Source organism: Lygodium microphyllum, chromosome 20 (genome assembly GCF_053477565.2).
Source record: "Lygodium microphyllum isolate KBCC chromosome 20, Lygodium_microphyllum_v1.1.10, whole genome shotgun sequence".
In the NCBI taxonomy this organism is placed as follows: Eukaryota; Viridiplantae; Streptophyta; class Polypodiopsida; order Schizaeales; family Lygodiaceae; genus Lygodium; species Lygodium microphyllum.
The window spans coordinates 28,733,140-28,805,228 of NC_141154.1; the positions used below are offsets into that span (position 1 = coordinate 28,733,140).

General features: G+C 40.4%; 3 protein-coding genes, 1 non-coding gene and 1 pseudogene across 4 annotated transcripts; 3 read left to right on the top strand and 2 right to left on the bottom strand.

The window, feature by feature from the left end:
- Positions 1-8,334: 8,334 nt before the first annotated feature.
- LOC148018783 (uncharacterized) lies at positions 8,335-8,905 on the bottom strand (annotated as a pseudogene).
- A 6,605-nt stretch (positions 8,906-15,510) lies between these two features.
- Positions 15,511-15,583, bottom strand: TRNAA-AGC (transfer RNA alanine (anticodon AGC)). Its single transcript has one exon. It is a non-coding gene; the product is annotated as a tRNA-Ala (tRNA).
- Positions 15,584-29,959: 14,376 nt separating this feature from the next.
- On the top strand, positions 29,960-30,478 carry LOC148018785 (pentatricopeptide repeat-containing protein At2g34400-like). The gene has a single exon (XM_087701253.1). It carries the CDS (start codon positions 29,960-29,962, stop codon positions 30,476-30,478), a length of 519 nt encoding a protein of 172 aa, XP_087557379.1.
- A 66-nt stretch (positions 30,479-30,544) lies between these two features.
- On the top strand, positions 30,545-31,270 carry LOC148018786 (pentatricopeptide repeat-containing protein At1g77170, mitochondrial-like). The gene has a single exon (XM_087701254.1). The coding sequence runs from the start codon at positions 30,545-30,547 to the stop codon at positions 31,268-31,270; it is 726 nt and encodes a 241-aa protein (XP_087557380.1).
- Positions 31,271-45,415: 14,145 nt separating this feature from the next.
- LOC148018787 (putative pentatricopeptide repeat-containing protein At3g11460, mitochondrial) lies at positions 45,416-46,447 on the top strand. The gene has a single exon (XM_087701255.1). It carries the CDS (start codon positions 45,416-45,418, stop codon positions 46,445-46,447), a length of 1,032 nt encoding a protein of 343 aa, XP_087557381.1.
- Positions 46,448-72,089: the final 25,642 nt, after the last annotated feature.

Here is a 72,089-nt window from a genome sequence, read left to right on the forward strand (position 1 = left end):
TTACAATAATACTGTTTTAAAAAAAAACAATGAAGTCTATATGCAAGGTACCTGAATAACTCAGTCACACTCGTATCGCTCCAACCGTATTTCGCTTGCACACTTAAGAGTGCAAGCAATGTCTTCAACCGAGATACTCGGCACCCATCATATAATGGTATGGATGCTTCCTCTCTAAGCGGGTCAGATGTCTCAACATCCATGGGAATCAATGCATCGATCATTGCCTCCATCTCAGGCTCCAAGATTGTAGGCAAGTCGGGAAGGTTGTCTGTCTCCTCTGGCATTGACGATATAGATGGGCCTTGCGAGTGGTCTATTGGCTCCTGCCATCCATCCATCTCACGTCCACGAACTCTTCTAATTGGCCGCAAAGGGTGCACTCCCCCTTGGGTCGAGACATCACCCCCCTGGACACAAAATTTGCCAACAAGACCCAATCTTATTGTGTATGGTTTTCAATTAGCTTGAGAGTACAATGCATGAAAAATGCTAACTTGAAAATACCGTTTGCTGAAAATCTGCAATCGCCTGATCAATAATCTCAGGTTGAAACTCGCCAAATCGTCGTACGTGTTCTATAGACAATCGGCGTTTTCGTCTAATTGCCAACTTGCATTGAGAGCAAGGACATGGGACACGCTGATTAAGATACGACTCGCGGTCTTGAACAATAGGACCTTCTTCGTTTGCCATCTTATCTACATTACAGCAAACGAGGCTTAAATGGATAGCTTTTTGGAGATGTACGTCAACTTGCAAGTTGACCATAAACCTTGCATTGTATATAGTAGTCGAGAGATTTTCCGATGTTATATCTCGGCCTTGTATCATGCTCAACGATTTGTTTGTCCCGGTAGATAATTTTTTGTTATATCTCGGCTTTGAGTATAAGTAATCCATTTTAAAATTAATGCGCGCGATCTATGAAATTTTACAACTATAGAAATAAAATTTATTTCAATCAATTCTACTCATAGTCATAAGACCTGAGAGAAATTATCCTATACTCAATTTAAGGGATCTCCACTTCTATAACAATAATTTTGGGTTAATTTTGATGAAGTACGTGGCCGTATGCAAAGCACATTGCATACCATTATCGATACGTATATTATCTTAAATTTCATTCCCTTCCCTCTCCCTCTCCCTCTCCCTCTCCCTCTCTTTCTCTCACCCTCTCCCTCACCCTCTCGTTCTCTTTCTCTCCCTCTCTCATTTCCTCCCTCCTCCTCCCTCTCCCTCTCCCTCCCTCTTTCTCCCTCTTTCTCCCTCTCCCTCTCCCTCGCTCCCTCGCTCCCTCTCCCTCCCCCTCCCTCTTTCTCTCCCTCTCTCATTTCCTTCCCCTCCCCCTCCCTCTCCCTCTCCCTCTCCCTCTCTTTTTCTCCCTCTCCCTCTCTATCTCTCTTTCTCTCTCATTTCCTAAACAAGCAAAAAATAAAGTGATTTAAACATCCTCCAAGCAAAAGGGAGAGGGAGAGATACAATGCACTCTCCCTCTCTTTCTCTTTATATCCCTCTCTCATTTCCTTCCCCTTCCTATCCCTCTCACTCTCTTTCTCTCTCATTTCCTCTCCTAAACAAGCAAAAAATAAAGTGATTCAAACATTAAACAAGCAAAAGGGAGAGGGAGGGAGAGAGAGAATGCACTCTCCCTCCTTCTCCCTCTCTTTTTCTTTCTCTCCCTCTCCTATTTCCTCCCCCTCCCTCTCCCTCTCCCTCTATTTCTCTTTCTCTTTCTTTCCCTTTCCCTCTCCCTCTCCCTCTCTTTCTCTCTTACTCTCTCGTTTCCTCTCCTAAACAAGCAAAGAAGAAAGTAATTTAAACATTAAACAAGCAAAAGGGAGAGAGAGAGAGAGAGAATGCACTCTCACTCTCTTTCTCTCCCTCTCCCTCTCTTTCTCTCCCTCTCTCTCCCTCTCCCTCTCCTTCTCTTTCTTTTCCTCTCCTAAATAAACAAAAGAGAACGATTTAAACCTTCAACAAGTAAAAGAAAGAGAGAGGGAGACTCACCAATGAGATATGGCGAGCGTGGGCGGCTTCTCTTTGCAACGAGGGCTCCTCCTCTCCTTCGCGAACAACGACGGTGGCGGTGGCGGTGGCAGCGGCGGCGGCAACAAGTCTCTTCCTCCTCTTCTTTCACAAAGCCTTGGCTCTCTCCCTCGCTCTCGCTCTCAAAAGGTGAAGAAAACAAAATGAAAACGGCGCTCTGGTTTCGGCCGCGCTTTTTTTCCCTGCGGCGTCGCTATTTGTGTCGCTATATGCGTCGCTATTTGCGTCGCAAATGCGACGCAAATAGCGATGCATATAGCGACGCAAATAGCGACGCCAATAGCGACGCCAATAGCGACGCCAATAGCGACGCCGATAAACGCCGTCGCTAATCGGCGTCGCTATTGCCCCAGTCCCTTGTAGTGATTGGACTCAAAGGATGCACAAGTGCTATCTTTGGTTGCCTTGTCAATGAAAAATGCTACTATTCCGCACATTCAATCTTGTAGGACCTCAAAGGCTACTTGGGATATACTTGAGCGCATGTTTGCAATACACAAAGAGGCCAAAATATCCTATCTCCACAAAGAGTTGGCTAATGAGAATATGGATGATGCCAGGAGGCATATTGCACGGTGGATTCCGTGAGGTTTTGCGGTGGATTTCGTAAAATTTTATTATTACCGGGGCTCATACACAAAGTGGATTCTTTGTGCGAAAAGTCGATGGGGACGCCTATCCTTTTCGGGCATTTTGTTAATTTAATGTATAAGTGGGTGATTCCATTGTGGGTGATTCCGTAAAATACATATTTAAATTAATAAAGGTTTATGAGTTTAGAGTGCGCACTCGTAATAAATTAAGGTTAAGATTGATTTCTAACCAATTTATTATTTTAGCTGAAGACTGCTAGGTATTCACTTTTATCGGTTTAATTGTATTATTTTTCTAACAATTGTGAATGCTTCAGTTGATGTGTAGAGCAAGCAGCGGTGGTATTGGGAAGCATTGGAGGATAGCGTGTATTCAAATTATCATCAATTTTTGATGGGCGTGTATATTAAGCATAGCGCCTATATTTTGTTACACTTATTTATTAAAGCACTTGATATTTATCTATTATTTTTATATGCGCATGGGCACACGATTTAAATAATTGTATTGGACATTGTATTTGGGTACCGCCTGACTTCTTGGGCGCCCAATATCTTTAATTGTTTAGTGGCGCAAAAGCAAATGCAAAAGCTAAAGTGTGCTATTTTTGTAAATTGGGCTATTATTTGAGCTTGAATATGAATAATATATAAAATACATGCTTTGTGGAGCGGTCACACAAGGCATGGGGGGAGATTGCACCCAATTGGTCTCTTGTTCATGTCATGCAAGCTTTCTTCATTGGTTTTTGTGTAAAAAGTAGAGTTCTTTTGTTCTTGGGGACCTTCTGACGCTCACTACGCGCGCATATGACATCCGATCTGTGTGCCAGTGGTATGATGCCAGGAGGTATATTCCACGGTGGATTCCGTGAGGTTTTGCAGTGGATTCCGTAAAATTTTATTATTACCAGGGCTCATACACAAAGTGGATTCTTTGTGCGAAAAGTCGATGGGGACGCCTATCCTTTTCAGGCGTTTTGTTAATTTAATGTGTAAGTGGGTGATTCCATAGCGGGTAATTTCGTAAAATACATATTTAAATTAATAAACATTTATGAGTTTAGAGTGCACACTCGTAATAAATTAAGGTTAGGATTGATTTCTAACCAATTTATTATTTTAGCTGAAGACTGCTAAGTATTCACTTTTGTCAGTTTAATTGTATTATTTTTCTAACAATTGTGAATGCTTCAGTTGATGTGTAGAGCGAGCAACGGTGGCATTGGGAAGCATTGGAAGATAGCGTGTATTCAAATTATCATCAATTTTTTATGGGCGTGTATATTAGGCATGACGCCTATATTTTATCGCGCTTATTTATTAAAGCACTTGATATTTACTTATTATTTTTGTATGCGTATGGACGCATGATTTAAATAAATGTATTGGACATTGTATTTGGGTACCGCCTGACTTCTTGGGCGCCTAATAGCTTTAATTCTTTAGTGGCACAAAAGCAAACACAAAAGCTAAAGTGTGCTATTTTGTAAATTGGGCTATTATGTGAGCTTGAAGATGAATAATATATAAAATACATGTTTTGTGGAGCGCTCACACAAGGCATGGGAGGAGATTGCACCCAATTGGTCTCTTGTTCATGTCGTGCAAGCTTTCTTCATTGGTTTTTGTGTAAAAAGTAGAGTTCTTTTGTTCTTGGGGAGCTTCTGAAGCTCACTACGCGCGCATACGGCGTCCGATCTGTGCACCAATGGATGAGGATAATAGTTTGATAAATCACCTCACATATATACAAGATTTGCATAAGCAACTACTCAATGTTGATGAGGTCATTCAGGATGCAAATTTGGTAGACATCACATTGAACTCCCTTCCAGAGTCATATCTTAGTTTCCACATCTCTTTAATGTTTTTTTTTTTGGTGTGGGGTGTGTGTGGGGGGGGGGGGGGGGGGGGGGAGGGGGCATAGTAGCCTCTTACATTTGTGGAATCGGAAAAGCCTTTTGTTGCAAGAGGAATAGACTCAAAGGAATATTGCATTGTGTTTGGGTGATGTGGCTATGTTTTCAAAGTATAAAGGCAAAGAGAAAGTCAAGCAAAATGTGAACAATGTGCTACAAGAGAAAGACAATGTGAACAATGTCAAGCAAAGAGAAAGACAACCATCAAATAAGGCTACAAGACATTAAAAAGTCCAAGGAAAATGAAAAATGTCATTATTGCAAGAAGCCCAATCATTATATTGATGAATGCAAGAAGCGATTGGCCAAAGAGAAGAAGGATGACTCCAGTTTTTACCTGTCCAAGAGACATCAACTAGCAAATCTACTAATAGTGATGCTTTGTCCAACTTTGTGGAGGACTATGCATTTCTTACATGCATTTTTTATTTTTTGATGGTTGATTTAGCATTTAATGTTGCTGAAATGTGGCACACATGGTATTTTAACAATGGGGAGTCAAAGCATATCACTTCCAAGAAGTGTATCTTTACCTGTTTGCATTCAACCCGTGCTAGGAAGCATGTTACATGTGCAAATAGCAATAGTTATGATGTATGTGACATTGGTTCTGCCACATTTACTACTATGCAAAAACTTCCAATTTCATGCTTCTGGATGTTTTGTTTGTGCCTAGCATTACAAAGAATTGTCAGAGACAAAGAGATGGATTATGCACTTAGGCTATTCTACACCCTATATAAGGGTGCCAAATAGCCTCTTGTTGGATATGTATGATTGAAACTCTCATTATGCTTTGGTAGTTTGCACTCATTTGTCCACAATGGAAAAATGCAGAGATATGGCATGCCCTTTATGGACATATGAGTTTTGATGGTTTGATGACCCTTCAGAGGTGTCACATGGTAGATGCATTGCCTCCAGTGAAGACTCTATCTCCTCATGCATGCAACGGATGTATTTTGGGCAAACTTCTACATTTTTCTTTAAAAAAGAATGGTGCAATGTATTCTGTCCAAAAAATGCAGCTTATTTGCTCCATGGTCCCACCAAGGCATGTGCACTTGGGGGATATCCTTATTTTGTCACATTTATTGATGGCTACTCTTGGTATACATGGGTGTTAGGGCCAAAAGAAAAGTCTGATGAGTTTATGCATTTCAAACATCTTGTTGCAAAGCTTGAGGTTGAAACTAGCTTGAAAGTGCAGACTCTTCGCATGAATAGAGGAGGGGAGTACATGTCTCATGTTTTTGACACATACTTGCTTGAAAATGGCATTATGCATCATGCCATTGTTAGAATGACATCTCAAAAAAATGATGTTGCTAAAATGAAAAATCAAGCACTTATACAGAAATAACTTGTTGTATGTTAAAAAGTAAGGGGTTGTCTCACAAGTTTTGGCTAGAAGGCATTTTAGTGTGTGAATCATATATTAAATCATGCACCCACTAAGGTAATAAAGATGATCACAACATTTGAATCTTGGCATGGTAAGAAACCCAAAGTTGATTACTTTTGAGTGTTTGGATGCATAGCCTATGCACATGTTCCAAAAGAGCTTCACAGAAAGCTCAATGACAAGGCTTTAAATATGCATATTTATTGGCTATAATTCAAAGAGCAAGGGCTATTGCTTATATGATCAATAGGGATTTCATATTTTCTGAAATGTTGCATTTTCACATGAAGAGTTTCAAATGCTAGCCACCCATGACATTGGTGATGTCTTTGAGGGTCTTCTGCCACTTTCTCTGAAATCCATGCCTACTGCTACAAATGGCTAGACAGACATAATACAACAAGCTATTGCTACATCACATGCATCTGAACATTAAGGTTATGGTGATGGTTTGCCTCATGCAGTGGAAGAAAGGGTTGCTGTAAATATAGCCAAAACAATTGCTAGATGGCTATTACACACTCTCCAGGAGAATAGGAGGAATGCTCCCTTACATCAACACACTAGAAGGGTTGCTAGACATGCAACATATGATGCGAGGGAGGCCCAAGAGAGTGTTGAAAGAGTACCCTAGGATGGCCAAGAGCACTAGTGAGAAGGAAGAAGGCAATAAGAGGGCAAGGGCAGGTAGGAGTAGCCAATGCAAAATGCATCAAAGATTGCATGTGTTGCCATGCAGGCCTTAGGAGGCAACAACCCCCCACTCCATTGCTTGATCTCAAGTTTAGAGTGCCAGGGAGGGGGTTTCAATGATGGATGGTGGTTTGGGGTAGGCTAGAGTAAGTTCTTAGATATTTTAGGGGGTTGGTAGCCATGGGAGCTTGCAGGAAAAGAAAGAGAAGGAGGGATAAGGCAAAAAGTAACTAAGATTTTGCCCTCTTCTAACTCTTGAGTCTCTAAACATGGCCTGGAACCCCTAAAATTTGCATGAAAAGGAGTGACAACCTATTTAGTTAGCCATTCTACCTCTAGATATGTTTGAGTCTCTAGCCACAGCTCTTGCTTGCTCCAAAAAGCTAAAACTAATTGTGTTCCTTCCTGTTGTACTTGTACATATGACCTAAGTAACTAGGGTTTGAGATTTTAAAAGGAACTAGATGGAGAAAGAGGAAATGAGAAAAGAACCAAATCTTGATACTCTGATACCACTTGTAATGAATGAAGCTAAGAGGAGAGAGGAGAATGACTTGAAGAGGGAGAAAGAGAGAAGGAAAAAGAGAAAGAAAGACTAGAAGAGGAGAGAGAAGGAGAGAAAAGAGGGGAGAAGGGAGGAGGAAGCCATGGAAGCTGAAGATGAAGGTGAAGAGTATGGTATTGATAATAACTAGTTGCCCTAAATTGGGACTCTTATACCTTATATACCCCGGTGAGTGTGATTAGGTGTCTAACCCCTAGTTCCTTTGTATCCCACTTGTTACATCAATATCCTATTGTTAGCTAGTAAGTAGCTTTGTCCTATTGGTAGCTATCATTGCATGCTCATAGCTATCTTTGTATTACACTGGTAGCTACCATTGTATTCTAGTAGCTACCAATGAAATGTTAGTGGGTGCCATTGTCATACTAAGATACCACTTTTCTATTGGTAGCTACAAGTTTCTTTCTGGTATAGCTATCAATGTCCTACTATTACCTACCATTTTTGTTCTATTATCAATGCAAGATGGTAGCTACCTCTAGTGCACTGGTAGCTCCCTTCTTCTAGTTAATGAAATTGGAGATTTCATAATAAGTAACAAACTAAATTGTGTCCTCATATTGAGAGGTACTTGAAAGCTACCAATGCAAAATTATCACCAACATGAAGTGCATTGATCAAAGCATCATGATGTCCTTCATATGCTAGATTTCTGTCTCATCATCATCATTTAAATCATTTGAAGGTTCTAGGGTAACATATTACCATGAGGAAACATGTTTTTTCTTAGAACACCTTCTCCAAAGACCTTGTATGCAAGCATTGTAGAAGCATGATAGCCGCTTACACCATACAGCCTTTCCATTTGTAAAGGAGTAGCTAGAGATACAATATAATCCATGTGCATTGGGCATAGGTTCACAATCCAAATGCATGCTTGTATCCAAATCACCTTCCTTAACCTCCCAAAACATTCAAGTAATCAATCTTTCTTTAGAAGGATATGTGGCTATAGCCCCTTTGGACACTGTTAGTCTCAAAAATTACACCACATCAATTGCACATTGCAGCTTCACAGAGTCTGGCTTTAGTTGCTCATGAGTGAGATGTCTCTTGATAATAGAACATGAACCATCATGCTCACCCTTTCCATAAATTTAACTATTAAAATGATGTGTCATTTTTATACCTATTATTTATCATATCAAACAACACATAGAAAGGCCTCTTTGCTTTGAATTGTGATGTTGCACCATTTGATCATACCCAATGTTCCTTAAAAAACATCCCCAACTCTTTCAATTATCCAAAATGGAGAATAAAATAATGTTGAACAAAAAGGGTATCATGGGTTTTATCATCATGTATAGAAATCGTAGTACTTTTGGACACTACCTGCGTTATGCACATATGTGATGTGGACAAAGATTGTGACTTGGCTAGAAAACCAATCCATGGATTGCACCTCATTTTGCTATTTGAATGTGTAGTTTTCTCTAAATTCTACTATGGACACAACCATATCGTCCAGAAACCAAGGAAAACACTCTTTAAATTGCTTTGCTTGCTATCTATAAACAAAATTATGCATTATAAACTTCCCTAAATGATCCCTAAATAGTATGAAAAGTTCTTTGCATTGCATCTCCTTTATTGATAGAACTTTTATTTTCTTCTTCTTCCAAGTGTGTATACAACCAACTTGAAAATCCTCAAATATCTTTACTATTACCATGTGTGCACTATATACTTCCTTTGTCATGCATATATGCAACTTTTGTGAAAGTCCACATAATGTGCACTCACCAATCAAACACTTCCATGCAAAAGTTGTGTAATGTTGGAGAAAGTCATTGTGTGAGAGTTACATTTCTCATCTTGACCACAAATATCACATTGACCAATTGCACTCTTTCTTGTGTATACCATAAGGAACTTGTCTTATTAGATTTACAATATCCCTCATAAATGGCATTTGCACATGTATGATGTAGTAACAACTATACCAATCTTGAAGCTTGCATACAAAGTAAGTTTTCAACTTCTTGAAGGCCCTTTACTAGATTCGCACCTCTCGATGACTTTTTTTGAAGGCAAGGTGCATTAAATGCAAATCATTAGAAAAGTTGATGAAAATTTCTAACATATTACTGGTTGAAAACAAAATACTAGCTCTCTTGAATAATAGACAAGTAGCAACCTAGAGGTATAACATTGGTATCAATTTGATAATAAAATGTTAGCTCTCTTAGGTGGCAGACTGGTAGTAGCATGGGACTTGTAGACTAGAAGTGGTAGACTAGTATCAAGCTCGTGAGTGACCAAGCGGTAGCTCCCAATTTGTCAATCAAGTAGCACATTGATAACATATTGGTAGTATACTAAGAGTAGCATACCGGTAGCATACTAAAAGTATTAGACTTATATCAAGCAAGGAAGAACTCTACCTATATTAAATACATAAATTAGTAAAGGTGTCAAAAATTTCTTAACATATCGATTTCTTAAAAAAGAATAATGCTCTCTTGAGTGTGGCAATTTAGTGGTAGTTTGGAAGTAGCAAAGTGATATCATGCTAATAATGAAATGTTAGCTCTCCTAGGTAGTAGACTAGTAGTAGAGTAGAATTGATAGACTACAAGTGGTATATTGGTATCAAGTTGAAAACCAAATGGTAGCTCCCAAACTGCCAATTCGGTAACACAATGGTAGCAAACTAGTAGCATACCAAAATGAATAGATTGGTAGTAGACTTGCCATTTCAAGAACAATTCTTTCGAGCTTTTTGGTTTCTTCATCGCCTTGAGTGTGTTGTGAAATCCACTCACAAAAACACTTTGCTTAGCACTAGAAATCCTAGGTTGGCTACATTACATTTGTAGGCCTCTCAATTCTCGATGTTCAAGAAACCTTCTAATAAGGATCTCAACCTTCTCCAACGTGCCAAGTCCCTCGATGCAACACATGAAACACTTCAGTATCTCAAAACAGATTTTGCATCATTTAGTGTCACTTACCCTAACTTGTGTAATTGTAGCATTCCTAATGTTGACCTTTGCATGATATTCATGCTTCCTCTTTGCTTCATACTCCTTGATTAGAGCTAATTTTCAGGAGTTGAATTGAGTTGAGCCACTGCATAGGCATGTAGTAATAGAATTACTCCCATTTGCTATTGAGATCTCTATCATATGGGTCTTTGGAAGGCAAAGTACAATGGTAAAACAATTTATCCCAATTCATAAATACACACCATAGGGTTCTAGATGTAATATTTTTGTATTTGAGAGAGAGAGAGAGAGAGAGAGAGAGAGAGAGAGAGAGAGAGAGAGAGAGAGAGATGAAATGATATATTAAGGTCTACAAAAGGCCAACATGGTGTATGAGACCATGAGTTACAATCATGTGTATGATGGTACAACTGTCTGGGAAAAATATGTATGTAGCACAAAGCAAAATAAGAAAGGAAACTAAGTATGGCTATGTGTAAAACATAGAGCTCTATCTAGTAACAATGAGCTCCAAATGGTACAATATCATGTGGGTATGGAGGACCTAGCTCTAGCCCGAGCAATAATCCCATGTATTCACCTATGAAGGTGTCATCAGTGTTTGTGTCGAGGCCTAGGACATCCGAATAAGCTAAGTTGAACGGCTCAATCAATGAGTGCTCCTTGTTTGTGTGGACTGTGGTGGTGAGAGAGGCTCTTGTGTGGATTGTGGATGTAACTGTATTGAAGTCTTCTAAGTCTCCTTTGCAAAGAAGTCCGTGAGCTACCTCTATGAAGGGCCTTGATGTCCTAGAGCAGTTGTACTCTTGAGGGGCATGTCACAAAGCCGTTGTATCTCAAGAAGAAAGAGGCCAAGGCATCGCTGATTGGTAAAATCCATGAATCTGGATACTGGTCCAAATCCACCTCTAAAGAGACACTGGAAACGACCATGGACCTCATAATACGCTTGGCAGGCAGATATAATCCTCGTCTGTCCCTGGCTCTAATTGGCATATCTGGCATATGTGCTTCTCTAGTGGGATGGATCTATATTTACCAGTCTCAATCTCTAGCTAATGTGAGGAGGTGCGCAACTGGCCAGTAGTACACTTGATCCCATGGGAAAGGTGGGTATCCATGTATCTCGGGCGAACAATAAATCCATCATCTGTAGTATGAAGGAAATGCTCGCGGTAGAAAGCCATCTTTGTCCCTAGCTCCTATCCTGGCATCAACCATGTCTACCTGATATCCAACTAGGTAAGATCCATCCTGATGATCTTGCGGATCTCTAACCTACTCAGATCAAGAGATGGTGCATCAAGGGAGTATTGGAAGGGGGGTAACTTGTCCATGCTAAAGCCATGCAGCTCAAACCAAGCCGACAGATGTGCATACAAACATGAAGTATCACCCTCTCTAGCAAGCTACTTGGAGGAATCAAGGGCCAACCATGCATATGTATGTCTGGGTAAGTCCCATAGGCTATGTATGTATGCAACCGATTGGGTGAGGGCCTCTACCACAATCGATGTAGCTGCTAGCTCGGCTCTGATGATCTCATGTGGCACTGAGGCCTTACATCTGATCATCTTGAATATCATGGACACTAGGGGTTTCTCCATCGACCTCCATCCATCATAAGTGCGCCCTGATATGCTACAGTGGTCAAGATTGGGCCCCCATATTTGTACTCCATAAAGTAATGTGGATGTGACAAGTGTGTCGAAGAGCCATAGCTTGGTGTGGGGTTCTTGGATTTGCACCTGTGAGGACATCCTCTCCAAACCACCTAGTGTTGTGTATCCGCGAGTCAGTCTAGTGTCAGTTGCCTCTCGCATAGAAAAGGTTTTCATAGCAATATTAAAGATAAGTGGTTGTTTCAACATTGCCTAAGTGCTTGAAAAGTGTAAATTTTCATTGACATAAAGTTGTATAAAAATCAATCAAGACTCTCCGCTAAATCAAAGGATTCAAAAATCTTAAGATCTTATGGACTAAGATGTAATTATGCCCTTCTTGGATGGATTTACATGATCCTTTGATCTTTGTTAAGCATTTTTTAGCTCCACACTCATTCATGCCTTGTTTATGTAGCTCAAAACATTATTATGTTTTCTTTTAGATGTAGTTTGATCTCTTCTTTTGAGGTTTTGGATATTTTAGGTTTTAAGAGTATGATATACTAATTCTAGCATCAAAAGACATAAGTCACTTTGATGCAAGAGGTGATTTGGTATATCTATATATTTTGTATGGGGAGAGGCTACCCACAAGAATTTGTGGATGCATGAAGGATAACAAATTCGTAGAAAAGAGAGTAAAGCTAACATCCATTAGATTGTATGTATTGTTGGTGTTAGAAAACAGAAGGGCCTCTAGTGGACAGTGGAAATAGAACCATGGCCCATAAGTGTATGAAAGAGAAAACAGAAGGGCCTCTAGTGGAGAGTGGAAATAGAACCATGGCCCATAAGTGTATGAAAGAGAGATCATGTTATTGAACAAGGGAGAGAAAGAAGGGCCATACTTTTGAAGCTTGGGCCTCTAGTGGAGAGTGGAAATAGAACCATGGCCCATAAGTGTATGAAAGAGAGATCATGTTATTGAACAAGGGAGAGGAAGAAGGGCCATACTTTTGAAGCTTGGGCTAAATCTTTAAGTCATAACATTTTTAAAATTACATCATGAATCTCTTCCAATAAATACACTCATCTTAGCTATGATAGTCATCATGCCACATATGGTAATGGAGGGCTTTATCCTCCCTTTGTTGCAAACATCCACTGATTGTGATAGTTGGCTGACCAACTCAAACAAGCTAGTTGGGCATGACATCCTTATGGTCTAGTGGCATGCACCATATTTACCCTCCACAACGTTGCTTCTATATTTTCTTGCAAATCCTCAAGCAAATAGATTGTGATGGTCATGGTAGTTGTTTCCCTTAGGATCAACCATGGTTGTTTCCTTTCTCCATTGTCTACAGTGGTCCCTTTCACTTGTATGAATATTTGAAAAAGCATCTTTGGCATTTTTCAATGCATCATAATCATTATTATGCCCATCTTTTTCATCTTGCCTTTAGTATTCGTCTTTAAGCAAGTTGACTTGCATACCTTTTCGATATCAATTTCTTTTCCTCATTTTTGCTTTTTCCCTTAAATTGAGCCCTTTTATTTTCTATAAGAGTTCCTAGTTCTATGTTAATTCCAAAAGGAAGGGCTCGCTTGAGGCTTTACTTTGAAAAGAAAGAGAACATAAGCTAAACTAAATCAACTCCTAATTCAAGAGGTCTAAATGTGGGGCACTTGACTCAAGTTAACTAGGGCCTATTTTTGGGCAAAGAGTTACAGTGTTTACTGCACCATTATATTGGTGTATCCCCTAACAAGCAATGCTAACAAATGAGGTTAACGAGCTTCCCTCTTAAGTAAACTATAGATGCTTGCATTGCTACATCTTGTCATGGTCATCCCCCCTTGCTCCTTGCTCTTTGCCTCCATGTTAAAAATTGAGACCCTTGGATTTCTTGAGTGTCAATAGGTGGGCGAATCTTTTGTTGATAAAAGAGACCAATAGTTTAGGAAAAGGGAGACAATATAGCCAAAAACCCTTATTTTTTATTGTTTTGGAGTGAATGTGTAGTGAAAATATACAAATTTTCATACATAGGGGCATTCATTGACTTTTTAAGGTAAAAAAATTAGATTTGGCACCTTGAAAAACTCCAAAAATAGCCATTGGGCTAAAATTCATCCGTAAGTTTTTACCATCTTCACCTTCCCCTCTCACATACAAGACTATTGAGACTCATGGCATCGTTTCTTCACTTCTACGCTAACATCTTTTCAATTATATTAATGGGGCTTATCACTTGAAGGAAATTTTGATACTCTAGATTTTGCCACATGTGTTAAGGGAGTGCCAAGGTTTTCAAAGTCAACCTTAAGCTAATAAGTTACACACATGAAGAAGGATGGAGCTAATGTGTTCATAAAATCCTACATTGACTACCCTTTTCAAAAAGGCTGAGGAGCTAGTAAAATGATGACTACCCATAGTGTGAGATGTGAAATGATTTGTGCCATTGGGGATGCAAAACTCAGGGGTTTGAACTCACCCATCGATAATACTCAGCCCACACTTAAACCACCTTTTTGAAACTAAGCGGCCCTAGTCACAAAGGTTGTTGATTAATGGTTAGTGCAGAGATAATCATGTCATCTTGTTGGCCCATTTGGGTTCAAAACCCATACCGCTACTAGTGCAAAAATGAAAAATTTAATGAGGGCATGGCTATCACATATGAAAAGATCGTTTTTTTATAATGTGAATTATGATTTGCTACCAAACTTTCAACATTGAACATCAAAACAAGTTTTCTTTGCTGTAGGAACAAGGGGAAGCATCAACAATAGATATGTACCAAAAGTCACCACAAATTCTCATGAAGTGAGAACTTGTGATGCATCTTTCCAAGCTATCATTTTACTGGTTCCTCTACCACCACATATATGCTTTGGGGCACCGGGGAATCGCTCATGCGCTAAGTGTTCCAATCCAAAATAATGAAAGAAAATCAATCACTAAGCAACTAAGTCTTGATATGCGAGAAGTCTAACCAAGAGAACCTTAAATTTCCCAAGCTATGGTTTTTGAATTGAAAAGGAACAAACACAACATTACGCTTGCCCAAAAGAGATTGATATGGCAATTAAGATACTTGAAAATCCATGACCTCGAAACAAGGGTGCGAGACGACCAATTGCCTCTTCCTTCTTCATTTGTGCAGCCATGGACCAATGACCTCTTCCTTCTTCATTTGTGCAACCATGGCTGCAGTAACTTTTGGTCATGCATGATATAATATTGTGCATAATGGAATGGTCGTCTGTGCGTAATAAGAATGGAATGATATGCGGTTGCGGTTGTTCCTGCATGCTGTATCAGCCATGGACTGTTTCGGAAAGAGAGAAGCGAAAGGAAGAGGGAAAATGGAAAATTAAGAGAATATGTATGGTCAGATACTAGGATGGCCCTGGAGATGCGGGGTATCGATCCCCGTACCAATTGCCTCTTCCTTCTTCATTTGTGCAGCCATGGACCAATGACCTCTTCCTTCTTCATTTGTGCAACCATGGCTGCAGTAACTTTTGGTCATGCATGATATAATATTGTGCATAATGGAATGGTCGTCTGTGCGTAATAAGAATGGAATGATATGCGGTTGCGGTTGTTCCTGCATGCTGTATCAGCCATGGACTGTTTCGGAAAGAGAGAAGCGAAAGGAAGAGGGAAAATGGAAAATTAAGAGAATATGTATGGTCAGATACTAGGATGGCCCTGGAGATGCGGGGTATCGATCCCCGTACCTCTCGCATGCTAAGCGAGCGCTCTACCATCTGAGCTACATCCCCGGACACTTTTATCATTTGAAATTTTTATAAATTATCAACCATTACTCGCTTTCTTACAAGAGGAAACATGGCTCCTCATAACTTCTTTTCTTCTATAGAGCTCAACGCTTTATTCTTCAAGATACATTAATCTCTACCATAAGAATGCAAGAGAAATTAAACACCCTCCATGATATATGAGACACCCTAAATGTCGTCCCCACGAACCCCTATGACTTGGTATGTCAACTTTCAAATGTGGAGAAACCTTTTCAAGGCCATGAATACTTTGTGTTACTTGTAAGAGTACTTTCAGACTCCCAAAATATGTATACCAATCACTTCACCCTCCACTAGGATTTTCTCAAAATACCCAAATTATCAATTAGCTTACACTCTATAAGGGTTCTTAAACCACATATTAAAAGGGTCCATGACAATTGGGCCAATTGAAAGGCCTTTTATTGATGCCTAAAAACAATTGAATTAAGTTACAAAGAGGCCAAGTCACATGACTTGCTGCATAGTTAGGTGTGAAGAGCACATGGTTTGGCATAACATCTTGGATTGCTATATTTGCAAGAAATGTGAAAAAATGGTGCAAGCATTCTTGGAACATTAATCTTTCAATGTGGCACTAGTTTTGCAATTTAAATCCATCAATAATGTCATTATTTCTTCATTTGACCAACTTCTTAGGGGTATGATCATCAATGAAACATATAGGGTATCTCAAAGGGAAGAAAATATATTGAATCTAAATTATGATATTCTCCTTTCTTTTAGACCTAGCATTTTACAAGACAGGAAAAACTAGTAGTTTATTAGGATAGAAAGAAATGCATGAGAGGATAGAGACATAATAAAGCATGATGAAAATAAATGCATTGCAAATGCTTGAATGTAACAAGTGCAAAAGGTATTACATTCTGAATACTTAAAACTTGATGCAACATTTGCTCACAACTATGTTAGAACAACTCAAGCTACTCCACAAGACATAAAAGTTTGAAGCACTTCATAATGGGCACAAAATAACCATATATATGGACTATACATTTGTGTAGAGTACATCTAATGACTAGCCTTAATATATTGTAGGGTGCTTATTTCCTTGATGTGTATGTATGGTTGACATTGTAACTTATTAGCTAGGCAATTAGCCAGACATTGATGATCATAGTACTTGCATTTGACCACATTGAAAGCTATACATTGTATATATGTGCCAATTTTGATGCAAATTAGAAATCCAATTTGCTAAATTGCAATTTCTATTCATGAAATATTGCAAATGTATACATTAGAATACCAATTATCTTAAACACAATGGATCTCTCTCTCTCTCTCTCTCTCTCTCTCTCTCTCTCTCTCTCTCTCTCTCTCTCTCTCTCTCTCTCTCTCTCTCTCTCTCTCTCTCTCTCTCTCTCAAACAATCTTAAATTAAATAGACAAATCCATCTCTTTTAGTTAAGATTTGTCAAGAGATCCCTTCATAACAAGAATCATATAGCCAATCTAGCATCTCAAATATTAAACCAAATAATCTTATAAATTATAAAATACATTAAATAAGTTAAGAAATTTAAAATGAAGAAGAGAAAACACACAATAGGGCATGATCTTCCCCATGACAAAAGCCATGTTTTACTATCCTCCATTATGAAATATTAATTTACATAGCTATTTACATCCATATCTTATGCCTACATGCAAAGAGAATATAAATACCAATCAAAACACAAAGTTTTGTATATCAAGAGGTTTCCTAGAGCTTGACAACAATAGCCACATATTTTTGCATGCCAAATCATGATGTTTTAGTATAACCATCACTTTTGGAACATGTTAAAACCCCAAAGCAACTCCAAAAAACTTTGAATTTTGACTTTGGATGAGCCAAAAATGATAAAACTAACTTTTTATCTTGTTCTCCACTTTTGGACATGATCCTATCGCTTTGATAAAAAAAGCAAAGAAAGCTTTCTAAAAATGAACTACGTAAAGAAAATAGCAAAGCATTTTATAAAGAAAGCTTATCTTAATTCAAAGTAAAAACATATAATAAATCTAATACTCTAATTTTATTTATATTAAAGAAATCAAACCAAATAAAATAATAGTACTAAGAATCAATGATGTAATTAAATTACCACTAAAAAGCTCAAAGTTATAAGTTATAAATTAATTAATTATTTTAATAATACAAAATATTATGCATATATTACAATATCACATATATATACTATGATAACATTAGTCTTGCTATAACGATTCATCTAAAGATTAATTATATTCGATAATTCTTCAACTTTGTGATATAAAAATAAATAATCAATTATAACATAATCATTGACTTTATAATATGATGATAGATATTAAACTAAAATTAAATCATATATATTATCATAACTCATTATAATTATACAATTTCTTTATTAAGGTGATCTAAATAATTGCAAATTGGCAATATGCATCAATGATACAAAAGCAAATGACTACATTTGCATTGCATTTCTTGACCTATATTAGAAAGGGGTTAGCTTGACCTGCATATGAAAAGATGACTTTATCTCCACTCATAGAAAAAATGATTACATAAGGCCGGAGGTACTTTAAAGAAAAAGAAGTCAATGGGAATATCAAACTAGCAATCTTGTAAACTTGTTAGCTTTATAAGCAAGCTCTATAATGTACATAAATGTTTATAGAATCTAAAGACTATAATTTATTTGTCTCTATAATAAATACCAGACTTGCTCTTATGCTCATCTAAGAATAATAAACTTGTCAACAAAGCTCTACTTAAGAGATCTACATATACATGCTCTACACATTGCTGAGAAGTTCCATTCGAACAATAAATTATAAATAGTCAATGGATACTCCAAGGATACCTGACTACTATAAAGAGTGATGTTAGGACTTGATTTTGGCATTGATATTGCTACTATTATCATACCTTGGTCTACTTTAGTCGTAGACCTTGAGTATACATAAAATGACTTATGTTTCATAAGATGTAATAGTTTGTAGGTTGTTATAGGTGTGGCCTGCAAATCATGACAGTATAGTTATTGCATGGAAGAAAGTATAATGAACATAGATGATTACACCCTGATTTTCTTTGCCTATTCTATGTCTTTTTTCCTATTCTTTGTAATTGTTATTGTACTCTACTTTCTCTCTACAGGGTTCCATAATGGTGTTTTTCTCTCTTTGCTATAGTTATTTATACAGTTTGTAGTATTACCTATAGCCTTTCTTATATTCTATTTTATGATTAGTGTCTGACACTTTGGTGATCTTGCCCTTGATGTCTTGTAAATATGGTCCAAATTTGATGATACAACTTTGAAATTCTTGCAATCTTGAAGTGGTGGCACACCCTATTGATTAGGGTGATGCCAGTTAGGGAACTAGTTTTACCTCCATGTGCATATGTTAGACATTTATCCTTACCCATTCAACATTATTTTGACAAGAAACACATCCAAATAGTTGACTAGATTATTAGCAAAATAGTAACAATAGAGTCACTGCAGAATAAGGGAGGAGAAGCAAGATACTATACAACCCTAGATGAGAAAGATAGGCAACTTAACATAGAGGATTACCAAGATGCATGTACCTTTAGAGGAGTACCCTTAGTGTATCATTCTCCTACAAGTTCCATTGATGAAGAGCAAGTAGTAGCTTTGCTTCAAAACCAAACCACTCATCCTTAGCGAGTGGCTAAAAGACTACAACATGTAGTGCTTGGTAGTGTAGTCATTTTTTGCATACTTACTAATATGAAGGTCTTTAACCCTAAGGTATGCCAACATCAGATTAATCTCAAAGTGGATACCAAGCCCACCTGTTGCCAAGTGGCACCTACGCAATGCACAAATCACACAAATCACGCATGTATACCTGGCACCTACGCAATGCACATACACGCAAAGGGATGAGTGCCTTAAATGGTTCTCCTTTGTGTGTACATTGGCAGGATGAGCATCTTAAATGGTTCTCCGTCAATGCAGGGCACGTTCCTAAGAATTGTCTTAGGTGGAAGGTCGATGGAGACGCCTATCCTTTCTGGGCGTCGATGCAAGTGTGAACGTGGGTGGTAACATTTTATCCACATGAGTATTAACGTCTTCGTGAACTAATTATTGTATGGAATTCCAAATTAATTGATTTATGAGGCTAGCTGCAATTATTCAGTTGGTTATTATTCTAACATGATTTTCTGAATTTTTAGTAGCTGATGTGTAGAGCAAGGAGAATTGGAAAGGCACACCATGCGCAAGCATTCTAAAGATTATTTTCTCAAGAATTTATTAGGAAATTATTGGATTATTATATTAGACGCACTGCTATTTCTTATAAAGCATGCGCATAGCCTCTATGCAAATATATATTAGCAAAATAGATTTTTAGAAGATATGTTCAAATAAAATATTAATGGTTCTAGAGAGTTGTGGGATGCACAACTGCTAGACTCCATTAATTCAAATTAATCTATCTCTTTTTCACTTTACTCAGACTCTTTATGCAAACAGTGATTGTGAAGGGCCTAAATCTTGGGCAAAGAAGATTTCATAATATTATTATAAATACGGCATGAAGGGAGCTGCCGAGTTCATGTCAGGGGGAGATTGAACCCAATCTTGAGTCGTTCATCTTACTTTACCTTTTCTTTTAGTCTATTTTCAATTTCTCATGAAATGTATGCAATTTTATGAGTAAAAGAGAGAAAGAGGGAGCTTCTTCCATTCGCTATGCACAAATCACTCATCTGATGTTCGCAACAGTGGTATCAAAGCCTAGCGTACCTCTTGGGCTTACAATCGCCTACCCTGGCGCGTGAAGGCGAGGCCTCTGCTGAAAACGGGCTCTACGGTCCATCTCATCGTGAACTGACTATAGGGCTGGATTCCCAAGCCTTCAAAACCCCAAACCCCTCTATCACAGCCAAGAAATTCTGTGATTTTTCCAGACATTGAAGAATACCCACTCCCACATCATGATGCTATATTTTGTGAAGAGTTGGAGCTTACAGGTGATGAGTAAGCTTAATTAATAGCCTAGCTAAAGCTTAAGCAAGAGCTTAAGCTCTTTTTTGATTTCATGGGGGGGGGGCATTTTTTGACACCACGGCAGTATCACGACACATTCTTGTCCAAAAACGTCAAGTTTTTTTTAATTTGATCAACTTATCAAGCAAGTTTCATTACTAACTTACTTGATCAAATTCAACCTCTCTTACTCCGAGTCATACACAGACCCTGCAAATCTTCACAAGTCACATTCGACTATCTCTCCCATAGAGGCAGTTCTCGCGCAGTACTTTCCAGCTTCATAAATTTCACAAAATTTCCATAAAAAGTTCCCTCCTTTCCTGCCTCCTTCCATCCATAATTTCTTGTCCAAAGATCGTTTAAAATTTTCGTCTTACACGCCAAAATTCTTCAACGACAAAGCAATGCGTTTTTCATTTGCAAGGCATCCTAAATCTCCGGATTTCTCCATCAAGCAATCATGGCCAATTTCAACTCTGCATCGCCGCTTCCTGAGCCAACCTTGGAGCAGTGTATGGACTGAAATTTCTACCAACGACGACAACCTAGTCTGCACCATCAAAGCTACTTTGGATGTCCACACTAGTCGAAAGGACTCCAATATAAGCAAGTGTACATTCAAATTTAATTCTTTTGATGGTCTTAAAGATGGTCGCAAAATTCTATCATAGTTAAGTCAGTTCGAAGCTTATTTTGACAATGAGAAATACTCAGAAAGTGATAAAATAAAATGTGCATCTCATTATTTTATTGAGAAATTTGCATTATGGTGGGATGTCACGCGTAAAAGCATTGATCGTCCTCTCACATGGAATGACATTCGCAAGAAGATTCTTGCAAAATTTCTCCCTGCACAATTCGAGGTCCGCATGCAACAACAATGGGATCTATTCATGCAATGGGAATGTGAGTCTATCCCTCAATACACAGAAAAATTTTGGAGCACTCTCTTACAGCTCCAAATGGTGGAGCCAGTGGGCCGAATCTACCTTCAAGAGAAAGTATATGTCCGGGTTAATTCCATCCATCCAAGCTGAAGTCAACATGTTCAAGCCCAATAACCTGGACAAAGCCATATCCCTAGCTCACGACGCTGAAAAGAAGAAGTCTAAAGACCGAAGGCAATTTCCGGTATCCAACAGTAACAACATGGGTAACAACTTTCGTTTTAATTCTTTTCGTAACTTCAATTTTCAATATGGAAAGAATCGTTTTAACTTACGGCCATGGATGCGAAATATTCTTAATAATCATAGTCAATCAGTTTCCAATTCTAAACCTCCCAATCTACCTTCAAATTTGCTTAAATCTGGTGAACCTAAAAATGTTAACCCTAGTGTCTCCAACACCATTTCCAAAAATGTAATTTGTTATAATTGTAAGCGTCCTAGTCATATTGTGAGTTGTTGTCCCATGGCAACACCCGTGATTGGAAGAAACCCATGGTGCATCTAAATTTTCTTGGAGCTGAAGAATCCAATGAAGACCTTGAAGCAATGCTTGACTTCGATGAGGCTACACTTATCAGTGAAAACTCTAACGAACCTGAAGACCTTGTTGGTAAAATTTATTTGCATGCCTTATTAAAGATGCGATGTAAAATCAATAAAAATGATATGACTGTTTTGCATGATGATGGTAGTACTCATGATTTTGTTTCAGAAAAAGTAGCTAGAAACTTACAACTTAAAACTATTCCATTTGCCTATAAAATTAAGGCTGCATTTCTAGGACAATGATATAATGGTACTAAAGAAGTTCATAATCTAGAAATTTGTATTGGATCTTATAAGGAAAATCGAATTTTTTTAGTAGCACCTTTGCAATCTGCTGATGTAATTCTAGGAATGCCATGGCGTCACCAATTCAACCCCAATATAGATTACAACACACACTCAATGCACATGGAGCACAAAGGTAAACAAATTTTACTCGAAGGGTTAACAAAAACTGAATTATTTCCAATTATTAGTCATACACAGGCGAAGCGAGCTTTGCGCAAACAATTAAAAGCTTTCTTAGTATGGATTAATGAAGTTGATGTTACAATAATTGAACTAACTCCAAAGCAACAATATTTTATTACTAAATTTTCTGATTGCTTTTCTAATGATTTACCTTTACAACTTCCTCCATCACGACCTGAAGACCACCAAATTGATTTACTTCATGGTAGTCAACCACCTTGTAAAGCTCCCTATCACCATAACCAATTAGAACAGAAAGAGGTTCAGAAGTGATGGGACCTAAAATGGGCTGGAACTGGCTATGGCACTAGCCGGACCTCATGCTCATGATACACAAACACCTTCACAACCTCACGGACCAGGAGTGTCTATCAAATGCTAAAGGACAAACTGCCCTAAAGCTTAATCTATTGCGTTTATAGTTTATAATCCAATGTTTCCCTAAAACTCCTCAGAGGGAGAACCCAAAGTACATAGGCATAACGCCTCGATCACACACATATGGAGGCACTCCACTGACTAATAGTCCTCGCCCCACTGCAGCTCTCCTACATCGCAGGGATTGGCCCTTTGATGCGCTGCTAAATATATAACACAAACGAGCACAAACTCCTCTCAAGGTACCAATATTTTACGTTCCAGGATGTACCATTCCTCACTACACTTTCCCCTTAGGACCCAATAACTAACCTACAGCTTAGGACATCCTCTCACGCTCATCGTTGGTCACAACCTAAGGAAGACAGGTGCCATGCATCCAGGAGGTTTTTCTGATACCTTTTAATTATTATGCTCAATGCAAATCGTGTATGTCTATGTGCTCAGAAAAAAGAAAGATCAGCATCATGAATGGTGCATAAAGCATTCTTTTCCATGAATTTTACTAGCGCATGTTGCGTTGAAAGGAGGCACCGAGCGATATGCTCATGCTACCATCCTCTTTATTTAAACAGTTTCCTATGTGCCAAGTGCAATGCATAAATCAAATATTTTCTTTATCTTTCAGTGTTTCAGCCCCTCTTCAACCAACTCTTAGTATTTTGCATTATTGATCGGTTAGATAGGGTTTCTACGCATTTTTCCCTCTTAAAAACCCGATAAATACGCATAAAACATAGAAACGGGGACAAACCAAGGCCAACCTCATGCTTTGCCATCGTTATACATTGTACAAACATAGATATAATTTTTCCTAATTTTCCTCAGCCCGTTTTCCATTTTTCCCTAATTTTAAACCCATTTTTTCCATTTTTGGATAATTTTTCCTATTTTTATTTAATAAATAATGACTGAAAATGAGAGTTGATTGTGGGCTGTGGCCCTTAGGTTCATTGACAGCAAAAACTCAGATTTAGTTGGTGTGACATATCATATTTCTCATTTATATAGCAAAACCCCCAATTTTACCCTTAAAACGCGTGTTTTTCATGTATTTTAACACTAATTCCGGTCATGTAGCCTTATATTTTCTGATTTTCAGGTTGCAAACAGTTGAAAATCATGGCAAACAATATTATAATGAACTTTCATCCCATATGAACAAAGTTTCATAAAGCAAATAGCATAAAAAGATCATTTTTCTTCATAAAAATAGCATTATTGCTTATTTTCAGGTCTCGGTTTCTTGATCTTGATTACGGGACTGATTCTCAGCATGCATTTAATGCTCAACATCTTCAAGAATAGCACTCTTCATGTCTTCATCCATCCGGAAGCAATCCGGTCTCATCCGGACAAGCTTTCCTCCATCATTCTTCATTGTCTTCTTCCACACAAGAACAGCCCCTTAAGGGAGAGAGAGGGATGGGAGAGAAAGACTAAAATCAGAGATCTTCATCCAGGCCATCATTGCGCGAGCGAAGGGAGGCGATAGAGTCAACATATAGAAGGGAATCAAACCCCATGATCACTTGGGGGGGTTGCTCACAGGCAGCCATCATGAGAGAGAGAAGAGAGGGCGCAATTTTCGCCAGCGTGCTGCCGCCATGTTTCTTCATCCTCTCCACGTTTTTTTCCACCTACATTTCATGTGACATTTACAATTTTGGGCTCCCAAAGGTCACTTGCCCATTTTGGCCAAATTTTGTCCACCCCTTTGCATCTTGACCGATAAGAAAAATCAAACTTACCGCATGTGTATAGATTATAGAACACTTAATAAAATAACGATTAAAAATAGGTATCCAATGCCTAGAATAGACAACCTTCTAGATAAATTACAAGGAGCAACAGTGTTTAGTAAAATTGATTTAAAATTAGGATATCACCAAGTTCATATGTCTACTCCTGACATTTTTAAGACAGCTTTTCGTACACAATTTGGGCATTATGCATTCTTGGTAATTCCCTTTGGACTTACCAACGCACTAGCTACATTTAGAAGAATGATGAATAGAATACTTTTGCATTTCTAGCATTGTATAATAGTCTTTTTCAATGACATTCTTGTTTTCAGCAAAACTGAAAAAGAACACGAAGAACATTTATCTTTAGTGTTTAGTTTATTAAAACAAAACCATCTATATGCTAACCCTGACAAAAGTTCTTTCTTTCAATCTAAAATAGAATATTTAGGTCATATCGTGTTTGCCAAAGGCATACACGTAGATCCACGTAAAATTAAAGCAATTAAGTCTTGGCCAACACCTAAAAATGTCCATGAAGTTCGTTCATTTCTAGGACTAGCTAGCTTCTATCGAAAATTTGTTAGAAATTTTTCAATACTTGCTTTACCATTAACTCTTTTGTTAAAGAAAGGTCTTATTTATCGTTGGGGTGACAGCCAACAACGATTTTTTGAAATACTTAAGCATGCACTCACACACGCACCAATTTTACAGTTACCTGATTTCAATAGACCATTCTTTCTTGTGGTTACTGATGCAAGTGGTTTTGGCATCGGTGCAATATTTATGCAAGACAATCACCCTATAGCATACTCTAGTTGTAAACTGAAACTGTTTGAAGTTAAATATAGTACATATGACAAAGAATTACTAGCCGTAGTTCATGCATTGCGCATATGGAAGCATTATTTAATGGGTTCGGAGTTTATGATTAAAACCGATCAACAGAGTATTAAACATTTATTGTCACAACCACAAATATTTGATAGACACATACAATGGGCATCATTTATTCAATCCTTTCATCCACTCATTCAATATCAACCAGGTAAGGAAAATGTAGTAGCCGATGCACTTAGCTGTAGGCCATCATTAAACAATATTTCTGTCATTTCTACTTCTTCATTAGACACAATGAAAAATACTTATCTTCAAGATCTCAATTTTCATGATGTTTGGGTAAATTTATCTAACAATCAATGGATCCCTACTAATAACTTTTCTGTTTCCGATGGTTTTCTGTTTTATGAAAAACAGTTATGTATTACTAAAACATTTTCGTCATTTCATTATGGAAGAAGTACACGAGCCTCCTTATATGGGACATTGTGGTATTATCTCCATACTTAAAAATTTACATGAAGATTTTTTCTGGCCAAATATGCAACATGATGTTTCTAATTTTGTTTCTGACTGTATTGTATGCCAACGCATTAAAAGACATCATGGTAAATCATATGGTTTGTTACTTCCATTACCTATCCCTCATTCAACTTGGGAGCAGATTTCTATGGACTTCGTTATAGGATTACCACAAACTTCTTCACAGAATGATATGATATGGACCATAGTTGATAGATTTAGTAAACAGGCTTACTTCATTGCTTGTAAAAAGGCCTTAAGTGCTACACAAGCCACTAACTTATTTCTCAAGCATATTTTTGTGCACCATGGATTGCCAAAAATTATTGTGTCTCCAACTAAGATCCTCGATTCTGTAATAATTTTTGGATTACGTTATTTACAAACTTAGGAATTAAGATTGATTTTAGTTTTGCATTTCATCCAGAGACTAACGGAGAAACAGAGGCCACAAATAGCACAATTTTGGATTTAATCCGTGCTTACACAATTTCTTCTCTTGCCACATGGGATAATCATTTGCACCTTCTACAGTTTGCTCACAATAATGCCACTCACACTGCTACACAAAAGGCACCTTTTGAAATTGTTTATGGTCACAAATTGCTAACTCCCACATTTCGTCTAACTCAGAAAATACCTTCTATTGATGATTGGATTCAAAATCATTCAAGTCTTTATGAGCAAGTTAAATAAATACTAGCAAAGTCCCAACAATCATATGTGAAACAAGCAAATAAAAAGAGGCAAGCTATGATTTTTAAGGAAGGAGATTATGTTTGGTTACGTGTTGAAAAACGTAGACTCCATAGTGTAGAAAAGAACCCAAATGTAAAATTAGCTCCTTATTTCTATGGACCTTTTAAAATTCTCCATTGTATTAATCCTAATGCTTACAAATTAGAGTTACCTCATCATTGAAAAATCCACAAAACTTTTCACATTAGTCTTTTATGTCCCTTCAAAGGTTCTCTTCATGCTCACCCTGTTTATGAATCACCACCCTTGATTGCATATGACCATGAAATCCTAATCCTTGAAACAATTCTTGATGTTGACTATATGGCCTCTAGAACTGGAAATACTTATCCTCGTTATCTTGTTAAAATCCACAATCACCTTGTTGAGGAAGCTCAATGGATGCATGCTCATGATTTGCGACCTTTTTCCAATTTATTGTCTCCACATCCAGTCAATAGCAATTGAGGACAATTGCTATCCCACCCCGAGGGTATGTTACTAGGTGGCACCTACGCAAAGGGATGAGCGCCTTAAATGGTTCTTCTTTGTGTGTACGTTGGCAGGATGAGCACCTTAAATGATTCTCCGTCAATGCAGGGCACGTTCCTAAGAATTGTCTTAGGCGGAAGGTCGATGGGGACGCCTATCCTTTCCGGCATCGATGCAAGTGTGAACGTGGGTGATACCATTTTATCCACATGAGTATTAACGCCTTCATGAACTAATTATTGTATACAATTCAAAATTAATTAATTTATGAGGCTAGCTGCAATTATTTAGTTGGTTATTATTCTATCATGATTTTCTAAATGTTTGGCACAGCTGATGTGTAGAGCAAGGAGAATTGGAAAGACACGCCATATGTAAGCATTCTAAAGAATATTTCCTCAAGAATTTATTAGGAAATTATTGGATTATTGTATTAGACGCACCGCTATTTCTCATAAAGCGTGCACATAGCCTCTATGTAAATATTTATTAGCAAAATATATTTTTAGAAGATATGTTCAAATAAAATATTAATGGTTCTAGAGAGTTGTGGAATGCACAACTGCTAGCATCCATTAATTCAGATTACTCTATCTCTTTTTTAGTTCACTCAAACTCTTTATGCAAAGAGTGATTGCAAAGGGCCTAAATCTTGGGCAAAGAAGATTTCATAATATTATTATAAATACGGCATGAAGGGAGTTGCTCACTTCATATGGGGGGGAGATTGAACCTAATCTTGAGTCATTTATCTTACCTTACCTTTTCTTTTAGTCTATTTTCAATTTCTCATAAGTCGTATGCAATTTTATGAGTAAAAGAGAGAAAGAGGGAGCTTCTTCCATTTGCTACGCGCAAACCACACATCCGTTGTTCGCAACACCATCATTCGAATGTGGTATAGAATGAACCCCAACTATGCAAAATAAGTGAAAGAGGAGATTGGTAAGCTACTTAAGGTGGGATTTATTCAACCACTAAATGAAGTTACACTATTGTCACCCATTGTTGTTGTTATAAAAAAGAATGGAAATGTACGGTGTCATGCCACTATGCAGTCATAGTGTGAAAACTCTAGAGTGCATTGTCATTCGACTTTCTTATTGATCTAGAGATCCAATGCCATATTAGTCATTAACGTCAGTGTCCGTAGTGTGGATGGTTCAAAAATACTAGATTTTTTTACAAGTTTAGCCAATTTTTAGTATTTTAGATATTATTTCTTGTAAATATCCAAAAGGAGCATTTAGCCATTTTGGGGGGATTTTATGCAAAAAGAAGGATTGGCAAAATCGTGCGATGTGCGATTCCAGTTTTCAAGCAGTGAACAACACTTCGAAGGGGGGGAAGAAGACGGAGAGATCTGGGAGAATTTTGGCCATAGGTGTCCTGGTATTTTACCCCTTTTTTTGAGCCAGCGCAGGCATCAGGTTGGCAGTCTGAGCAGCAGAGAGGAAGCCATTGTTTTATGTACATTTTTTTGTCTACAAGAGATTTGTCTTCTCAAGATGCAGAAATAAATTGTTAGGCTTCACCTCTGTGAGTATTCTTCTATATCTTCTATTTCTTCAAACCCTTACTCTTCCATCTACTCCTCTCCCTGAATCTCCCTTCACCGTACTGTCTCTTACCCCCATGGTAGACTTTCAACCCCAAATGCTTTGACAACGGGTATGTGTGTATTGCAAAAATGTGAATGCAACAACAGTCACAAATACATTCTCTCTATCTTTCACTAATTCTCAATTGGATGATTATGTGAGACATGAGATGTATAGTTTTTTGGATGGTATTTTAGGGTATAATTAGATCAAGATGCATCCTATTGGCATAAACAAGATATCATTCATTATGGAATGGGGAGCATTTGTAAGTATAGTCAAGAATGGTCCACTTGAATTTCAAGGAGTAGCTCGTAGAACATTTGATCCCTATCTTATAACCTTTATGAGAGCCTTTATAGGTGATTTATATGTGTGGGAGCATTTGGTCAACCGCCAAGACCCACGGACCGCTTATTGTTTCAAGCGTTCCAAGCCGAGCACTAATGGCTACCTCTCACATAGCCAATGCGCCATCCATATCTACGGGTGTAGTGAGCTTACCTCCATGCCGATCGAGTTACCTCCTCTCTCGTGTACTCTGATAATAGCTCCACAATCCAAGTGCAAGCTTCAAGCAAGCTCCATCCTCAAGCTCCACACTCCAAGCTCCATAGCCGTGAGCAAGATAAGAGAAGAGAAGAGAAGAAAAAGAAGAGAGGAGAAGATGGAGAGCTTCTCCTCCTTGGTCCCTCACCCTCACACACTCACTCTCTCACACTCTCACACACTCTCTCTCAAGCACAAGCTCAAGCAAGCAATAAGAAGAGGAAGGAGAAGAAGAGGAAGAGGAGAGCCACTTTTGGCCACAGACAAGAATGAGCTTCTCATTCACTTTCCAACCTTATATACAAAACCCTAAATCCCTTTTGGGCGGTGTCGTACTGCTGCGCATCCGAGGTGTGGAATCCACCAAAATGTTGTGTGTGTGACATTTGTTACTTTGTACATACTTAGTCGTTGTGTTTGCATTTTTTTCTACGTGGGCAGTATAGTGGAGAGGGGGTTGGAGCAAGAGGAACTTATCTGTAATGCTCTAGTTGGCATGTATGCCAAGTATGAAAACCTACCAGATGCTAATGCTTGCAGAAATGTCCATCTAGACATGTTTATTGAGAATACCATGATCTCTATGTACGGCAAGTGTGGAAGAATTATGGAAGCAGAAAATTTATTTCATGGGCTAGCTGAGTGCAACATCATTCTTTGGAATTCATTGCTGTCTGTTTACTTAGAGGAGGATTTGGAAGAAACCTTGTTTCAAGCTTACAAGAAAATGCACGAGGAATGTATTAGTCTAGATCATCAGACATTCTCCATTGCCCTTCAAGCTTGTGGTGCACTAGTACAGAGTGAAAGAACTTTGGCAGTTGTAAATAGCTGTCAAGCCGATATGATGCCTTTGGACATTGGTAGAGCATTACATGCTGATGCACAAAAGTGCAGTTTTCTTTCAGACATGTTTCTCTGCAATGCAATTTTGAATATGTACAGCAAGTGTGGAAGCATTGTGGAAGCGGAAGATATGTTTGACGGAATGTCTGCTCGAAACAGCATGTCCTAGAGTACAATGCTTTCAACCTATATAGAGCAAGGCCAAGGAGAAAATGCCTTATAGCTGTACAGGCAAATGAAAGTAGAAGGTGTTGCTTTAGATGAAACCACATTAGTGTGTGGCTACAGGACAACAGGGAGCATAGAGATATGTAGACAACTTTACTTCAATGTTGTTGTAACAGAGTGTGATGACCTTCCCATTTGGGGAAGAGCTGTCATTCAAGCATATGGAGGCTGTGCATGCATGGCAGATGCTCAAATAGTCTTTGATGGAATGCCTCAGTTGGATGTCGTGTCATGGACTGCATACCTTGCTGTTTATGCACAAGAATGGAATCTTCTTGCAAGCTTGAAAGTGTTCCAAGAAATGCAAGGAGCAAGAGTGACACCCAATGGAGTCACTTTTCTTTTACTTCTCTTTGCTTGTAGTCGTGCTGGCTTTGTTGACAAAGGGGTTGAGCTGTTTGAATCTATGAGCAGGCAATATGACATAATTCCAAACCTGAAGCATTATGTGGCTATGATAGACCTCCTTGCACGTGCAGGAGAGTTTGGTAGAATGAGACTTCTATTATTGCAAATGCCAGTGCAGACTAACTGGTCCATCTGGATGTGCATTTTGGGAGCATGCCATAAATACGGCAATGTGAGGGTAGCAAATTGGGCTTTTGATAATGCAGTGGCACTAAGGCCTATTGAGGCGGGTAAATATGTTTTGATGTCCAACATCTATATGGATGCTGGACTGCAGCACTGTGTTGATGAGATTGAACACATACGACTGGTTAGGACAAGCTAAGCAAGAGCTGTGGATCAGCATCCTAATGTTGGCTCATACCATTTTTGTCTGGCAGCTTGATCATAACTGACACAATATTACACCTGAGTAAGTACTGGCTACCAAATTTGTAGTTTGGGACAACACCCTAATTGCTTCTGGTGGTTCAAACCAGATGGTTTTGAGATTTATCAAACATGAACTTGCCATTGGGACCATAATGTAGTGGACACCTGAGCAGAAGCATCGGTCACGCTCCATTCAGGTGGAGAGAAAATACTGTGTGAGATTTGTCAGGTGCACAAGAGACAATGCCTTTTTAGAATAGACGATGATGCAGCATGCTTTTATCGATACCTTCCTGATGGCATGGATTGGCGAGCACTTTTTGAGATGGTGATTGTGTCTGCAAGGAATTTAGAGTTCTTCAAAATGTCACATCCTTTCTATCAGGTGGTAACAGAAGATGGGCTAATGCGTTCTTGTTTCACAGCAAAACCTAGGGGACTTTACTGTGGAGGGAGTGCTCAATTGGGAGAAGGCCACTTTTTGGTATGTAAAAGCTGCGTGTGGTATGCTATGAAAAGGGGGAAGAAAAAGCAAGAAAGGAAAAAAAAACAGGGGAAGAGGATCGAAAGCCGGGGAGGAAACAGTGTCTCTCTCGGCCACACAGACACACACAGATATATGCACACATTCTCAGATATTTTCCTTTCCTTTGGGCCATTAGAGATTCTCTACAATTCTCCATTCCGAGAGAGAGAAAAAGAGCAGTCCCTTGCTTTAGGATGCCTTCCATTAAGGATGGATTTCACTGTACAAACACGTTCGCCTTGATCCCGATTGATTTGCTATAGAAGGAAGTCTTTTGGATGAGAATTGTCTCCCTCACTGACTATATCAATTGTCGGAGGTGGTTTACATGCAAGTATTATTACACTTGTGCATTCAGTCTATTAAGGCTTCGACATGCTTTCCTTTTAATGTAGAAAAGACATTTATGTTCACATTTTAACGGGCCTAGTAAAGCAAGTTTCCTGAGACCAAGTATGGATTTTTTGCAAGGACATAGGCATGGCGTCTGCTCAGCTTTCAAAAGTGTTTCAACCGGGTGGGCTTCTGTCCACTCGCAAAAGGAGGGCTTGGTGTGTACTACACTGATGACAAATTGTTACGGACCAGGATATTCTCATATGCAGATACTAAACAACATAGAATTGTAAACTGTTTGGAGGAGCTGCATCATTTCTGTTAAGATTCAGAGACTCTTGCTTTGACAAGATCAGTTATTTGCCTTTCCCTGTGGGTTTATTGTTAAGTCTGTGGATCCCTGGATCCATCCTTTGGTTGATGCTGCTGAAAGGATAACGCTAAAATTTCTATCTGTAGTTGATAACCAAATTTATACTGTAGGTACCTATGTTGAAGGATGGATTCTATGCTCAACTGAAAGCTTGCTTTTGGTCCTGTTGTCTCTGCATAGACGAGGTCTCATTGGGAGCTTGGTGGATCTATTGCTGCTCACAAATCCTGTCATCTTGCTTATTCGTATGATTGATCTTCTATCCTGAAATTAGTCAAGGTCCTCTGTGGTTGCGACTTTGCTTTCAAAAACCCTTCGACATCTTTGGTGAACCCGACATGAAAGCATCGCATTTAAATTTCAAGATGGGAGATACTTCAGCATCAGTTTCAGCCTCTTCTATGATTCCTGCTTTGTCCTCTACTTCAGCTTCATCATTGACTTCTGCTTCAAGTACTTCTACGGATGATTTAAAGCAGATTTTGCAAAATATGTCTATGTATATGCAGCTCAAAATCAGCAGACACAATTGTATATGCAGCAGTAGCGCAGTTGCATCAACAATAGTTGTCTCAGCAAAGGCAACTATATTCGAAGCAAGAGAATGCAATCAGCGCGACTAAGGTGATTGAAGCAGTTGAGAATGAAAAGAAGCTATTTGATGGCCATAATGTTTCGGCTTATTTGAAGACGTATGAGATCAAGATGGGATTTTTTGGAGTATCAACAGGACTTATGAGCAAATATTTCCTTCGCCTTGTCACACCCGGCTTGAGAGTAAAAGTGACTGATCTTTTCCTTCAAAATTCGCATTGGCAAGATTTTAAGAAGGCTCTAAAAGAGGAGTATTTTCTTGAGGACTTTGGGATGGCTACATGGCGGTCATTTTGAGAGTGGGTCTACATACCAAACAAAGGTCTAGCTGCTTCAGAATTGATACGAGAATTTGAAGAGAGGTATAGTCAGCCTGATGCCATTGAACAAAGAGCATTGGATATTGAGAACGTTGAGCTTTTCTTGCAAGTTGCAGATCCTGCTCTTAAGGAAGAATTAGGAGAGCTTCTTGAGGATCGCATGAAGCTATGGGTCTTAAAATGGATTGGTAAGATGCCCAGGATGTGGTCTCGACTTTGACCAAGAGGTGGATATGGAAGACCCGCCTACAAAATGGATCCATGACACTGATGCCATCTTCTGCTCCTATGCCTGCTTCTACCTCTGTCATTTCCTCTCTTCCTTAGCCAGTTGCTTGGCCTATGCTAGTGCCTATTGTTTCTAATCCTCTTGTTCCTCCTATTCAAAGACCGATGCTGGCTCCTTCTACTCCAAAACCATCCACTCCATCGGTTCCTTCCTCTCTTGATGACATAATCAAATGCATAATGGATTTGACACTGGAGTCAGTTAAAGCAAAATTGGTGGGAAAATTGAAAGAGCAGTTTGCTTCAACTACGCCTACTATCTCTTCTAGTGCTCCTACTGCACCTAGGAGTGCTCCTAGTGCACCTAGGAGAGATCGAAGATGTATTTGGTGTGATAGTACGTACCATCAGCATTGCAGGGATTGTGAATCTTTTCAAGATGCAAGGAGGAAGAATTTGGTATTTTGGGGACAAGATGGCAAGATCTGGTTGATTGAAACAGGAGCTCCGCTTGCTACCAATTTTGGGAAAGGTGGAATGAAGAAATTAGTAGATGATATGGTTGCGCGTACTTCTTATGTGGCAGCTAGAGGAGATGCTTCTGCATATGGAGTCCAGATTGAGAAAGGATCAGAGAATCAGTCAGCATTATGGACCTATGCTATGGAGACGGCAAACAAGGGGAAAATTCAGCAGACTGTTTTGACTAGTGCAGGTTCTAGCATCAGATTTGAGACATGTTGGGATTCGCCTGTTGACAGGTACACTATTTATGCCTACTTGGCTAAGTCTCAGGGAGCAGATGTACTTGTTGAGGAGAAGTGTAAGAGGGATGAAGAGAATCCAATTGCAGCTAAAAAGACTAGAGGGGGTGAGTTTGTTACTCCACCTACTGCAGGGCCGTCTTTGAGACCAGGGCCAGAACGACAGATGGAAGATGCTCAAAAGAAAGAAAAGAGGCAAGAGCCTAGAGAGAGAAAGCAGTCAGGGTTTAGATTGATGTCCGATATTGAGACATCTACGGACATGAAGAAAATCTTTAATGATAAGATACTTGGCAATGAGGTGACTTTTACTATTTCTGAGGTTTTGGGCATCTCAAAAAGAGAGTTTCAAGATCAGTTCCAAGAAGTCCTGAAGAGAAAAAGACATGCATTGCCTACTACTGATACACAGGGAGTTTTGATTGGGGAGTTGGATGAGGATGAGGTTATGGTTGAGAATGGTTCTGTTTTTCCGCAGACAAAGAAGAGGGTTCAGCCTATGCATTATGCTGAAACTGATGAGCCTATCTTGGTACCGCGTAGTCATTTTTCGCAGAGTCATTGGGCTAGGGAAACTACAGAAACAATGGTAAAAATTAGAGAGAAATAGGTGCCTTATGTTGCTTTGGTGGATCACGGTTCAGAGATTAATCTCATAGTTCGTGGAGTTTATGAAAGTAATAGATGGCCTATGGATACAGAGCATGGGTGGCGTATGAGACCCGCCAACAACATTGCAGGTGATTTGTATGTTGGCTGTCCCAGTGTCAGGATTTCTATTGGAGATGTAGAGGAGGATTTCCATTTCTTTGTGCAGGATTCATGCTCTTACCCCATAATGTCAAGATTGTGGGAGAGAAGGAAGGAGTCTCGCTTGAAGCTTTCTTGCTTGCACAATGGGGAAGACACACAAGGGTGGAGGCTGAAAACAGTTTTCCTCTTCTTAGTTGTGTAAGCCAAAAGAACTCAAGTACAAAGAAATAGAAGAACCCTATATATGGGTCTCAAACCAAACTCAACTAACTAAGGTGGCATACTAACTGAGCCACGAACTAGAGTAGATAAGGATAGCTATCATGTAGCTATTATTCATGGGCGGTGTACCAACCGCGTCTGCAACTGACAAGTCGGTGACATAAATACACAACGGTCACCCTGGTGTATCACGAGTGGAGCTCGATATCTCAACACTCCCCCTCGAGCTCAATCCCAATTCCTGCACACCAAGCAGGTCTCTGAACTTGCGCAGCTTCTCTGTGCCCAATGCCTTCGTGAATATGTCAGCTACCTGATCCTCTGTGCTGACATAAACTAGATCAATAAGACCTAGTAAAACCCTCTCTCGCACATAGTGATAATGCACCTCAATGTGCTTTGTTCTAGCATGATAGACTGGGTTATTTGCCAAGTGTATACTACTCATGTTGTCACAATAAATGACAACTGGCCCATCTGTAGACTGATGCATATCATAAAGTAGCTTATGCAACCAAGCTACCTCACATGCAGCCATTGCTGCACCCCTGTACTCAGCCTCTGTGCTCGACAAGGCAACTGTAGGCTGTTTCTTGCTGCTCCAAGTGACTGCAGCACTCCCAAAAGAGAATACATATCCACTGGTAGATCGTCTATCAGAAATACTACCAGCCCAATCAGCATCAGTGTATCCATGCAACTGTATCTGAACCCCAGTCTCATAAAATAGTCCATACTGCAATGTGGACTTCACATACCTAAGTATGCGTCTAGCCGCATCCAAATGTGGTTTCCTTGGAGCCTGCATAAACTGACTTACCAATCCAACAGCATAGCTCAAATCTGGCTTGGTAATAGTCATATAAATCAAACTTCCTACTATGCGTCTGTACATAGTAGGGTCTTCTAGAGGCTCACCTGCATCTGTGCTCAGCTTCACATTTTGCTCCAAAGGAACTGAAATAGGCTTACAGCCTGTCATCCCATATTTGGACAGCATGTCCAATCCATACTGCCTCTGCAAGAGCTGTATCCCACTTGGTGATCTAATCACCTCAATGCCCAAGAAATAACGCAGCTCTCCCAAATCCTTCATCTCAAACTTCTGCTTCAATAGCATTTTCACATGAAGGATATCTTCATCACTGTCACCTGTCATAATCAAATCATCAACATAAATGACAAGCAGCATAATACCTTTCTCTGTTTTTCTCACATAAAGTGAGAAATCTGCCTTGGAAATCTGAAAGCCAATAGTGACAAGATACTGTCCTATCTTGTCAGACCATGCTCTAGGTGCTTGCTTCAAGCCATACAAGGCTTTCTTCAACCTGCAAACAAACTCAGGATGAACAGCATGCACATAACCTGGTGGCTGCTCCATATAGACCTCTTCTTGCAAATCACCATGCAAGAAGGCATTCTTTACATCCATATGATGTAAAGACCATCCCTTTGATGCAGCCATAGCAATGACTGCTCTTACAGTTGCCATCCTTGCAACTGGACTGAATGTTTCTTCATAGTCAATGCCATATGTTTGTGCATACCCCTTGACTACTAATCTTGCCTTGTATCTGTTCACAGAACCATCTGCATTGTGCTTCACCTTATAAACCCACTTACAGCCAATTGCATTCTTACCTTTAGGCAAAGGTACTAACTCCCATGTAGCATTTTCTTCCAAGGCATCCATTTCTTCATCCATGGCTTTCTCCCATTTTTCTTTTCCCATGGCTTGCTCAAAAGATGTGGGTTCTGGTTCCTGTATCACTTTGACCATATATGCATAGTGAATGGCTGTAAATCCATCATATTTCAGCCTATCCACAGGATACCTAGCTCTCGTAGACCTGCGCAAAGTAGGTTCACTCCCAGGTGCTCTCAAAACATCCCTGGTCTTCCTTACTCCAGGTGTAACAATAGAAGGAATACCCAACTCATCATCAATGCTCTGTTCTGAGCCACTGGATTCACCATCCACATAAGAGTGACCTGCATTCACATCAAACATGGGCTGATCAACCTTCTCTTTTCCTTTTCGTGATACCTGCATACCACTATCTGCATTGCTTTGAGAAGATTCTCCTGATCTCAATCTGCCTGTCCATGGCGAAGAATGTGAACCACTGCTAGAGGACGCTCCAGGTCCACTAATATTTTGTGACTGCTGCTGTGAATTCTGTGTAGCATTACCATTTTGTGCATCTTCATCATCAATCACATTTACTGGTTTATACCAGCTACTCATCTCATCAAAAACAACATCTCTGCTCACTGTAAACTTACGAGTAGAAGGGTTATAGCATCTATACCCTTTTTGCTGCAGAGAGTAACCAATAAAGATGCACTTCTCAGCTTTTGGATCCAACTTGGATCTCAGCTCATCTGGCACATGTACATAGGCAATGCAACCAAAAATTTTCAAATGAGAAATATCTGGTTTCCTACTAGTATACCTCTCCTCTGGAGTCATTCCATGTATTGCTGCAGTGGGAGTCCTGTTCATTATGTAGACTGCTGTAGCAACTGCTTCAGCCCAATAAAAATCTGGCAAGTCTTTTTCATTGAGCATGGCACGAGATACCTCTCCAATATGCCTGTTTTTCCTTTCTGCAATTCCATTTTGTTGTGGGGTATAACTGCATGAATATTGCTGCTTTATGCCATGCTCCTGCAAGAACTTTGCAAACTCATTTGAGAGGTACTCTCCCCCTCCATCTGACCTTAGGCATTTTATCTGCAAGCCTGTTTCTTTTTCAACCATAGCTTTAAGAGTTTTGAAATGCCCAAAAACTTCACTTTTCTTTTTCATAAAATACACCCAAACTTTTCTGCTATAGTCATCAATAAAACTGACAAAATAATGACAGCCTCCAAGAGATGCAGCTTTAGTTGTCCACACATCAGAGTGAATTAATTCCAATGGCTTCTCACTCTCTTGAACATGTCTAGGAAATGGTTTCCTTGCCTGTTTTCCAAACTGACAGGCTTCACATACCTTATGCATTTCTGCAACCTTGAATTTGGGCAATCCTGCAACAATATTTTGGGCCTGCATTGATTTAAGTCGTTGTACATTAACATGACCAATGCGTTTATGCCAGATATCAATATCTGCAACTACACCGGTCCCATGTGCAAACATTGCTGCACTCAATTCAGACATGTTTGCATCCAATGTAAACATTCTGCCCTTCTTCTTTCCTTTTGCTATCAAGCGACCTTTATTTTTCATATCCTCAACAAAGCATCCATGAGGATTAAATCTGACCTGCAAGCCCTGTTCAACCATTTGACCAACTGAAACCAGATTCTTGGTAATATTCGGGACATGAAATACATCGGACAGGTATTTCTTTTTCCCACCCTGCATAGACAAGGGAATTTTTCCAATCTGCACAATAGGATGTGCAGTATCATCACCAGTCTCCACAAATCCTGGTTTTTCCATTTTCCTTGCATCCTCCATCCATTCTGCATGACCTGTCATGTGGTTTGATGCACCTGAGTCAACATACCATACATCATTGCTTTCTTCTGCACTTGTCATAGAATTGTTCATGTGCTGCACCATGAACAAATGCTCATTTCTGTCATCACCCTGTCTACTAGAAGATGCATAATTCCCTTGTTGCAGTTTTCCATTCATGATGTCATTCTGCTTTTTATAGCAGTCTTTAGCCATATGACCCATTTTACCACAGTAGTAGCATTCAACATTACTGTTTGCATTTTGGCCTCTTTGCCATCCACCACGACCTCTTTGGCTCCCCCTGCCTCTAGAGTTACCACGTCCTCCTCCATAGGACTGGTTTTCTTGAGTTTGCTGCATATTCTGATTTCTGCCACGGCCTCCAAATCGGCCTCCTCTACCTCTGCCTCTACCTCTTCCAGCATTTGAGTAGAAGACAGCTTCTTTTGAAGTTCCTCCTGAAGAAGATGCACCACCATTTCTCTGCTCCTCAGAAATTAGAAGAGCAATCAACTCCTCAAAATCAGGAAATCTTTCACGAACTGAAATGGATGTCCGAAACTGTGCATAATCCTTTCCTAGACCATTCAAGGTCACGGAAACTAAATCATCATCTTCCACTGGCGACCCAATGGAAGCAAGTGCATCTGCAATCTTCTTCACCTTCATGTGGTAGTCGTTGATGCTCATATTTTCTCTTTGCACATTGTGCAACTCTTGCTTGAGCTGCATTTTCCTGGCTTGTGTATTTGTGCTATACATTTTTGACAAAGTATCCCATGCCTCCTTTGGCGTACTTGCATCTTGAATATGCACAATCATAGAGTCTGAAATGCTGATAGACAGCCAGTACATAACTTTCCTGGCTCTCTCATGCCATGTTTTAAATGCCTGCATTTGTTGTTGATTGGGAACATCAGGAAGAACTGGTTCTTCTTCATTTCCTGCAACAAATTCCCAATATCCTTTTCCCATAAGGAAATTCATCATTCTAAACTTCCATGCCTGGAAGTTGTTCTTGTCAAGCTTTTCAGTGACAATCTGTGAAATAGAATCAGACGCCATTACAGAATACTGCAAGAAATTCTGTCACTGCAAAAAACACAGCTTCACCCTCACAAGGGCAAATCTGCAAAACTGGCGAAAGTGGTATTTGACCACACAGTCACTTCCTAGTGACGATTTTGCATAAACAGGAACCAAGGATGATTCTGAAACTCCCAATGTCTCTGCGCACAAGCATACGATGCAATTTCTACAGTAACTTTTCACCGACCTGTAGAACAGTGGCTGCACAGCATAAAACTGAGCCTTTTCCTGAGTGCGTGCAGAAAACTTCCGTCTGCAAAACAGGCCCCAAAATGGCCTCAAATCAAAAAATCAAGGTCGCTTGCTTCACCGCGAAGGGCGTCTCAACCTGAGACAATGCACTCCTGCAATTTCCGGCTGTGCTACCTGCAGAGATCTGCTCCCAAAACAGAAAATGAAAGCAACACTGCTCCTCTTACCAGACCACCGCGAGCTTGGCTTGCTTTCTTGAGCTCCTTACCACGAACAAGGCTCTGATACCATGTCAAGATTGTGGGAGAGAAGGAAGGAGTCTCGCTTGAAGCTTTCTTGCTTGCACAATGGGGAAGACACACAAGGGTGGAGGCTGAAAACAGTTTTCCTCTTCTTAGTTGTGTAAGCCAAAAGAACTCAAGTACAAAGAAATAGAAGAACCCTATATATGGGTCTCAAACCAAACTCAACTAACTAAGGTGGCATACTAACTGAGCCACGAACTAGAGTAGATAAGGATAGCTATCATGTAGCTATTATTCATGGGCGGTGTACCAACCGCGTCTGCAACTGACAAGTCGGTGACATAAATACACAACGGTCACCCTGGCGTATCACGAGTGGAGCTCGATATCTCAACACATAATCCTTGGACAGCCATTCATCACAGAGATGCGCATGGAGATGAAAGTAATGGATGATGGATCTACTTATGCACGGATTCGCAGTAAAGATGGTATGAGAGTAGTCCAGTTTATGACTGTGTGTGTAAATCATGCTAGAAATAGGGATACTCTTCGAGATGCACCTTTGCCCACTATGAGGGATTCCGGTTTTCATTAGGTACCGCTGTCCCGCGAGACAACGGTGGTACAGAGTAGAGGAGATTGGAGTTCTCGCCTCCTGGCAGCAGTGTTTTCTCCTCCAATTTTGTTGGAATTTCAGCAAATAGTTCGATGAGTTATCAGAAGATTTCTAATTTGTCTAGAGCTGCCAGGCAGTACATATGCAGGAAGGAGAAAAATTTGAAAAATGCAGGTATTTTAGAGGATGATGAGCATATAGATGGGATGTATGATAGTATGGTGTTTGCAGATACAATGACAAAGATGGAAAATATGCTGAAAGCTGATATGCAGAGTTGTCACAGTAATGTATCAGTGCAGTCCCTGGACATGTTTCATGAAATTTCAGATTTTGTGTCACAGATAGAGTCAAAGGCTGAGGTGATTCAGCAAAAAGTGTTGAGTGCTGAAGAAATTTAGCAAACAGAGTTTTTGGTTGATTATGATCAGCCTACAGAGACACAGAGGGCTGAAAACTTTCAGCCAACAAAGTTTACTGCTGAAATATTTTAGCATCCAGAGTTTAGGATTGTTCCTATGCAATCCATAGAGCAGAGGGCTGAGGATATTCAGCCCACCAGAGTGCAGAATTGCTGATTTACAGCATGATTTGAGTAATCCAGAGGATCATAATGAAGCCAGGGTTGACACAAAATACAAGACTGTGGATAAGAAGGTGAAGCCGATAGCTGGACCGCTTCCACCTAACAGTGATCAGCAAATAGAGAGGGCTGCCAAGCAGCCAATTTTAAGGAATCGAGAGCATATAGGCCATAAATTTTCAGCAGAGACTCTTGCTGAATTAAAAATTGGAAATGGTAATTTCTTGCTACCCATAGAGAAGCAATGCTTTCAAGATATGCTTGAGCGACATGGAAGGGGGTTTGCTTTTTTCTCGCATGAGATTGGATATGTGAATCCAGATATTGTTGCCCCTATGGTGATCTTTACTATTCCTCATATTCCATGGAATCTCCGACCTATTCCAATGCCTAGGGCACACCTGCCAAAGTTAATTGACTTGTTGAATGAGAAAATCAGGATGGGAATCCTAGAGCCATCATTTGCACCATACTCAAATAGGTGGTTTACGGTTCCAAAGAAGAATAGTACTCTTCGATTTATACAGGACATGCAGCTAGTAAACAGAGTTACTATCAGGAATGTTGATATAGGTCCAGTTGTGGATGAGTTTGCAGAAGCATTTGCTGGACGTGCCATCTATTCTTTAAGTGACTTGTATTCAGGATATGATCAGTTTCAGCTGGCCTTGGAAAGCAGGGACATAACCACTATGAGAACTCCTATTGGGCTTGTCAGGATGTGTACCTTACCTCAAGGTGCCACTAATTTTGTCACGCATATGATGAATGCCATGCATAAGGTCCTTCGTGAGTACATGCCTCAGCTTACCATGCCTTTCTTGGATGATGTGCCCATTAAGGGGTGTGCAGAAGAAGAGAAGAATGAGAGTCTAAATGAGCAGGGATGTAGATAGTTTGTGGTTGATCATATTTCAGCTTGTGAAAGGATTTTGGCCAGGTTACAAGAAGTGAACTTGACACTATCAGGGCAAAAATCTATTTTTGGAGTAAATGAGGTTGTCATTGTTGGACATATGTGTGGATATTATGGCAGGAAACCTTCACTTGAGAAGGTGGATGCTATAGGAAAGATTACGGAGTATTGTTCTACCACTTCAAAGGTACAGAGATTCATTGGAGCCTGTGTGTTTTACATGATTTGGATACGCCATTTTGCACACATAGCAGATTGTTTATATCAGCTGCTTCGAAAGGGGCAGAAATTTTTTTGGGATGAGAGACACACTAGAGCCATGCGGAAATTGAAGAAGTTATTGCAGATTGCTCCTACTCTCAAGAAAGCGGATTATAATTGCGGAAGGCCTATTGTCTTGACAGTTGACACTAGTCCAATTGGTATAGGTTGGGCTGTGGGTCAAGATGATGCAGATGGAAACAGATACACTATTCGGTTTGGGGCGAAAGTCCTAAAGAAGAGACAGAGGAGATATCCGCAAATCAAGAGGGAGTACTAGGAATTGTTACGGCTCTCAAATGTGACAAGGAGTACTTTATTGGAGCCTCAGTTGTGGTAGAGACGGCTTGCTTGCCATTGATAGGTATGATTACGAGTTGCTCTACTCCGGATATAGCTATGCTGAGATGGATCGCATACATTAAGTCATTAAATCCAGAATTTAAACTCATAGCAGGGAAGGATAATCCAGTGGCGGATATGTTGTCTAGAGCCAGATATGATGATGAGGAGACACTTCTTGCAGAAGAGGATGATGCAGAAATTTCAGCCACTATGGTTGATCATGTTTGCCATGTCTATGATATTGTGGCTTTTATAGAAGAACTCTATGTTGGAGATTGGTTGCAGATTGGCAAATATCTTAGTACACTAAGAAAAAGAGATGAATGAATAGATGAAGAGTTCAAGAAGATTAGAAGAAAAGCCTATGGTTATTTCCTCAAGGATGGATTTCTTTGGAAGCACCCAAAGAAAAGAGGTGGATTACCCTTGCGAGTTGTCTACGATAAAGAGACCCAGTTACAGGTGATGAGGGAGTTTCATGAGAGTTCTTGGGCTGGCCATAGAGGAGTGTGGGCTATTTATGAGAAAATCAAGGAAAAATATTGGTGGAAAGGCATGTATAGAGATGTTTCTCGCTTTGTAGAGACTTGCAGAGACTGTAAGATGTATTCTGTAGTGCATCATCGAGATGAGCTTCATCTGACCTATCTGCTATGCATTCATTATAAGTGGGTAGTTGACTTGGTTACTATGCCAATGGGTCTATGGAAGATGAGATATATTGTTTTGGCTAGAGAGGATCTTACCAATCATGTTGAGGATAGACCTTTGAGAACAAAGACCACTAGTGCAGTGTGTAAGTTCTTATTGGAAGAAATTTTCTGCAGGTATGGCTGTGTGGGTAAGATCATTGTAGATTGCGGTGAATTGGATGCAGATGAAGCTAGGGAGTTTTTCTCTCAACTAGGAATCAAGTTGGCTGTTGGCTCTAACCACAGCATATAATCCAGAGGGAAATGGAAAGAGTGAAAGAGGGCACCCGCCGATAGTGAAAGCACTAGCCAAAGCATGGAGAGGACGGATTGGAGAATGGCGAGACTTCTACCATTTGCTTTGTGGGCTGATCGTACGACTCACAGTGTTACCATAGGATATATGCCCGCAGAGTTGATGTATGGTTAGAAACCGGTTATGCCGACTGAGACTTGTGCTTTGAATTGGTCAGTTTTACCTTGGCAGGAGGATTTGACGAGAGAGGAGCTCTTATCTCTTTGGATCTGGCAGTTGGAGAGAAGACCAGAGGATATTCATCTAGCTATTGATAGGTTGAAGGTTGCTAGACTAAGAAATAAGGATAGGTTTGACAGCAGGCATTGCTTACGGCCTAGAGCAATAGAAGAGGGAGACTGGGTATTAGTCTTTGATAGCAACCTTGAAAATTAGCATACTGCACTTCGGAAGATGGTGAAAAGATGGTTTGGGCCATACATAGTTAGACATGTCTTTGATAATGCAACATATGAGCTGACAAAATTGGACGGGACAGTGCTTAGAGTGCCTATTGCAGGAAAAAGAATCAAGATTTTCAAGAAAAGAGATGATGAGGATTATGCATTGGAAGAATTTGCAAGAGAAGAGCAAGGAGAAGAAACTCCAGTAGAAGAGACAGATGATATGATAGATAATCTTACTGATATACCGGAAATAGTCAATGAAGAGATTGATCTGTTCGTGGATCTTGATGACAATGATCATGGGTAGTTGGCCCATCCGGAGGATGCGCAAGATCAGAGGGGGTGGATGTTGTACTGTTGTGCATCCGAGGTGTGGAATCCACCAAAAAGTTGTATGTCTGACATTTTTTACTTTCTACATACTTAATCATAGTGTTTACATTTTGTTTTGCGTGGGCAGTATAGTGGAGAGGGGGTTGGAGCAAGAGGAACTTATCTGTAATGCTCTAGTTGGCATGTATGCCAAGTATGGAAACCTACCAGATGCTGATGCTTGCAGAAATATCCATCTAGACATGTTTATTGACAATACCATGATCTCTATGTACGGCAAGTGTGGAAGCATTATGGAAGTAGAAAATTTGTTTCACGGGCTAGCTCAGTGCGACATCGTTCTTTGGAATTCATTGCTGTCTGTTTACTTAGAGTAGGATTTGGAAGAAACCTTGTTTCAAGCTTAGAAGAAAATGCATGAGGAAGGTATTAGTCCAGATCATCAGACATTCTTCATTGCCCTTCAAGCTTGTGGTGCACTAGTATAGAGTGAAAGAACTTTGGCAGTTGTAAACAACTGTCAAGCCGATATGATGCCTTTGGACATTGGTAGAGCATTACATGCTGATGCACAAAAGTGCAGTTTTCTTTCAGACGTGTTTCTCTGCAATGCAATTTTGAATATGTACAGCAAGTGTGGAAGCATTATGGAAGCGAAAGATATGTTTGACGGAATGTCTGCTCGAAACAGCATGTCGTGGAGTACAATGCTCTCAACCTATATAGAGCAGGGCCAAGGAGAAAATGCCTTACAACTATACAGGCAAATGAAAATAGAAGGTGTTGCTTTAGATGAAACCACATTAGTGCGTGTTTTGGAAGGCTATAGGACAACACGGAGCATAGAGATATGTAGACAACTTTACTTCAATGTTGTTGTAACAGAGTGTGATGACCTTCCCATTTGGGGAAGAGCTGTCATTCGAGCATATGGAGGCTGTGCATGCATGGTAGATGCTCAAATAGTCTTTGATGGAATGCCTCAGTGGGATGTCGTGTCATGGACTGCATACCTTGCTGTTTATGCACAAGAAGGGAATCTTCTTGCAAGCTTGAAAGTGTTCCAAGAAATGCAAGGAGCAAGAGTGACACCCAATGGAGTCACTTTTCTTTTACTTCTCTTTGCTTGTAGTCGTGCTGGCTTTGTTGACAAAGGGGTTGAGCTGTTTGAATCTATGAGCAGACAATATGACATAATTCCAAACCTGAAGCATTATGTGGCTATGATAGACCTCCTTGCACGGGCAGGAGAGTTTGGTAGAATGAGACTTCTATTATTTCAAATGCCAGTGCAGACTAACTGGTCCATCTGGATGTGCATTTTGGGAGCATGCCATAAATACGGCAATGTGAGGGTAGCAAATTGGGCTTTTGATAATGCAGTGGCACTAAGGCCTATTAAGGCGGGTCCATATGTTTTGATGTCCAGCATCTATATGGATGCTAGACTGCAGCACTGTGTTGATGAGATTGAACACATACGATTGGTTAGGACAAGCTATGCAAGAGCTGTGGATCAGTGTCCTAATGTTGGCTCATACCATTTTTGTCTGGCAGCTTGATCATAACTGACACAATATTACACCTGAGCAAGTACTGGCTACCAAATTTGTAGTTTGGGACAACACCCTAATTGCTTCTGGTGGTTCAAACTAGATGGTTTTGAGATTTATCAAACATGAACTTGCCATTGGGACCATAATGTAGTGGACACCTGAGCAGAAGCATCGGTTACACTCCATTCAGGTGGAGAGAAATGTTAGCTTTCAAGGATGCAGATAGGGAGCAACACAAAGTGAAGCTACATGCTTCCTCTCTCCATTCATTTCATTATTTCTTCAACACACACTTTAGTGCATATACAACCTAAGGTCATAAAGACCATTCACACCAGAATTAGAACCGACTTATTTAATGTACCTAACAGATCTAGCCAGACTAGCTGTGTCCAGCTCATGTCGCGGTCAAACACACATGAAGGAGCTTGATATTCTAACACTCCCCCTCAAGCTCAAGACAACATCTGTACTCCAAGCAGCTATCTAAAACCACAGAACTTATCTTTACCCAAGGACTTGGTAAAGATATCCGCTAGCTGTTCATCTGTCTTTACATGCATAATATCAACTCGTCCTGCAAGAACCATCTCTCTGATGAAATGGTAGTGTACCTCTATGTGTTTCGTCCTGGCATGATAGACTGGATTCATAGCCAGGAGTACACTACTCAGATTATCACATAGTAACTTCACTGGAGCATCTACATGTATGTCCAAATCAGCCATAAGCTTGAATAGCCATGAAATCTTGCATGTTGCCAATGTAGCACCCCTGTACTCTGCCTCAGTACTCGACAAAGCAACCATAGGCTACTTCTTGCTGATCCAACTAATCATGCCGCTACCAAATCCAAATGCATATCCACTCGTAGATCTACGATCATATGAGCAACCTGCCCAATCTGCATCCGTGTATCCAGTCAATATCAAGGGCTTATCTTTGACATAGAACAGCCCATACTTTATAGTGGACTTAACATATCTCATAATGCGTCTAACTGCATCCAAGTGCGGCTTTCTAGGCTTATGCATAAACTTGGCTTATGAGCCCTATAGCATAGCTCAAGTCAGGCCTAGTGATGGTCAACTAAATCAAGTTGCCAACCATCTGCCTATACATAGTCACATCCTCTACTTCAGCCCCAGTGTTCATGTCTAGCTTGACATTCTGATCAAGAGGTGTATCCAGCGGTTTGCATTCAGCCATGCCATACTTCTTCAGCATCTCTATGGCATAGTGCTTCTGCATCAGCCATAACCCATTGTAAGCTGGAACTACTTCAATGCCCAAGAAATACTTCAGTTCTCCTAGGTCTTTCATGTCAAATTCAGATTTCAGCATCTTCATTACATGCTGTATGCCCAAGTCATCATCACCAGTGATTATCAAATCATCAACATATATGACCAACACTACTAAACCACTGTCAGTCTTCTTTGTAAATAGGCTGTGATCAGCCCTGCCAATAGCAAAACCCAATCTCTACAAGTAGTTACTGATCCTAGCATGCCAAGCTCTCGGAGCCTGCTTCAGCCCATACAATGCCTTTTTTAGCTTGCATACATAATGCTAAAAATCAGGGTGAACATACCCTTCCGGCTGAACCATATAAACATGCTCTGCTAGGTCATCGTTAAGAAATGCATTCTTAACATCCATCTGCTGCAATTTCCAGCCTTTAGCAGCAGCCAAGGCAATCACAGTGCGAATGGTTGCCATCTTGGCAACAGGGCTGAATGTTTCCTGATAATCAAGTCCATATTCTTGGGCATACCCCTTTGCGACCAGCTTGGCTTTGTATCTCTCCACACTGTCATTTGACTTGCATTTGATTTTGTAGACCCATTTGCAGCTAATGGTCTTTTTCCCTTTAGGCAATGGCACTAAATCCCATGTCTTATTTTCAGCCAAGGCATTCATTTCTTCATCCATGGCTACACACCAATTCTCATCTTTCACTGCTTCAGCATATGTACCTGGTCTTTGACCTCCATCACTTTTGTCATGTAAGCATAATGCTTTGCAGAGTAGCCACTATATGTCAACCTGTCAACAGGGTATCTGACCCTCTACGAACGTCTAAGCTATGGTGCACTACTCGATTCCCCTCTCTCATGAGGCGGAATATACTTGCTCTGCCTTGTGCCAGGCGTATAGACAATCAGAATACCAAGTTCGTTGTCTAGAGTATCACCAAACTCATAGCCAGAAGTCATTCTGCTAGGTGTCATCATACCAGATGTATCCTCAATAACTTTCTCTTTTTCTTTGCTGTCCAAGACATCATGTCTCCCCCTCACTGACATACTGGTGTCAGTGGACGGTGAGCTCCTCAATCTCCCTGTCCATCGGGATACTGTCTGGCTACGAGGTCGTGTCATATCAGTGCTCTGCTGTAAATCAACTGTAGAGACATGAGTGGGAGGCATATCCGCTGGCATTGTAACTGGTGATACATACCAAGAGCCCATCTCATCAAAGATAACATCCTGCTTACCAAAGTCTCCCTGGTAGAGGGATCATAGCATTTGTATGCCTTCTTCTCCTGCAAATATCCAATGAAAACACACTTATGCGCTTTTGGATCCAGCTTCTTCCTTTTCTCATTTGGAATATGCACAGAAGCAAGACAGCCAAAGACTTTCATGTGACTTACATCTGGCTTATAGCCATACAGCTTCTCAAACGGTGTCATTTCATGAATACCTGCAGTGGGAGTCCTGTTCAAAATGTATACGGCTGTCATAACAGCCTCTGCCCAATAGTAAAGTGGCATATGCTTTTCATTCATCATGGCCCTAGCAGCTTCCATCAGAACCCTATTCTTCCTTTCAGCTACTCCGTTCTGCTGCGGAGTGTAGCTGCAGGTGAGCTGCCTACGAATGCCATTTTCAGCCAAGAAATCATCAAATTCATTTGATACATACTCCCCACCACTATCATATCTCAAGCAAGAGATGTAGCATTCAAACTCCTTCTCAACCTGTGCTTTAAATTGTTGAAAAATAGCAAAGACCTCATCTTTTGTTTTCAATATGTAAAGCCAGGTATAGCGACTGTAGTCATCAATGAAAGATACATAATATCTAAAACCTCCCATAGATACATTATGAGCTGGCCCCCAAACATCAGAGTGCACTAACTGCAATGGACGTGTACTCTGTCTTACATGCCTGACAAACGGCAATCGTGACTGCTTACCGAACTGGCAAGCCTCGCATACATGACCAATATCTGAATATTTGGAACTTGGGTAAACCTGTAACCAACTGTTTCTTTTGCATAATTTGCAGCCTTTGCAAATTGACTTGCCCCACCCTTTTATGCCATATTTCCAAATCCCTAATAGCGCCAGAGCCATGGGCAAACATATCTGAACTCAGCTCTAGCAAAGAAGCATCAAGAGTAAACATTCGGCCTTTCCTGTGACCATGAGCTATCAACTTGCATCCATTGCCAAACTCTTCAATAAAGCAGCCATGTTTATTGAATCTAATCTGCAATTTCTGCTCCATCATCTGACTGACAGACAATAAGTTCTTCGTAATTGAACATGCAAGTCATCATGCAAATTTTTCTTCCTGCCATCATGAACCACAAGAGGCACTTTGCCTTTATGTTCAATGTTATGCTGCATGTCATCACCTGTGCATACATAGCCATGATTTTCAGCCACCATATCAGTGAACCAGTCACCATGAGGGGTCATGTGGTTCGATGCCCCTGAGTCGATGTACCACACTACATCATCAGATGATTTTTCAGTAGCCTTATCTTTGACATATTGCATGGCAAACAGTCTATCACCAGAGTCATTTGCTTGACTGGACGTAGCGTAATGTCCATGCTGCTTGCCCTTCTGGTTTCCCTGCTTCTTCCAGTAGTCCTTTGCAATATGCCCATACTTTCCGCAGTAGTGACAATCCTTATCTTTATTTGGATTGTCTGACTAATGCTCTTGCTGCCATGAACCTCTGCCACGGGAGTTAGATCTCCCCCTGCCTCGAAAATTTCCACCACCTCTTGCATTTGATGATTGCTGATTGCTATTACCATAGGATGCATTCTGCTGGCCTCCTCTACCAGATCCATAACCCCTACCATGGCTGCCACGGCCACGCTGATGCGAGTAAAAGACTGCATCCTTATTCTTTGAACTGCTTGACCCTGTAGCTAAGCTAAGCTTCACCTCTTCATGAATCAATAATGCAACCAGCTCATTAAAGTCAGGCATTTCAGCCCGCACAGACACTGAAGTGTCAAAAGACTTGTATTCAGGACCGAAGCCATTCAAAGTCACTGCAACCATATCTTCATCTTCAACCTGTGAACCAACAGATGCCAGCTGATCTGCTATGGTCTTAACCTCTGTGACATAATCTTGTATGGATCTGTTCTTCCTCTCCATGTTATTGAATTTCTGCTTCAATTGTATCTTCCTGGCACTTGTGGTTGTGCCATAGTATTTGACCAATATACTCCATGCATCTGCTGGGGATTTACAGTTCATGATCTGCATCACCATAGCATCCGAGATACATAATGACAACCAATGTAACACCCTGCGAGCTCTTTCTGTCCAAGCTCGATGCGCTCGTCTTTGATCAGCTGTAGGATTCCTTTCTGGAACTTCAGGTTCAGCCTCATCACATGTCACTAAGTCCCAGTATCCTTTGCCTATCAGAAAGTTCTCCATGTGGAACTTCCATATTGCATAATTGTTTCTATCAAGCTTTTCTCCCACAATCTAGGTTACATTATCAGTTCTAACAGCATTTGCCATGTTGTAGACCTTGCCTGACTACCTGCAAACCAAGATCTTCTTAACAGTTCAACTTCAGCCCGAAACTGTTTATGATAGTTTTCTACAATTAATTGCACTAAAAACAGGGTATTTCAGCCCATTGACAATCCAAAACAGCCCACAACCAAGTGGCCTAACCTGTAGGCAAAACAGTCAATACAAATGCAATGTATTTACTTCAGTTGAACCTCTTCCATCCTCACTACCAGGATACATACATGCAGTCTGAAAACTGTAATTCTGTGAATGAACAACAGTGATTTCAAGCCCAAAACTGAGTGATATACATGTCATACATGTCCCAAACCTTCATAGACATCTGCTAGTACATGTAGCAATCCAAACATAACCAACGGGGCACAAGTCAGTGCATAAATAGCAGGTATAAGTATCAAACCTTCTGCTTACAGATTGCAATCAGCAACTTCTCAATAAACCAAAGTCTATCTACCTCCAAAACAACCTCAAATCATGTCAGACATTCACTTTGAAGTGTTAGGTTCAATACATGAGCATTCGGGTAACTATAGGCATCCTGTCTTCATGAATCCAATTCATAGATTGCATTTAATGCTTGCAATCACTGAGACCATGTCATTGCAGTAATTACCAGCCTTAGACTTCAACTTCTATGATCACTTAATGCTCAACTCAATCCATAAACCTCAAGCAGACATATCCCATGTCATACATATGATAAATGCCAGCCAAGTGTTATGTAATGCTTCAATGGAAGCTAATGCTTGCTGCCCACTATTTTGAGACAGGTTTCCAGCCTATTTACACTTCCAGATTTGAGTACTTCCTTCAAGAAATTTCAGCTCAAAGGCATGAGAACTGATACATATGTCTTCCAGAGTGCTCCTAGGCTCCAATGAGGTCCATAAAGCATGTCAGAGAGCTTCAAGCTCCAACCAAGATCAGAGACAAGCTGCCCTATCACTGTTTACAGCTGAACTACTGCAATTTCAGATCTGTAGATTAGATCTGTAGCTCATAACTGAGCACACATCCAAGTAATAGCATGCCAAGACCTTCAACCACCAAGACCTTCAACCACCTTCCAAGGTACACATCCAAGTAATAGCACAAATCCAAGTAATAGCATGCCAAGACCTTCAACCACCTTCCAAGGTGTATAAGCAAGCTATAGATTGCTTGATGAGCTCCTAATGCCTTGTGTTGCAGTGAGATATGCCTTCAGCCACAGCAGGCGCAAACACATAGACTGGTCTGGAGTATGCAGCAGTAGCATTCGATGACAATGAAGACCATAGAGCACACTCTAGTGCTTAATGATGCCTTGAGAGATTGCCCAACAAGCTATAACAAGCTCTTGCATAGATAGAATGCATAGACCCTGACACATACCTTGATAGCATAACAATGGCAGCCTTGCTACTTCATAGATACACTCTATCTTCAAGCTTCAAGTCTTCTTTTCCAGTGCATTCCACCAGTGAGCCCATTCATGGCTCTGATACCATGTTAGCTTTTAGGGATGCAGATAGGGAGCAACACAGAGTGAAGCTACATGCTTCCTCTCTCCATTCATTTCATTATTTCTTCAACACACACTTTAGTGCATATACAACCTAAGGTCATAAAGACCATTCACACCAGAAGTAGAACCAACTTATTTAATGTACCTAACTGATCTAGCCTGACTAGCTGTGTCCATGAAGGAGCTTGATATTCTAATAAGAAAATACTGTGTGAGATTTGTCAGAGGCACAAGAGACAATGCCTTTTCAGAATAGAGGATGATGCAGCATGCTTTCAATCGATACCTTCCTGATGGCATGGATTGGCGAGCACTTTTTGAGATGGTGGTAACAGAAGATGGGCTAATGCGTTCTTGTTTCACAGCAAAACCTGGAGATTGGTCATCTCCTTATCCCCTTTTTTACATGGCTGGCCGTGGCCTAGGCCCGTTTTCTCATTGTCCTTCTATCTTCCTAGCTTCCTTTCCACCACCCCTCTAGATTTACAAATTGCACAGGTGAGAGCTCGGTGCTCCTTAAATTAAATCATGATGCGCTTGTGCTCTTTTACAAAAATATTGACTTTGCACTTTTCCTTGTGCACATTTTTTCCTTATTTAGGACTTTTATGCGCTTCTTGTGTTTCTAGGTTTTTCTTGGTGCGCCTTCGTCTTCCGTTATCCAGATTTTCCACCTTATTTGTATGATGGTTAACATTACCTCCCTCCTAGACGAGTGCCAGTCCCATGGCACTCACCATCGTAGGTAGCAGGCTTTGGCCTGAAGACGTGGGTGGAAGGGACATCGATGGTTGCCGTGGAGGAGTGTTGGTGGTGGTGTGGAGGAAGGTCATTGGGGGCATGTTGGTGGCCTAGGTGGCTGATGGTAGGGTTTTTGGAGTTGGTGTTAGGGTTGTTCTTTGTTGGGGATTGCACTGATGGCCAGGACAAGTGTTAGTTTTTTGGGGATTCTGCACATGACAATTCTTGGCGAGCTTGCAGGATGATAAAGGATAAGAATTCAGAGTTGAGTGTCGATGAAGAGCGAACGACAATTTCCTTGGAGTCTTCAATACCTGCAATTTGAAAACCTCTCATAGGTGGTCTCTCCCTAAGGGTAGTCCTAGTCTTCTTCATCATGTATAAGATGTAGTTCAATTAGTTTGGGAGACATGTCGAACTGTGAGCAAGCTGAGAGTATTGTCTTGCACTTGAGGACCCAAACTATGTATATATTTCGGTGCAAATATTATGTGAGTGCTCGTGCATACTTAGATATTACGTAGTTAGAAGACCGCGGGCTGGTTTCTTGTAACAACATGCAAGTGAAGCAAAGTTTTCCATGCTGAGAAGAAGTACACGTGAAGGTGTATGATCCTTTGCGTTGTGACTGCACGACGTAGCATAATTGAACACATGGACACCGCACTTTCGGTAGAGCTGGGAGCTATTGGACTTGCATGATAAGAACGGTTTACTTTTCATGGGCATTGGTGCGATGCTTACCACAATTGATTGCAATGGTATTAAGGCAGAGTGCAAGAGGGAATCATGCAAATGGGTCAGGGTGACAGGTCTAACCACAGGTGAGACAAGCTCCCTAGGTATGTCTTTCCCTGAACACTTGATGTGCCCTGAACAATTGTGGGTGATGCTAAAGGGATAGGGGACTAGGGACGGAGCTAGCCAACCAAGGTCACTAGATATACCTAATTTGAAGACCTCTAGGTGTTGTGTTGTGATCGTGGGTGCTTCGTATCTTTTCATGCTTTTCTTTTCTTTTTTTCTTTTCCGTTTTCTTTTTCATTTCTTTTTCTTGTGCTTTTTTTTTTCTTTCTTTCTTTCTCTTCTTTTTTCTCCCTTTTTTTTTTGGACTTGCGTGAGTACAACCATTGCAATATGTTGAGGCTATCAGCCTTTCAATGGGTTGGGAAATGTCAAGCTTCGAAGGCTCAAGAAATGGATAATACAGTGATGATTGTGTCCTAACCTCATTGTTAGAGAAGCAATCGTTGAGATGGGGAGATACACTTGAGATATTGCAACCCTCTTTGGAACGTGCGATGTTGGTACAATTGAGGTAGCTGTTGCCGTGCGTGCCCAGCGTAGAGTGTAACCCAGAAAGAGGAAGTGGTTAAGATCATGATGTGGGCCATGTGACCTGGGCGATTGACCAAGGTGATTTTTTCAACATGGATTTGCCACGACTGTTCGTGGGGTTGGCAGTCTTGTGGTGTCTTGGGCATTGAACACGTTTTCATGAAGACCTGTGTCGTCCTGCATCCACTTGTCACTTCATGAGAGTATATGCAAGTCACATGCATCAAGTACAATGAATAGATGCAATCACGTCAAGATATTACTTTATCAAAATCCTATGATGTTGACTGCGATGCATATTCCAATGCTTGTTAAAGACATGACATATATTAGCAGTAGGTAAGGAAAGTGTATAGAGATGGGGGCCTGCCCCTTTAACCATTTAAAGACAAAAAGTTATGGCAGGATAGCCTTTCATAAGCCTTTTACACAATGTGGGGCTACTCTATTTGTACGAGGCGGGGTGAGTCCGGGTGGTCGGGCAACTGAGGCTCTGCTGGTGAGGGGCTCCTATAAGGTTGGGCAGAGAAGATGTCGACTGGGGCCCAGATGGTGTAGTCTCTGGCCGCAACTGTTTCCAGAATGCTTTTAAAGAATGCATCAAATTCTTGCTTTTCTCGAGCTTCCCTCTCCTCTTTCGAGCACCTTGTGCCCGATTGTCTGGTGAGAGCCTGCACGGCTGGTGTTGCCAAACCCCATGTGCTCCCTTGAGTCCTCATCCTCTTGGCTTGGGGGGTTTTTGGCCTGCGTCCTAGGGGGTGTCATTTGGGGCTTCTTTTCGGCACGTACCTCTTTAGAGTAGGCACATAGCATTCTGGTGGGGGTGCTAGTGCCTTATGCTCTTTCCAACGGCGGAGAGCTTCCTTGCATGCCAACTGCACTATGTGGTCCATGACTGCTATTGTAGGAGGACTTGTAAAATGCGAACCAAGGATTAGGCCCTGAGACAGGATAAAACTATTTGCATGGAAGGAATTATACAGTGGGTTATCAAGTGCATATGATGAAGACGGGAGAGGTGAGGCATGCAACATTTGTTGTAGAGGGATGGCCCCCATGATGATGTTTGATTTGCCTCCAGCCATTAGTAGATCTTGGCTTATGCTAAGTTGCGTGGACTGGTTGTCATGGAGTGGGGTAGGGCTCATCCTCGGAAGGATAGACCGGAAAGGTGGAAAGGTGTATAGAAAGGGACGGTACCCTGTCTACACCATCAGAGATGTTGGTCAGGGCTTCCTACGGCGGTAATGAGGGTTGCATGCCCTCCACCTAGAGGCAGGACTGGTCACACAACTTCTGAATGTGTGGTGAGAGGAGGACTTGAGGAGCTTAGCCTGTCAAAACCAACTCTTCTCCCTGCTCTTGACTATCATTTCTTGTGTGTGTTGATATTGTCTATACAGGGTCACAAAATTCTTTGTTTATCTATATACATATTTATGAATCCATGTCACTTCACGAGGATAAAAGCCAATTGTAGAACTCCGAATTGTATTGGAGTGTGGCACACACATCTAGTATTTGTGGTAACTTACTCAATAATGATAGATATTTTACAACATCGAGTAGCATGGAACCTTGTCCGAGTCTACTAGCAACATGTAACTCCTCCTCAATGAGAACCTTATCAGCTAGAGAGTTCTCTTGGCTAGTTCTAGCTAAGTTCATATCCCGAATGGCAATCAGCACTCGAAAGGAAGTTGGTGCCACATAGGTTGGGTCTTTTTGAGACCACCATTGGGCCAATCACTCCTCTGACACTGTCATAATCTAGGCTCCTAGTTCGGCCATTGCAATGCGGTTTTCAAACCAACGTTTTGTTAAGATTGTGGGAGAGAAGGAAGGAGTCTCACTTGTAGCTTTCTTGCTTGCACAATGGGGGAATACACATAAAGGTGGAGGCTGAAAACAATTTTTCTCTTCTTAGTTGTGTAAGCCAAAAAGAACTCAAGTACATAGAAATAGAAGAACCCTATATATGGGTCTCAAACCAAACTCAACTAACTAAGGTGGCATACTAACTGAGCCACGAACTAGAGTAGATAAGGATAGCTGTCATCTAGCTATTATTCATGGGCGGTGTACCAACCGCATCTGCAAACTGACAAGTCGGTGACATAAATGCAGAATGGTCACCCTGGCATATCACAAGTGGAGCTCGATATCTCAACACTCCCGCTCGAGCTCAATCCCAATTCCTGCACACCAAGCAGGTCTCTGAACTTGCGTAGCTTCTCTGTGCCCAATGCCTTCGTGAATATGTCAGCTACCTGATCCTCTGTGCTGACATAAACTAGATCAATAAGGCCTAGTAAAACCCTCTCCCGCACATAGTGATAATGCACCTCAATGTGCTTTGTTCTAGCATGATAGACTGGGTTATTTGCCAAGTGTATACTACTCATGTTGTCACAATAAATGACAACTGGCCCATCTGTAGGCTGATGCATATCATAAAGTAGCTTATGCAACCAAGCTACCTCACATGCAGCCATTGCTGCGCCCCTATACTCAGCCTTTGTGCTCGACAAGGCAACTGTAGGTTGTTTCTTGCTGCTCCAAGTGACTGCAGCACTCCCAAAAGAGAACACATATCCACTGGTAGATTGTCTATCAGAATTACTACCAGCCCAATCAGCATCAGTGTATCCATACAACTGTATCTGAACCCGAGTCTCATAAAGTAGTCCATACTGCAATGTGGACTTTACATACCTGAGTATGCGTCTAGCTGCATCCAAATGCGGTTTCCTTGGAGCCTGCATAAACTGACTTACTAATCCAATAGCATAGCTCAAATCTAGCCTGGTAATAGTCATATAAATCAAACTTCCTACTATGCGTCTGTACATAGTAGGGTCTTCGAGAAGCTCACCTGGATCCGCGCTCAGCTTCACATTCTGCTCCAAAGGAACTGAAATAGGCTTACAGCCTGTCATCCCATATTTGGACAGCATGTCCAATCCATACTGCCTCTGCAAGAGCCATATCCCACTTGGTGATCTAATCACCTCAATGCCCAAGAAATAACGCAGCTCTCCCAAATCCTTCATCTCAAATTTCTGCTTCAATAGCATTTTCACATGAAGGATATCTTCATCACTATCACCTGTGATAATCAAATCATCAACATAAATGACAAGCAGCATAATGCCTTTCTCTGTTTTTCTCACATAAAGTGAGAAATCAGCCTTGAAAATTTGAAAGCCAATAGTGACAAGATACTGTCCTATCTTGTTAGACCATGCTCTAGGTGCTTGCTTCAAGCCATACAAGGCTTTCTTCAACCTGCAAACAAACTCAGGATGAACAGCATGCACATAACCTGGTGGCTGCTCCATATATACCTCTTCTTGCAAATCACCATGCAAGAAGGCATTCTTTACATCCATATGATGTAAAGACCATTCCTTTGATGCAGCCACAACAATGACTGCTCTTACGGTTGCCATCCTTGCAACTGGAATGAATGTTTCTTCATAATCAATGCCATATGTTTGTGCATACCCCTTGACTACTAATCTTGCCTTGTATCTCTTCACAGAACCATCTGCATTGTGTTTCACCTTATAAACCCACTTACAACCAATTGCATTCTTATCTTTAGGCAAAGGTACCAATTCCCATGTAGCATTTGCTTCCAAGGCATCCATTTCTTCATCCATGGCTTTCTCCCATTTTTCTTTTCCCATGGCTTTCCCAAAAGAAGTGGATTCTGGTTCCTGTATCACTTTGACCATATATGCATAGTGAATGGCTGTAAATCCATCATATTTCAGCCTATCCATAGGATACTTAGCTCTGGTAGACCTGCACAAAGTAGGTTCACTCCCAGGTGCTCTCAAAACATCCCTGGTCTTCCTTACTCCAGGTGTAACAATAGAAGGAATACCCAACTCATCATCAATGCTCTGTTCTGAGCCACTGGATTCACCATCCACATAAGAGTGACCTGCATTCACATCAAACATGGGCTGATCTACCTTCTCTTTTCCTTTTCGTGATACCTGCATACCACTATCTGCATTGCTTTGCATCAACAGGAAACAAGGATGATTTTGTAACTCCCAATGTCTCTGCACATAGGTATACGATGCAATTTCTATACGAACTTTTCACCGACCTGTAGAACAGTGGTCACACAGCATAAAACAAGGCCTTTTCTTGAGTGTGTGCAGAAAACTTCCGCCCCCAAAACAGGCCCCGAAATGGACTCAAATAAAAAAAATAGAGCAACCAAGGGCTAAAGCCCCGTCCCACAGCATATACTGCCCTCTTGCTACACCGCGAAGGGCGTCTCAATCTGAGACAATGCACTCTTGCACTTTCCGGATGTGCTACCTGCAGAGACTTACTCGCAAAATAGAAAAATGAAAGCAACACTGGTCCTCTTACCAGAACACCACGAACTTGGTTTTCTTTCTTGAGCTCCTTACCACGAATAAGGCTCTGATACCATGTCAAGATTGTGGGAGAGAAGAAAGGAGTCTCACTTGTAGCTTTCTTGCTTGCACAATGGGGGAATACACACAAAGGTGGAGGCTGAAAACAATTTTCCTCTTCTTAGTTGTGTAAGCCAAAAAAAACTCAAGTACATAGAAATAGAAGAACCCTGTATATGGGTCTCAAACCAAACTCAACTAACTAAGGTGACATACTAACTGAGCCACAAACTAGAGTAGATAAGGATAGCTGTCATCTAGCTATTATTCATGGGCGGTGTACCAACCGCATCTGCACTGACAAGTTGGTGACATAAATGCACAACAGTCACCTTGGCATATCACGAGTGGAACTCGATATCTCAACACATTTTTCAAATTGACTTGACCCTTTGATTTTTGCTTTAGTTGCTTTATCTCTAAGAGATTTGGTTGGCAGAGCACATCATTGAATGCTATAGTTAAGTGTAGTTCATCAGCTTCCTCATTTAAATATTTGTATTGGACATTGTATTTGGGCACCGTCCGAGTCCTTGGCCGCCCAATAGCTTTAATTCTTTAGTGAAAAAAAAGCAAACACAAAAGCTAAAGCATGCTAATTGTAAATTGGGCTATTAAAGCCTAGAGATCAATAATATATCAAATACATGCTTTGTTGAGCGCTCGCACAAGGCATGGGGGGAAGATTGTACCCAATTAGTCTTTTTCTTCATGTCATGCAAGTCTTCTCTCTTGTTTTTTGTGCAAAAATAGAGTTCTTTTGTTCTTGGGGACCTTTGGCCGCTCACTACGCGCGCATACAACATTCGATCTGTGCACCAACCACACTAATTAATATTCCAAATCCAAATGTGGTAACATCAAAGCATCACTCCTTAAAGAAGAGAATAAGCTCAAAGGTAAAGAGGAAGCAAGCACTTGAAAAGAACATGTGCTCTATGTGAACAACAAGTACAAAGAGAAGAAAGACATTGTTTGTGAATTTTGTAAAAGAACTGGGCACATTGAAAAATTTTATTATGCTAGGAAAAGATCATAGAAGGCCTACCTTGCAACTCTCAAAGATGAAGAAGACCATGAAGAAGAAGACACTCAAGAGCAATAGAATGGGTGCTTGATTCTCCCTTTGTGCATTCTCTCTCAATGGTCACCCATCTTAAGCACTTTCTTTCCTTGAACAACTTATCTATCCAATCCACTTTTCTCTTGAGAAAATCATATATGTATAGCTATTGAGCCATACATGCAAGTGCTTTATTATTAGGTATAAGTTATTTCACCTCTACAAAACATTTTACTACTATCTAAGCTATCTCAAAATTTTGAAAGTCCAAGAATGTTGAGATATTTATATTCTTAGAAATTTTGTACTTTTGGAAAAAATGCCTTCTCATGGTCTTCTTTGAATAAAGCTCCTTGACTATAAAATAGCTAGACCCCATAGCCAAAGAAATACAAAAATAGACTCAAGAAAATAGAGAAGCTATGATCAAGATTGTCATAGGCTACTTATGAACTAAATATTAATCTAAAGTATCACACCATGGAAATTGATAGAGGCAACAAGGTACTCGCCCGTTGCAATGGTGGAATAAGGTACTTACACCTTAGCTATGCTAGGAGGTCCACACAAGGAAGACCCAAGAGAAATATTTTATTAATGGAAAAAAGATAATGGACATGTGTTTCCCATAGCTTCATACACTCCCCCCCCCAACCACTAAATCCTATGCCTCATTACAAGCTTACCCGGCCTAAAAATGCTTTGTCCTCAAAGCTTAGAATGGAGTTGAAATTTACAATGAATGCACAAAAGAGCTTGTGAAGAAATAGATCCATATAAATAGAGAAGGCCATAATCTAAAGAAGATCCCTCATGAATCATATTGCTAAAGAAAGTGAAATAGGTAAAACTATTGTAATTGTCCAAAAAGGGTAATCGGTAGAAAATTTTCCATAACTTGGTGTGGACATGTCCAAATCTATCAAATGACATGTTATTATAAGATAGACATCAAGTAGAAGCTAGTCCATTCATAAAAGTGAAATTTTGAGTAATTAGGCCAATTAATTTCATGATAGTTTTTTTATATCGAAAGTTATTATGTTCTGGAATTCAAGGTTCTTAATGTAAAATCCATGTATTTTGAGTAGGTATGGGCTGATCTTCATTCTCTTTAGAAAGAAGAATGGAGAATATACAAGACTTGGCATTGATTTCCCTCTTTAATTTCTTCATGGAAATGAGCTCTATATACTTATGATCCACTCTATGCAAGGTAATTGGATGTCCATTCCAAGAGAATTCCAATTCCATGGTATTCAAATCCATAGTAAATTTGCCAACTATTTTGAGCCAATCACATCCAAGAACTATGTTAATGGGTCCTATTTTCAAGGCTACTAGATCAGCTTATATAGTGCATGATGAAAGCTTGATAATACGATTGCATAGGCACACTTCATGGCTACTTTCAAAAGCCCCATTGGAAACCTGTACTCTAGATAGTGCCTCTATATCCTTAGGTAGTAGCATCAACCCTTCCAAAGATTTTGTATTCACAAAACTATATGTGTTATCCATATCCACAAGAATATAGGCAACTTTGCCATTTGCAAGCCCTTTAAGCCAAAGAGTATTTTCATCTCTACTACACATCTATTCATTATGAGATATCAAACATATCATAGAAGAACCACCTAGATCAAAAGGGAAGCCATCCATTGGATTATAAAACTCTTCAATTCTAGCTCCTTCATATTCATGTGGCTCATCTACTATAGCTAAGGTTTACATTTAAAAAGTTCACTCATTCACATTCTCATTCAATCCCTCTTCTATGATCATGTTGATTTTTTCTCCCTTTGACTTGTACTTTGTCTTATAATCAAGGGTCCATTTCTCTCAACACTTAAAGTATAAACATTTCATATAAATCTCATTCAACTTATCATTAGACACATGCTTTCCTTGTTAAGTTATTGGCTATAGGTTTCCCTCCAAAATGTTTCCTTTTAAAATCCGATTCAAATCAGAATTAGCCTTGGATTTATTCCATGTTTTGTGTCATAAACTGTAGGGTAAGTTATAATATTATATATTATAAGAATTTTGGAACCTACCCTCTTATCTAAATGGTTCCCTTTGTTGGGCTGAATTGCTATCCCAACCTAGAAAACTAATTTAAGAGTGTACTTTCCATAGTTTTGGGTCGAAATGATGATATGTCTCTACGTACTTTTGACTATACCATTCAACAAGTTGAATTGCTTCATGTATGTTCTTGGGTTACATTGCACCCACCCTTATGAAAGATGTAAATTAAGCCAATAAATGTACTTATTTAGCTTGGCTATATCTTTATTACCTTCTATATACATGGATAAATTCAAGAATATGTTTGAGTAATCCCCCATTGACATCCCCTTTGCTTCAAGTCATACCATTTCCTTTGAAACTTTTCCTTCTCCATTAGAGATACAAATACATCAAATATTACCCGTTTAAATTCATCCACATCTCAAACTCTTTCCCAATGTTTTGCATATATCTCCACCAAGTATGTGCATAACCGTTGAGATGAAGGGCTATGTAATAAATCTTAGCTTTATTGCTCCTTGGATAGAGAGTAAAGTACATTTCAAGCTTATTAATCCGTTTTTTCCATTTTGTATTAGGTGAAGAACTATCTCCCTTGAAGTTGGTAATGTTGATCTTCTCTTTATATTCACACTTATTGTAAGGGGACTTATTAGAATTTGGCTATCCAAAGGATTGTTTTCTCCAAGAGTATTTATTCTATGAATATTGCTTAATTATGATAGGATTGTCCATTTTGATTGCTACCAAATCCTTGATGAGGTGACTGATCATTTCCATGATTAGAGGGTTATTCAACTGATTATCTCTCTCTTGGGAATTGATCATGCATAGATCTTTGATATATATGAATATCACAATACCAAACTTGAGTTATATTGTTGGACTTGTGAGTTAGTTTATGCAGATACCTAGCAAGCCTCATTTGGATGCAATCAGATACATGTTGGGGTATGTGAAGTCCACCTTGCATTATGGACTTCTTTATGAAGTAGATGAGGATATATAGTATTTGGGTGAAAAAATGCAAATTGGGCTAGTAGCTGACAGAAGATCTACTAATGGATGCATGTTTTCCCTTGGTAGTAGAGCTTGGAGCAACAAAACACAACCAATAGTTGCTTTATTGAGTATACAGAGTGAATATAGAGTTCCTCGTATGGCATCATGTTAGGTGGTATGGTTGTGAGGGCTGAAATGATGAACGGGTTGCCTCTTACCCATCCAACCTCCACTCCTCACTAAGAGAACTAAAGAGGGGCACCACCTAGCCAAAGGGAGGATGGGCTAGGACATCCCTTTTCTCAAAGAGAATCAAAAGAACCAAGACACAAATTTACAAGAGAGAATATATGCACTAGACACTCTATTAGAATATGAGAGAGAGAAATGAGAGGGGAGGGAGACAATAGGAGAAGAGGTAAAGGGAGCTTTCCATTATGTATTCATGGAATGGGAAGATGAGAAAAGAGGGAGACAAGAGAAGAAGAGGTAGAGGAAGCTTTCCATTATACTACATAATAAAAGAACTTACTCATAGCTTACCTCAAAGAGATGAGGGTATTCTAGAGTGCTCTCATATGCTTGTCATTGTCCTCCTCCTTCTTCATTCTCCATGGGCTCTTTATATAGCCTCCATGAGGGATTAGATTAAGCCAATCTTCCTGATTAACATAATCCTAGATGATGTATGACATCTTTGAAAATATGGAGAGTAGTGGATGGGACAAGTCCCTACCTTGGTCATCATGCAAGAAACCAAGGGTGGTGGTAGACAAAATAGAGAAATGGAGCTAGATTACAAGAGGTGGGTGTCCAAAGCACATTATTATAATATATTTACAAGAAGGATAGAGTGGAAAGTTAGTGTGGTGAAAGAGAGAAGAAAATTGCATGTAGCCAGCAGTCTGCACCTTCGTAACTTCAAATCCGTGAGGAATTTGAAAAAAGATTCTTCTGCAACTTTGTAGAACAGGTCGAAATCGATCGGGCATCGTGGGAATTTTCTTGAAATTTGCTTTTTCTTGGGAGTTATTGAGATTATAAAAAACGGCTTCCAAAAGCTGCTTTGACTTTAGTCCCCCATATGTATATAAATATATATAAGCATGTGACAAAAGGGGTCCATGCTTGTAAGCTTTTGTGTAAGATCCAAATGACACCATGATGTGGATATTGACTTGTGTGCTAGGGTGAGGTGTCCTCTAATGATGGTGATAGATTCCAAATCTTAGTGATGTAAGCGGAGCCCATGTGTATTTGGAGACTAGTCCTTTGAAAAATTTATGCACTCACTCAACTCCTAGGTGTAATCCATTTTCATCTTCACTAAGATAACCATTCCTTTTACCCTTTACATTAACATGCCTCCTAAGAACTTGTTCCCCCCATTTGCTAGAGTTATCATAATCGAGAAGCAATGTAGCATACCTAGTGCTTGAAGAGTAAACCCAAAGTGATATGGTAAGCTCTTGATAGGGGCTTTGGCCAAATTTTGTGGTAATAATCCGGGTTGTAAAAAACCCGGATCATTAGCCCTCCCCTTAGGCTAGAGGCATTCATGCCTCTAGCTTGATAATGATGGTCCAATAGAGCAAGGAGGACTACACCCCCTCATTGGTGGTTCTTCACTGAATGACTGCTCCAAAGTGTTCATATTTCTTTGAAAATAAGGCATCAGTCGTCGCCATCCATTTACCCTTGTCTTGTGAACCTTCCCATCCATGTCACCTAGCTTATAGCTGCCATTTGGATATCTCCTTATGACCATGAATGGCCCTTCCCACTTGAATACAAGTTTAGCATCCTTTCTGTTATCAAAGCGGTTATCATAGCATAGCACAAGTGATCCTTCCCTTATGTGTTTGCTAGCCAGCTTCTTATTAAATGTCTTCCTCCTCTCTTCAGCCTGCATGGAATAGTGTTGGACTGCTGCTTCTCTGTCTAACTCTAGCCTCTCTAGATCCAAGATCCTTTCCTCTAACTTCTTATCTTGATTCTTCTCTTGACTGGCTGCTAAAACATGCAAACTAGCCAGTTCCACCTCTATAGGAAGCAAAGCCTCTTGGCCATAGATGAGGTGAAATGGAGTATAGCCAAGTGAGGTTCTGAATGAAGTCCTGTAGGCCCAAAGAGCTGCACTCAATTTTTTATCCCAGTGCTTGGGATGCATGTGTACTTGCTTGGTAATTATCTTACAAATCAGCCCATTCACTTTTTTGACCAAACCATTACACTGTGGATAGTAGGGAGTAGAATGCCTGTGCTTGATTTTTAGCCTTTCCATTAGCTCCCCTACTAGGTTTGCCCTAAAACCAGGACCCCGATCAGAGATAATTTCCAAAGGTGTACCAAACCTGCAACAAATATTTTCAAACATAAATTTTTCCACTTCTTGGGCTGTGATCCTACTAGTTGCTGAAGCCTCTGCCCACCTCGTCATGTAGTCCACTCCCATTATGATGTATTCCTTGCCAGATTGAGTTCGTGGGAGTGGCCCTATTGCATCAATCCCCCATTTCTCAAATGGGCCATATGTAGTTATGGGATTTTGTTCCTCATGCACTAGCTTCCTTGGTCCGGCCTTTTGGCAATCGTCACAAGTGCGGCACCAATGTTGCACATCTCGATGTAGACTAGGCCACACAAAACCGGCTTGGAGAATCTTCCTGCTAGTTATTTCTTGAGCAAAATGTCCGCCACAAACCCCTTCATGGCAGCTCTTAATCACATCTATAATCTCCTTTGCTGTTGGCACCCTTCTAAGCACTGCATCCTTTCCTTTGCAATACAACACATCATTTATCAAGAGGTATTTAGTGGCCTTAGTAGCTAGCCACATTTTCTCACTCTTACTCATATGTGTAGGTGCCTCACCATGCTCAAGACAATAAAGCACATCTTGTAGTTGAAACTTACCCTGAAACAAGGGAAGCTTTACTACAATGATGCCCACCATTGCCTCTTTTAAATTTTCAGCTGCTAGAGCATTTGCGTCGCCATTTGTGCGCCTTGGCACAAAATAGATTTGGGCTTTCTATAGCTTTCTCATGAGAGTTTTAGCTTCCCTCATTTTCACTACTAAGTTATCATTTTTACAAGCCCAGATTCCTTTCATTTGCTTAAAAATTAGCATAGAATCACCAAAAACATTAAGCCGAGTGATACCATGTGAGAGACACCACCTCAAACCTAAAAGCAAGGCTTGATATTCTGCCTCATTGTTAGAATGGACATCCTGCAAGTTGATACCTTCTCCATAAAGTTTGTCACCTTCGGGACTGAACACCACTATTCCTGCTGCCGCTCTGTCTTTAATACGCTTGTAGGCCCCATCGAAGTAGAGGGCATGGGCATTCTCCACCCGTGGTGGCTCCTCAAGAGGAGGTGTCTCCTCTTTTACCTTTCCCTTCTCCTTTTCCTTCTTTTAATGGCATCTATGGGTCAACAAATTAGCTAGGCAAGCTCGAGTAGAATCCTCCACCTTGAAGGTGTAGTCAAACTCTTGGAGTTGTATCACCCACTTAGCGATTCTAGCTGAAACATCCATGTGCTGTAAGGCATAGGGAAAATGCTCTTCTGTCGTGATCACTATGAATGGCCTAGGGAGAAGATAAGGACGAAACTTTCTTATAGCAAACATTAGAGACAAAACCATCACCTCGACCATCTTGTACCCTCGTTCTGATGCTGTCATTACTCTACTAGAAAAGTAAACCGGTCTCATTAGGTCAGTTTTAGCATCCTTTTGTATTAGTACTGCCCCTAGAGCATCTTCCCCAAAACTTGGGTTGACAAAAAACTCCTGATCCCAACACGACTGTAAAATTATAGGAAGGGTGCTAAGAGCCTTCTTCACCTCGTGAAAGCACCTTTCGCTTTCGTCACTCCACAGGAGCTCCTCAGAGTGGGTTAACTGTTGCAGTGGAAATATTAATTGGGAGAGGAGATGAATGAACCGCCCCATATATCGCACCTTTTGAATGAAAGAGGTTAGTTACTTCACAGAAGATGGTGATGGCACTGCCAATAGGGCCTTAACTTTGTTTGGATCTGCTTCAATGCCCCTCTCACTTACGACATGCCCTAACAAAGTTACACTGCTTTCGCCAATGCGACACTTCTCATGGTTTAATTGCCCCCCCATTTGTGCAAGGCGGTTGAAAGCTTCATCCACCTTTCCTAGATGTAAAGCCTTAGAACTATAAATACAAAAATCATCAATAAAGACCCTGATGGATTTTCCAAAATATGGTTGGAAGACATAATTCATGAATCGTTGGAAGGTAGCTGGGGCATTTGTTAATCCAAATGGCATTACTTTGTAAGAAAAACAACCCCAAGGTGTAATGAAGGCGGTCTTCTGTTGATCCTCCTCAACTATTCGGATTTGGAAATAACCTGAATACCCATCACAAACAGTGTATCTCTCATGCCCGACCACCTCGTTGAGTATTTCATCCTGAAAGGGAAGAGGAAAGTGATCTCTCTTTGTTGCAGCATTTAGCGGCTTGTAATCCACACAAATCCTCCATTTTCCATTCTTCTTGGGTATCACCACCACAGGTGAAACCCACTCTGAATCCCCTATTGGATAGATGAAGCCTGCCTTCAAAAGTCGTTACAACTCAGTGAGTAGAGCATTTTGTTGAACTACTCCCAACCATCGTAGTCGCTGCATCACCGGCCTTGCTCCCTCTTTAAGATTAATGTGATGTTGTACTGCTGTCACACCTGTGATGTGTTCATAATCAGAAATGAAAAGTGCAGAGTGTTTTATCACCACTTCCATGTAGGCTGCCTTCTCCTCAACTGATAGATCCTTTGCCAACATTTTTTCTAACCCCTCCTTCTCGACCTTTAGAAGCTGCTCTGGAATTGCACTACTAGAAGGCCCTTTTAATGTAATCCCCATCACTTCTAGAGAGCTTTCTTCCTCCTCATTAGAAGACTCTCCCTCTGTCATAGATGACCAACCCTCGCTGGAACTCCATTCATCAGCGGTGGTCTCTAACACAAGATCCTCCTGTTGGCCCTCCTTCATGTTGTAGATAGTGCTCTTCCATTTTTTATGCAGCCCCTTTTGTGGCCTTAGCTCTAAAGCCCCTGTCTCCCAATCTTGTCTGGCTTTCATTCCCATTAGCCATGGTCACCCAAGAATGAGCGGATAGCCGTCCCCCTTCACTGGCATCACATACATGTCAAGCTCCAATTGCACTCCGCACACCTTTACCTTGACTTTCTTTATAACTCCCAAACAATTTACTACTACATTGTTAGTCATTTTGGCCCCAAATTTAGTAGTCTCATTTACCTCTAATCCCAAACGATGCATCAACTTTTCCGTCATGACACAAATCTCTGCACCTCCATCCACATATGTCTTTGACACTCTCTGCCCATTGATTTCGGCTTCCACTAGAGGCATAATATCTTTCATCTTTCTAGCTTGGATTGCATTCACATGTCTATTATTCATGGGTGTAATGCTTACCATCTTTGACCATTGTCGCCGCACTGTTGGAGATAGATGTAGTAATTGTGGCCATGAAATTTTTGGCCCTTGATTCCTCACATCAGCAACAAGCAAATCATAAGCTCTAGTACCTTTACCCAGGGAAAAATCATATGGCTCAATGTGTCGGCGTGAGCGAGCCCTCCTCTTCTTATTGTTGCGTGTCTTTGCAGCCATTGATGACTCTGCCTCCTCTTCCATATTTTCAACCTCCTTTGGTGGTGTAGGTTCCATTCTCTCAATTCTCCGGGATTTCTTCACCGGCATTGCTTCAATTTGGCCTTCCCTTTGATATCACTCTCATCTAAACTAATTATCCTAACATCATGATTCTCTGGCGGTTGGAAAGGCAAGGGCGGCACCTCTGCAAGTGGTCGAGGATGCTGGAGAACTTGAACCAGTGGTGGAGGCCCTGGATTTGGTGGAACAAACCTTTCCCTAGGTGGTGTCACTTGTTGTCCCCTCCTTCTTGGTTGGAACCCATTTCCTGGAAAACGCCTAGGATGAGGGCAAAAGTACATATCATGGCTAGTCTCCCCACAATTATAGCAAACATACTCTCTTTCTTGCGTCCTTGAACCTCGATTGCCTTCATTTATGAGGGGAGGGGGCCGCACTCCTTGCACCAAATTTAATGAAAGGCTTTCAAGTTGATTAGTAATGTGTTGTAGGAGCTCTTGCTGTGGTATCTCCGGTTCAGGTGGGGCCTCTGCTATTTCTCTAGGCCTTGGCATGGTTGGTGAAACCTGTATGGGCTCAACTCCCCCCTTCAACTGGGCTTGATACTTCAATTTTCTATCTTTCTCCCTCGCATAAGTGACTGATTCTTCATAGGATGTGGGAAACTTTCCTTTGACCTTATCCCTTAGTAGAGGATGGAGTCCGGCTAGAAAACGATCTTTCCTAAGGCAATCAGGTACTCTTTCTCCCTCGGCCAAAGAGGCTGTCCATTTATCCCACAATTTTATAAACATACCTTCATATGCTTGGTACTCCCCTGGTAAGGTTTAGCAAAGATCTAAGAGTTGTCTCCAAATATCTTCAGGTGGCTCTGTATCTTGGTACTTCTGCATGAATGTGGTCTTGAGATCCTCCCAATTACCCCTTGTAGCCTCCGGGAGAGCTTGATACCACACTCGAGCATCACCCTTTAGAACTAAAGAGAAGGCCCGTACTTTGGTTGCTTCATCATCCCGGCCTGTGACTAGGAAGGCCATTTCTAAGTCATCCAAAAAGTCTAGAGCTTTCTCCCCTTTGTGCCCAAAAAAACTTGGAAATGCCATGTTGCCTTAGTAGAGTACGAAGATGAAAACGTCTAAACTTAAGTTGTATTTTATAAGGGGAAGGATGAATGGGTTCACAGATGCATTGACTTTAGCAAGACGTCTAGGCCCCAGTATGCTTCTAATAATGCCTTGGAATCTAAGCTTTGTGCTAGCTACAATATGCACAGTTTGCATAGCAAGTGGACGGATAGGTCCATACAACTCGTTCTGATTCATGAGAAACTATTATAATAGGATAAAGACATGTACATTGAAGGATGCATTGTAGTCTAACATTGGGAAGATTATAGGTTCTGGTGATACAAGAATCTCCCTTAATCTTTCAGCTCCAAAGTACATGAAAAGATGCTGCTGGAAGAAAATCTTTCTACTGATGCATACATTAACTCGGATGTTTTGTAAAGAGTGGAAGGTATAGAAATTCGGGCCATTATTATTATTCATGAGTGGAGACTACTTAAGGGAGTAGAGGGAATGCACTTTATTGAATTATGAAGGATTTTTCCCAGAGTGTTTCTTTTTGGAACCCACCAACTTTGCTATACGGAGAATTTGCTCACCAGTGATTGTTCTTGCCTTGGTGTGTCCATCCTCGGTGACATATATTTCATAAGGTGTGATGGCCACCTTTTCAACCACACCCAACCTTCGAGCTAACAACAGTTGAAGGTAGTCTCCATACTTTGCACTTCTACAAAACTCCACACCGTTCATGCATAGTTGTCCTCCTTTGATGTGGATTAGGCCAGAGAGAGAGAGGGATTTGATGATTTGGAGACGAGGACCTCTCGGAAGGGCCTTCATTTTGTTTGCAAAACACTCACCACAATTATGAGAACCTAGCAATTGATGGAAACATAATTTTTTCCGTTGTGAGAGAATGGAATTTCTAAAGTGAACACCTTTTACCCACATGCGTGCCGTCATCCGATAGGCATACTTTCTTTCTTGGGCTTCCTTAGGAGACCATTCTGGGAGTCGTGGACTTCGACCAGCTTAAAAAAAATTTGGTGAATGTGTTGGAGAAGAGCCACTTGGGGAACTTATAGTAGAGGATGTACCACTATGTGTTGTATCGTCCCACATAAGGAGGTAGAGAATTGTGGTTGAGAATGTCCTCAGCGGGGGCACCAAAAATGAGGGCTGAAATGATGAACGGGTTGCCTCTTACCCATCCAACCTCCACTCCTCACTAAGAGAACTAAAGAGGGGCACCATCTAGCCAAAGGGAGGATGGGCTAGGACATCCCTTTTCTCAAAGAGAATCAAAAGAACCAAGACACAAATTTACAAGAGAGAATATATGCACTAGACACTCTATTAGAATATGAGAGAGAGAAATGAGAGGGGAGGGAGACAATAGGAGAAGAGGTAAAGGGAGCTTTCCATTATGTATTCATGGAATGGAAAGATGAGAAAAGAGGGAGACAAGAGAAGAAGAGGTAGAGGAAGCTTGCCATTATACTACATAATAAAAGAACTTACTCATAGCTTACCTCAAAGAGATGAGGGTATTCTAGAGTGCTCTCATGTGCTTGTCATTGTCCTCCTCCTTCTTCATTCTCCATGGGCTCTTTATATAGCCTCCATGAGGGATTAGATTAAGCCAATCTTCCTGATTAACATAATCCTAGATGATGTATGACATATTTGGAAATATGGAGAGTAGTGGATGGAACAAGTCCCCACCTTGGTCATCATGCAAGAAGCCAAGGGTGGTGGTAGACAAAATAGAGAAATGGAGCTAGATTACAAGAGGTGGGTGTCCAAAGCACATTATTATAATATATTTACAAGAAGGATAGAGTGGAAAGTTGGTGTGGTGAAAGAGAGAAGAAAATTGCATGTAGCCAGCAGTCTGCACCTTCGTAACTTCAAATCCGTGAGGAATTTGAAAAAAGATTCTTCTGCAACTT

Excerpts from the sequence above, each read along its gene's own strand:
- LOC148018785 (XM_087701253.1), top strand. The coding sequence starts at position 29,960 with ATGTATGCCAAGTATGAAAACCTACCAGATGCTAATGCTTGCAGAAAT.
- LOC148018786 (XM_087701254.1), top strand. The coding sequence starts at position 30,545 with ATGAAAGTAGAAGGTGTTGCTTTAGATGAAACCACATTAGTGTGTGGC.
- LOC148018787 (XM_087701255.1), top strand. The coding sequence starts at position 45,416 with ATGATGCCTTTGGACATTGGTAGAGCATTACATGCTGATGCACAAAAG.